This window comes from Rattus norvegicus, chromosome 1, assembly GCF_036323735.1.
Source record: "Rattus norvegicus strain BN/NHsdMcwi chromosome 1, GRCr8, whole genome shotgun sequence".
In the NCBI taxonomy this organism is placed as follows: domain Eukaryota; kingdom Metazoa; phylum Chordata; class Mammalia; order Rodentia; family Muridae; genus Rattus; species Rattus norvegicus.
In genome coordinates, this window is record NC_086019.1 from 220,531,614 (window position 1) to 220,603,702 (window position 72,089).

The following is a 72,089-nucleotide window of genomic DNA, read 5'->3' on the forward strand; positions in this document are numbered from 1 at the left end:
CCAGCCCATCCCTACCTCCTGCCTTCTTTCTCCTCTCTCCATGTCACTCAGAGTCCTCCTTTTACTTTCATGACCTTCATCTTTATTTATTTATTTATTTTTATTCCTGATGTCTATATATGTAAGAAAGCAAACTGGACCTATGCCAGCATACCCATTCCCCTTTTCACATAATGGAATTCAAGGCTTTTCTCAATCATGATTTTTCCTTGCACTGCTGTTTGAAATATTCTACCATAAATCAATCTTTCATTATATTTTTTCAACTCATAAGGAAAATCCATGCATTTGCTTTGCAGAACATCATTTTTGATTTGTATATTTACTGTAAAACTGCTAAGTCAAACTAATTAACATGCGTTTGAGTGCACATATTTACATTTTTGTGATAATGTGGTAGTTTGAAGAAAAATGGTGTTCATAGCTTATGTATTTGAATGTTTAGTCACCAGAGAGTAGCACTATTTGAAAGGATTGGGATATGTGACCTTAGCTGGAGTAAGTTTGTTTCTGGGGAAAAAGCGGACTTTGAGATTTCAAAAACCCAAGCCAGGGTCAGTGCTGGTCTCTCTTATCTTGCAGATCAAGATGTAAAACTCTCGGTTCTGCTTCAGTGTTATGCCATGCTGCCATCTACCTGCCACTATGATAATGGACAAAGCCTCTGAATTTGTCTGTGAGCCTCCAATTAAATGTTTTCTTATGTGTGCACCCAAAAAATGAACAGAAGCTGCTGAGCCCTCTGTTGAATTAGGGAAAATGCCCTCTGGAGGAATCTGAGGAGGAGGGCAAGCAACCCTGTAGGAGGACCAGCAGTCTTGATTTACCTGGACCCCCAAGATCTCTGAGATACTGGATCACCAACCAGGCAGCATATACCAGCTGACATGAGGTCCCCGATACACATACATACTCTTGTTTGAGGCAGAGAAGATGCACCTAGCCCTAAAGAGATTGGAGGCCCCAGAAGTTTAGAGATCTGAAGGTGGGGGTGGGGATATCCTCATGGAGATGGGGTGAGGGGCAGGGAGGAGGTATGGGATGTGGAACAGTTGGAGGGTGGAGAATAAAATCTGGAGTGTAAATATATTTTTTTTAAAAATTTGCCTTGGTAATGGTGTCTCTTCACAGCAATAGAATAGAGACTCAGACAGATGAGAACATTTAAAATCTTCTCCTAGATATTTTCAAGTTTTCATACTCAAATCAGTGTCCTTCAGGACCGCACATTAATCTTAAAGAGTATTCTGGAAAGCAGGTAGTAAAATCAAAGAAAGTACAAGATAAAGAACTAAGCTTAGATATCCCAACAAAATCTTTCAAGCGGTAAAATTACAATCTGATTACATTTTAGTTTTCTTTCAATTAAGTGATTTTGAAACAAAAGTTTGTTCCTCAATACTTTTATAAGAAATAGCATTAGATTATACAGGTAAAGAAAACAAATTATTCCCAAAAACCCATGTACATTCATACTAAGCAAATTATTATAGGTTAACAAAGTGGGAGCAAGGGAGTTTTCTCAGACAGTTTCTCTGACTGGCAGGCAACAATTTGCAGTTACAAAGAAAGGAATAATTATTTTATCATTTATCTTTAAAGGCAATATTGTAAGAATCTTAAAAGGAGCATATATCTTAACTTTTATATAAAAATCAGTTATATCTACCTTAAATCCTCAAAATGCATATCTAGTTATTAGCAGTTCTTAAAAATCCTACCATGAAGCTGAGGGCAAGCTTTTATAAGAAAGCAATCAGCAGCAGTACATCTTTAGTGAGAGTCACATCAGTCAGCGCTGCCACAGTTCCCTGACCATAAAGGGCCCTAGCTTAATAAGAGTGTGCCTTTCTGAACTTCAAATTGTTCCCTAAGATTTTCTACATCAGAGCCAGGAATAAAAACAGCTCAACATAACTCACTAACAATTTTATTTTTCCAAATGCTTTTTAAAGGGGGTGGTCATTGCTAACAACTTACATCTCTAAGTTCTTTCCTAGAGCAGAAATTGAATTATTAATCTACTCCAGCAGCAATGCTTGAAAGAGATCAAGCATTATTATTATTGTGAGGGTCAGAGACACTACCCAGTGAGGGACTGGAAGCCCTCTTAGAGTTTTCATATAATTCTTAGATTAAGAGGGATGTGAGGGCAACCAGAAGAGCAGAACTCCATAACAGTATGAAATCCTCAGGACACATGTTCCTTGTGTCATGCCAGACCAAGACTCGCTCATGTGGCTGTGGTAACCAATGGGCCACAGTTTATCAGTTGTTTTTGGTGGGGAGGTGGATATTTCAAATATCCCCTTTCAGAACCCCCATCTCCCCTCTAACCTTCCTCTGTTTCTATGAGGGTGCCTCCCCTCTCACCCACCCACTCCCACCTCACCACCCTGGCATTCACCCACACTGGGAAAATTGAGCCCTTACAGGACCAAGGGCTTCTTCTCCTATTAATGCCAGACAATGACATCCTCTGCTACATATGCATCTGGAGCCTAGGGTCCCTCCACGTATACTCTTTGGTTGGTGGTTTAGTCCCTGGGAACACAGGGGATCTGGTTAGTTAATACTATTCTTCCTGTGAGGTTGCAAATCCCTTTAGCTCCTTTAGTCCTTTCTCTAACTCCTCAATTAGGGTCTCTGTGCTCAGTCCAGTGGTTGGCTGTGAGCCTCCAACTCTATTTTTCAGGCTCTGTCAGTCTTTCAGGAGAACCTCCTACATGGCCTTCAGCAAACACTGAAGTCAGCTCTAACTACAGGATTTCCGCCCCCCTCCGAAACGTAAAGTTCCATCTAATTTGATTTTTCAGCAATTGATGACTCACACAACCCTTACCAAAACAAATTTCAAAAATGAAGAAAAAGAAAAAAGTAATAATTTTAAATAAGAATAACGCAAACTGCCTTTCATCATTGTGTACAAGCTTCCTCTTATGTGCTAACTACAAGATAATTAAAAGTACCTAATAATTTAGTTGGAATATAAAATGCCACAATTCAAAAAACAAAGTGATCCTTTACTAAGTTGGGAAAGAAGGCAAATCACCAGGCCTGGCCAGTGTTATGTGGCTATTTCCTCCAAATTGAAATGTTTGCTCTTAAAGGGAGGCTCATAAAACTCAGCAAGCCAACAATATTTAGGATACTTAGGAAACTAACAGAACTTACAAGTCTCAGGAGACTCAGAAATGTATGACTCCCAAAGAACTTTCTTGTCAATAATATATAAGCAGTGAATAATGGCTGGCAAACAAGAGGCAAGTTGAACAGGGTGATCTGGGAATCTAGATTGATAAATTGTCATTCATACTAGAGGTACACTTCTCAATTATGTAGCTGTCTTCAAGTCATCCATACACCTAAAAATAGTCCCCAATGACATCATTGGTTCACCAAAATAGATATTGTTAGACTATTTTTTGTTGTATCTTTTGTGCTCATCTGGGGTAAATAGACAGCTATAGACCAATAAGTTAAGTTCAGAAACTTGACAGTCACAGCCTCAGAAGTTCACCCAGCAGCACCAAATAAAACTGGGCAGAGTCTGGCTTTGCTACCTTCTGTGCTCAATGCTATGTTTCTAACATGTGCATTAATAACTAATTCTATTTTCTGGGTTTCAGATCTGAAGAGTACTGATATTCATTGACATGCTCAATAAAATAAGAGCAAATACTAACAATGCTTAGTATATATTAATAATATAATATTAAGTAATAACCAAATCCATGCTCCTGATACTTCCTGATACACCATATTGGTTATGATGCTTTAGCTAATAAATTTTGAGAGACAACTATCAAACTGTAGCATAGGTTATTAAATGTGAAACATACTTTGCTCATCATATGTTATGGTAAGACAAATAGCTTTCTTTTACTACCTTATCATCTAAACTCATTCACAGCATTGGAATTTGTCCAAGCAAATTTAAAAAAATTCTTTGTGAGAAAAATATGTGTGTGACTTCCTGGGTAATCAAGGCTATGAAGACTGGAGAGATAATCAGTGGGTAAAGTGCTTACTGCACTCTTGAGAACCTGAGTTCTGATCCCAAGTACCCATCGAAAATCCTCACTGTGCACCGATCACCTCAGTGTTACAGAGGTTGAACAAGAAAATCCTGGGTGGGAGAGTGTTGCTGGCTGCCATGTTGGCCAAAATGGCAAGCTCTTGGTGCAGAGAGACCCTGTCTGAAAAAAATATCTAAGATAGAAAGTTATTATCAGGGGTTGATAAAAATTTAACGTTTTGTTTGAATTATTATAAGTTAATAGAAATTTAAAGTTGTTTGTTTTATTGTATAGTGATAGAAATTTAAGTTTTTGTTTGCATTCTATATAAATAGAAGTTTAAAATTATTTTGTTTGAAGTAATGTATATTGAGAGAAATTTAAAGATGTCTTGTTAGATTATTTTACTATATTGTACAGATGCCATTTATTGAAAATGTGATGGTTCATACAATTATTTCTATTATGTAGAGATGGCTAATAATAGCAAAAAGGACAATTCTTAAACAGAAAGGAGGATATAAAGTGGAAACTTCTAGTCCTTTGGAAAGTTAATTATATTAAGTGCTGTTTTGCTGGGGTACACAGGTTAAAGGATGTCTTGCTAAAGCAAACAAGTGAAAGAGTGTTTTCCTCAAGCTTACACAGGTGAAAGGATGTTTGGATGTAGCAAACACACAAAAGGATTCTTGAGGAAGGAGTAGAATTATGACCCCACAGACAGTCAGGGACTAGCACTGAGCCTTGATTTGGTTTGTGCCACCTTGCTATTCTTCACTAAAGACACACATATATTGGTTCACCTTATATAGCAATACTGAGCTCAACATGTGATAATTTGGACATTGAGATAAACTCACCCAAGAACTGTTCATGTGATTCCTGCAGCACACTGGTTATCAAGCCTCATAGTTTCTTTTGAATTGAAATACAGCTGTCTGGTGTCAGCTTGCTGAAAGGAATGGAGTGTAGCTGCTAGTTTGTGTCTTGGTGTCTGTCTGCCCAGAGGACTGGTCTGCAACTTCTAAGTCATATTTGGTGTTTGCTATGGGACTGAACTGATGCCCAAGAAGATCAAGGTCACCTCCAAAGAACTATTACTAAATTGGTCCACTTCCTCCCTATCCTAATAACTTTTCTCTTCCACTATCTCTACTGAGTGGTGGGTTAGAGAAGAGGGTGAACCCTTGTTAAAAGTAGGTTGCCTTGTTGGAGGAAGTATGTCACCATGGAGGTGAGCATTGAGGTCTCATATGCTAAAGCTACACCCATGAGGGAACACAGTTTTCTTTTTATTAATTGGATATTTTCTTTATTTACATTTCAAATGCTATCCCCTTTCCGTGTTTTCCCCCCTCCCCCTGCTTCTGTGAGGTAGCTCCCCCAGCCACCTACCTTCTTCCTCCCTCATCCCCTCCCTGGCATTCCCCTAATCTGGAGCATCCAGCCTTCACAGAACCAAGGGCCTCTCCTCCCATTTATGCCTGACAAGGTCATGCTCTGCTACATATGGTGCTGGAGCAATGTAGTCACTGCATGTGTACTCTTTTGTTAGTAGTTAAGCCTCTGGGAGCACTGGAGTATCTGGTTGGTTGATATTGTTGTTCTTCATATGGGGTTGCAAACCCCTTCAGCTCCTTCAGTCTTTCCTTAAACCCTCCATCGAGGACCCTGTTCTCAGTCAACTAGTTGGCTGCAACATCTGCCTCTGTATTTGTCAGGCTGTGGCCAAGTCTCTCTGGTGACAGCAGAAGTAGAGCTCTCAGATTTTTTCTCTTGTGCTATGTCTACCTGCATGCTATCTTATACCACATGGACTAAAACTCTGAAACTGTAAGCTAGCCTCAAATTAAATATTTTCCTTTATAAGATTTACCGTGGTCATGTTGTCCTTTACAATAATAGTAACTCTAAGACAGGTCCCAAGAACCAAACTGAGGCTGTTAGGTTTGGAGCAAGAACTTTTACTCACTGAACTATCTGCTAACCCTCTGGAGTGTCTGTTCATTCATTGTATTCTTTCTTAGGAAAGTGAGTTGGCTTCTCAGTACACAGAATAAAGAAACAACTAGACATGAAGTCTATTTAAAGGCCAGAGAGATGGTAATTTATATAAAGTGCAGTAGGGAAGGGAACAAGTCTCAGGCCTGGTGAAGGACTGTATAAATCTGAGTGAAGATGTTCTGTCAGGAACAAAGAGTGACTGTCACTTTGTCTTTTGAAGATCAGCCATGGATAACAGTACTCACAATTCTCTGACCTTTCCCAGTCCCCATCCTTCCTATGTACTGTGCCCATCAGTGTCCACCAACCCAAGGTTTTGGCCAAGCTCTTGAGTTACTTCAACTGAACATGGGTAGGCCTTGTGGGCTCTGAAAATGGCAACTTTCATGGCTGAATCATCAGTTGAAGAAGCAGTTTGAGGACCAAGGAGTCTGAGTGGTCTTTTTTTTTTAATTATTATTATTAACTCGAGTATTTCTTATTTACATTTCGAGTGTTATTCCCTTTCCCAGTTTCCGGGCAAACATCCCCCTAGTCCCTACCCCTCCCCTTCTTTATGGGTGTTCCCCTCCCCATCCTCCCCCCATTGCCGCCCTCCCCCCAACAATCATGTTCACTGGGGGTTCAGTCTTAGCAGGACCCAGGGCTTCTCCTTCCACTGGTGCTCTTACTAGAATATTCATTGCTACCTATGAGGTCAGAGTCCAGGGTCAGTCCATGTATAGTCTTTAGGTAGTGGCTTAGTCCCTGGAAGCTCTGGTTGCTTGGCATTGTTGTACATATGGGGTCTTGAGCCCCTTCAAGCTCTTCCAGTTCTTTCTCTGATTCCTTCAACGGGGGTCCTATTCTCAGTTCAGTGGTTTGCTGCTGGCATTCGCCTCTGGATTTGCTGTATTCTGGCTGTGTCTCTCAGGAGCGATCTACATCCGGCTCCTTAATGAAGATTAGCAGTCTAGAGGGCAGCATTAACAACAAAACTATCTCCTTCAGCAACACTGCTAAGATTATTACTGTCTGTGACTGCTATCACTTTCATTTCAAACTTCTGGTTGAGTCACTTGCAAACAATAGGACTGGAAGGACACAAATCTATTCTACTCCCTTCTTTTGTAGTCTATCTATGTTGGGCACCAATGCTGACAATTTATCTCAGGTTAGCTTGAACCTGACCATGACTTCAGGAAGGACACCTGGTTTTACAAAGTTCCTGAAGACATTACAACCAGTCTCATTCACAAGCAACAGTAAGGAAACTATGGGAGAAGCTTTAGGGTTTGAGTGAGTAGGAATTGGAAATTCCACCCAAAATGCTGAAGCAAAGATGGATACTTGAATGAGCTGGAAAACATTACTAGTGTGAGCCTGTCTACTTTCAAGCTACATAACCTGACAGCCACTTACCAAGCCTACCTAGCATCCAAAGCCCCGTTACCTGACAATCTACTCTCCAAGAGAAGGGCCATTTCTGGGAAGCACATGTACTAGTAAAACATGTCAGATCCTGGCAGGTGCGTAGATAGGATCACCTCCCAGTCTCTAAACACTCCAGCTTTCAGTGGAACTCAGATGTGCAGAAAGACAGTGTGAATTAGGGAAGTAAAACCTAATCTAAAACTGACATGACTTGGTCACAAATCTCAAAATTGTCCTCTAGAGGTTTGTTTCTAAAGTGTTCCCTTGGTCCTGGCTTTCTGCACTACAGTGAGTGTCATTAAGCTTAGTAGAGGTGCAAAGAAAATAAGATCATATATATATAATCTCAGCAGATGAGCAATGCATGTTGGTCCAGATGGGGTGATACTGCTGGTGATAATGGAGATTGTAAGTAACCTGAAAGTATTACAAGAAAGTGAGTTACTCAAATAGGGGTTGGATGACAGAACCAGGAGACATGACAGTTTTCTTGATAGCCAGGCCACTAAGTTCCAGTGATGATATGCAACAACATGAGGTCTACAGTAGGAATGAATGAATAAGTCTGAAATGTGAGACATGGAATTAGACGCCACAACTTCATCACCTGCTACACTTGAATGGAAGAGACAAGTAAGTCTTGCTCCTCGTGATTAGAAGTGGAATACAAAAACAATTTGAAGAGGGATTAAACGGGTTTGGGAATGTGTAGACCTTAGCATTAAAAGAAAATCATGGAATCATGGAAATTAAAAACCAGAAAATCAAGATCTAGGTGGCTAGTTTTCACATGCCTTCTACATGATATAAATAAAATCTTATGGTTGGTAGGCTTTAGGAGTTCTATCAAATAAAATAAACAGGATTTGAGTTACACAACTGAAGTGCAAACTTAGTTCTTTGGAGAGTCATTTGGATAGGATGAGGTTTTGCTGGAGCAAATGTGTGAAGGAATGTTTTCCTGAAGGGGACACAGGTGAAAGACTAAAGCAAACTCATGAAGGAATGTTTCACTGAAGCAAACACAGGAGAGAGGATGTTCTGTTAAAGCAAACATATGAAAGGACACGTGATGAAGTATTCTTTGCTAACAACACACATGTATTGCTCTTCTTTACAGTGCATAGTTGAGCTGCATTTATTGGGACTCTTCAGACTCTGGCAAATTAGATGCAGGTGCTCAGGCAAGACCAGTGCTGAGGCAAGTCACGTGGAGGACACGTGATGTCTAGAGGGTATAAATAGGACTCCATGAAGTGATTGAGACAGAACTTGGCTTGCTAGTACAACTAGCTGTGCAATGCTTGTGGGTCTCAAGTCTTTGCTAATCTTTGCTTCCCTGAGAGAGGTACATCTGTGAACTTCTCCTGGTATTCCTGTTGGCCTCTCCTGCTGACTGGAGAAGAGGCTGAGGCCTGGCTCTCTTCCAGTTAATGTCACCGCTGTTGCTAACCTGACTGTCCTGAACTAGATTTCTGGTGTGTATCTATGAAGTGTTTTTGCAAGTGGATTGAGAAAGAACTGAGGAAGCTGAAGGGATTTGCAACCCTATAGGAAGAACAACAGTATCAACTAACCAGACCCCAAGCACTCCTGGGGACTAAACCACCAAAAGAGTACACATGGAGAGATCCATGGCTAGAGCTACATATGTAGCAGAGGATGGCATTGTCTTGCATCAATAGAAGGAGAAGCCCTTGGTCCTGTGAAAGCTCATTTTCCCAGTGTAGGGGAATGCCAGGTGTTGAGGTGGGAGTGGGAGGGTGGGAGTGGGAGCATCTTCATAGAAGCACTGCGAGTGGGGAGGAGACTGGGAGGGGGGAAGGGGATAACATTAAAAATGTAAATACATAAAATATCTGATATAAATAAATAAATAAATAAATAAATAAATAAATAAGAAAAATAAGGTTTGAGTCCTAGACCCCTCCATGTATACTGTGTGGTTGGTGGTTAGTACTTTTGTTGTTGTTGTTGTTTTTTATGGGATTGCACTGCCCTTCAGCTCCTTCAGTTCTTCTCCTAGCTCTTCCATTGGGGTCCCTGGGCTCAGTCTGATAGTTGGATGTGTCTGCATCTGTATAGGTCAGGTGCTGGTAGAACCTCTCAGGTAAGAGCCCTATCGGGCTCCTTTCAGCAAGTACTCAGCATCAGCAAATAGTGTAGGGTTTTGATATTTGCCAATGGAATAAATCCCTCCAAGTAGAACAAACCCTGGAGTGAGAGAACCATAAGTTATAGTGAGGGAACACTCCTGATGGCCTTTCTTATCACCAGTATCTGTCTTTTCATCCCCTGCTCCTCTTGCAGATGCTCCATTACACCAGAAATGTCTACTTCACCACTAGTGCCCAGGAAGAGGTTTTCTTCACCAAAGATGAAGAGTTATTAACAACCATTAATGCAGAAAACATCCATGTACACCCATACCAGAGAGAACAGAATAAATGAAAGTTCTATTTGCTGGGCAAAGGAATACTTAAAGATGAGGCTGAGCACATGGCACATACACCATATGTATTTGTTATATTGATCCTACTTGGTTACATGAGTAGATTATTGCCAACTCTGAAGCTTCTCAGAAAACTAAATTTTCCTTAACCACCCCCTCACTCTAAGCATAAGGATGTTTTGATGCACCAGCTCCAGTGGAGCCTGTCTGACATGAAACAATCGTGGTCAGCAGACCAGAGATATGTGTTCCTCAGAACTTGGTCTCCTGGAGACACTTGGCCACTTCCTTCTTGACTTTCTGCCCAGCTGATTCGAATCTGTACAATTGGGAGCTACATACTGGCTCTTTTGTTTCTTTTTCTACAGGAACATCGAGACCTGATTTGGTCTTTATGGACCATGCCTGTTTTGAAAGCACTAACAAAAAATTAAGTGGAATCAGAATGAAACTCTAAGAGATGTGATTAATAACTTACAACAGGAAGAATTAACTATGGAAAATCCAGATCTCCTAGATGGTGAAAGAATTAAGGCACTAGCTATTAGAGGGGAAAGTCCCATCAATTATAAAAAATCCAAACATTTAGGAATCCCTATCAAGTAGTTACATGGAAGAAAACATTATTTGATTAGAGGAAGGTGGTGGGCCCCTCCTTTAGGTAAAAACAGCATGAGTAGATACAGGACTACTGCAGAGACATCATCCTACACAGGGACATATGATGAAAAAGGTAATATAGGGGTTAATATTTATGGGAAAAAAGTACTATAGTGTTCTTTTTTTTTTTTTCGGAGCTGGGGACCGAACCCAGGGCCTTGCGCTTGCTAGGCAAGTGCTCTACCACTGAGCTAAATCCCCAACCCCTATATTATTCTTTAAATTTTATAGAACGCTTGGCCAGATCACGTCCCCATGCTTACCTATTATCAAAAGAAACTATCCTATCTTTTAAAAAACAATTACATAAATTTTGGTTAAGAGAGAGTAAAAGACAGAAGATTCCTTACAGCTGGTGGTCCTGTTGTTATCCAAGAGATGATCTTTAAGAGATTGAGGTAAATGAGGTTTATGACCACTGTCTGGCACCAGTCTGATTCAGGAAAATTTATTTCCTGTCTTGCTTTCCAAGTCCCAGGGGTAAAATTGCTGTTTCTAGGTAAGGAGGGAAGAAGGTGCCTGGTCAGAGAGTGGCCAGCAGATGAAATGTATATTCACATCAGAAAAGAGTCTGGTAATGTGGTTTGTCAGATGAAATGTATATTCGCATCAGAAAACAGTCTAGTAATGTGGTTTAAAACCTGGAAATATATGACCAAAAATGTTAATGTGACCACATACATAATATACTACAATAATTTAAAATCCTTACACTAATTCTTTTCATTCATTGCAAGTTTATCTAAAACCTGTACCTGTTCTATCATCTGCTACACAGCATCTCATCCCATATATATTACCCTATTGCTTAGGGTTTATTTCATTAAGATACCACCAGTATTGTATACAAGTCAGGAGAAATCCTTTGACTCTTATAGTGTATGATGGATTAAAGGAGATTTATAATCTAATAATGCCCCCATCATAGCTTTGGTCTCCCTATAAGGTATCTGGAATACAAAATAAAGTTGGAGTGATAGAATAAATTTCAAGCATTGAGCTACAAGAACATAGTAAAACTGTTAGAAGTAATGAACAAGATGTAAGCAGATGTCTTACTAAAGGTATTAGTGTTGGATAAAGGCCTCAAACAATAAATCAAGTTCTAAGGAAAGGAAGCATGAAAATGCAAGCTTAGAATTTAGGAGAAAGAATAAATTAGTGATTATTCAAAGCATGAAGGCAATAGAGAGTTGATAATAAATTACTATGGAGTTTGACAGTAGTTATACCAAAAGAAAGTATCCATGTCATAGTAGATCTTATAGGCCACATTTCAGGGCATGGGTTTTACTTTTTAGGAGATGATTTGACAACTAATGTTGACAAGCAGTGTGAACTTCTCCATGTGATTAGGCAGATGAACAGGAAATGCATGGACTGAAGGAATGGTTGGAGCTGGAAAACCAAGTTCAGAATTCAGGTATTTGTTGAAACTGAAAGCTTGGAAAACATCCTTTCTCACACCAAAAACTCTCCCTAGGAAGGCAGAGATTTTGGGGAATACACTTCCCCTATTTTAAAGATAAAGAAACCACTGAATTAAACTGAGAAAGGACAACAGATGCCAAAGTAAATAAGAGAAAAATAACTATGGAAAAATCCTTAGGCTTTAAAAATAGATGAGAAACAGAAATAATCAAATAAATCAATTAAATAACAATATCAGACCATTCCAGTGCCTGAATCACAAAACCCATACCAAACTTTACTATGAAATACAAATTCTGGGGTTGGGGATTTAGCTCAGTGGTAGAGCACTTGCCTAGCAAGTGAAAGGCCCTGGGTTAGGTCCCCAGCTACAAAAAAAAAAAATCTACCATTGATTTAGATTGGTGGCTTTGTTTAGAAGGAAAGACACAGTTTATGTATACAATAGAACCTCCATAAACACTGATAAAATGAAAAAGGATGATGAATGAATAGACTTGTCAACTAATTATTGATGGTTATGAATTATGACATGTTCACTATGTTAGTTCAAAGGAATGAAGCCCACATGTGGCTACAAACTTCTGTAGGTTCCCCAGTGTTGTTTCATGATGCATGTGAATAGACTGTAGTCAGGCATTCTGCCAGTTTTTCCTTTGGCCTTCAGCTTGGAAACATCAGGCAATCATGGCGTCTGCTGCAATGAGACTGAAATATACTGAGTCATCTGAAAAGTCATAACCTGTCTCATAACTACTCAACCCTGGGAAGGGTTCCAGGGGACCCATGCTCAGAGCAATGACCCAGTTTCTCGTCCATGTAGATAGTACCGTGTGTCAGAAGTGGAGCTTGGAACCAATTGCCCAATGCGGAGATGAGCCAGTGGCCCCCTAAAATCCTGACTTCCTGCCATACCATGAGTACCTCAGCATAGTGCTGGCCATCTGTACCATCCTGCTTTTCCTCCTTTGCCTGGCTATCTTAGACATCTTCATATATCACCATCGTACCTCCATTGTCTGATTCAATAACCACCAGCTCAGCAACTTGCTGCTGTCCTCCTTGGCACTGTGTTTTCTCTGCCCCTTGCTGTTCATTCATTACCCAAAGCCCCTTACCTGTTCTGTGCAACAGGCAGACTATGGAGTCACTTTTAGAGTCTACATGTTCACTGTGATGGCCAAGACCATTGCAGTAGTAACAACCTTCCAGGCCACAATGCCAGATACAAGCATCAGGATATGGCCAGGACCAGTCCTCCCTATCACTGTTCCAGTATCTGTTCCCTAATCCAAGCAATATTATATATTCTCCAGGTGACAAAGTGGCCCTCAAAGCCTATGAAATATACAGACCCTAGGCCCACTGTCATTTTCAAGTGATATGAACGCTCCATTATATCCATTTTATATCATGTAGGGATATTTGGGTCTACTAGGTCCGGTCACCTTACTTGTAGCACACAAGCTGCCCAACACTTTCATTGAAGCAAAGCACATCACTATCAGCAAGTTAGGCTATTAGTCTGCTCCTTTTTCTGGGTATCCTTCATACCTATCCACATGAGCACCAAAGGCAAGGACACAGTAAGGTCCTTGTCATCCTGACATTAAGATCAGGCCTCATAATCTTTTTCTTCTCCTTCTTCTCCTTCTTCTTCTTCTTCTCCTTCTTCTTCTTCTCCTTCTCCTTCTCCTTCTCCTTCTCCTTCTCCTTCTTCTTCTTCTTCTTCTTCTTCTTTTTCTCCTTCTTCTTCTCCTTCTTCTTCTTTCTCCTTCTGCCACTTCTTACTCATCTCTACGTTAGTTACCTAATCTATAAAACGAAAAATCCATCTACACCATTAGATTGTTAATAAGGAGGATATATACATATATATGTATATGTGTGTGTGCATTCATTCATGTGTGTATGGAAATGACAGTGGGCATAGGATCTACAAATTTCATACTGTGAGGACCATTTTGTCACCCAGAGGATATATAATATTGCTTGGATCAGGGAACAGATACTGGGAAGAGTGATAGGGAGGGCTGGTGATAGTAATCTATAGGCAAAGGTTCCCTAATTGTCTCTTGATTGGATCAATAAAACTGGCAGAAGCTAATCTCTGGGCAGAAATATTGATGTATGTTTTCCTGGTCCTAGGAGAAGAGGAGAAGGGAGGAAACAAGTGAGTAAAAGAGCTTTTTGGTCAGGCTATGGAGCAGAGGAGACAGACACCCTGTAGGTCTGGGGGCTTGGAACTGCTGGCAGCCTCCACTACTAGATGAATTCTAATATAAAATAGCTGATGAGTGTAGGACGGTAGATTCTGAGCCCAGTGGTTGTGTGGCAATCATGACTCTTGGCATTTGTGGGAAAAGTGTTACCTAGTGGCAGGGGCTGAATAGATGGCAGACAGGCGGTTGCTGATCACATAGCCTAACCGAAACAAATGCACATTTAAAATTACACACAACAGTAATAACTGGGCAAAGTATTTGTTAAGTAATTCAATAAAATCATGTATAATATATAAACCTGGGTTTCTTGATTCATTGATGAATAACTGAAACACTAGCATGATCCTTACTCTAAACTAAATTCTGGCAAAAGACTTCATAAGTCCATAGAATAGTTCTTACAACCAAATTGCTTTTGATCTAGCTAATAGTTTATGATTTCCCCTTCAAATTGATCAGAGTTGGCAAAAATAATCTTTTCCTATAAATTTTCTATTACTTCCTCTGATGAGCTTCCTTCCTTGCAGTTAATGAGGACGGCTGTCACAGACCCAGAGATGCACCCAACAGAGCAGAGGATGAAGAATGCTTTCCACATCCACAAAAGTATGAGGACCCTTAATAATTCCTACAAAATATTGAGCATCAATTAGTTAAGTAAGATTGATCCTGGCCTGAGCCATTGGAAGAGACAGAGTATGGTATGTCTCTAGTATATCTCAAAGTTTCAAAGTATCCATGTTTCTAGGCAATGAGACATAATCGTATTCCCTGAACTATAATCATAGTGTTTTATTCTAACACTAACACTAAAATAACCCACAAACAATCCCTAAAGTTTAGTATAATCAGAGGCATAGTTCTGACCACAACTGTAAATATAGCCATTTGTCTTATTACAGCCATCACCATAATGATAATGCTATATGTTTGTCTAAACACTAATCCTAAAATGAATACTAAGCCAAGATACTTGTCTAACCCTAAGCCTCTAACATTAACCATAACTCAAACCCTAAAATTAATTAAAAAACAAAGCTTTTATCTAACCATATTCCAATCATAAACATTTTCTACCCCTACCTAAACATAAACATGTTTCTACGCTTACGTGGTAATCAAAATCCTAACCATAGTCTCTCCCAATTATCCAATCCTAGCCATAACCATAACGTGTTGAAAAACACAAATATAACAATTAAAATTCCCTTAACACTAATACTAATTCTAACACTAGCACAAACCCTATAAATGTAAAATTTACTCAAATATTACTGCAACTATAAGATTATACTGTGCCTAAGGCTAATCCTTACCATAACCCTAATCTTTTTTTTTATTCAACTAACCCTTAAACTGACACTAAGCCTAACACTATACCTTTGTCTAACTTTAACCCTATCAACCAAAATTGTCTAACCCAAACTCTACCACTAATAAAGACCCTTACCATAATCCTAATAAGAAACCTTTATTCTAACCCTAACCTTTCACTAACCCTACCCTATCACTATCCTATCACTTTGTCTAACCCTGAGTCTTAAAATAATACCACTGCTAAACCTATACATTTAACTAAAATCAATAATATCACTAATCCTAAACCGAAAAGCTAATTATAGATTCTACGTAACCATAACCTTTTTTTATAAAACTTAACTTACCCCTTTGTCCAACCTTAATAGTTATGCTAATCTTAAAACCCTAGCCACAGATCAATATTATAATCAGAACAGTAACTCTAGTTTAAACACTAACCAAACACAAACTACAAGCTAATCTTTTAACACTAAACCCATAACTAAAAGCAAACACTAACTATAAACTTAAATCAAATCCTCTAAAGCTAACTATAACTATAGCTACAGCTATAACTATAACTATAACTATACTTATACATCATTTGACCTACCTGCAACATCAACCCTAAATCTTGATAAAGCAATAATCTGAAAACTAACTCTAAATCTAAAAGAAACCCTACCTTAAAGCATTGTCTAAATAGAACCCTAACAACTCTAACACTATCCATAAAATATTGGCTCAATTTTACTATTTAATAAATAAAACCCAAGTCTCTCATATAAGAATAATCCTAGGGGTTGGGGATTTAGCTCAGTGGTAGAGTGCTTGCCTAGCAAGCGCAAGGCCCTGGGTTCGGTCCTCAGCTCCAAAAAAAAAAAAAAAAAAAAGAGTAATCCTAGGAGTAACTCTGACCCTAGCATTAACCCTTTGTCTAACACTGACACTAATACTAAACCTAACCCTAACAATAACCCTAACCCTGATGCTAACTCTAACTAAAACCATTATCTATTCATCATGCTAACCATAATCATATTCCCCTAGCTGTAACCCGAACCACTTGATATTGCACATTCTAACTATGAAATGTAACCCTAATTTTAAGAGTAACTAAAACTATGACCCCTATCCCTAAATCAAAACTAACTCTAAATCTGACACAAAGTCTTTAGGTACACATAACAATAACTATTTGTCTAATGCAAAACTCTACCTATAAAATTTTGGCTAAGTGTATAAACTTAACCTTAAACAAAACCCAACCTGAACATGAACCATATATAAACTTAATGCTAAGTCTACCTTTAAGTCAAGTCCTCAGAATAGAAAATAAATGATAATCTCAATACTTAGAGCTTATACCCTAATCCTAACCCTAAATCTAACACCTTAACAATAAATGAGGCACTCCATTTCCCAGACAACAGCTCTGCCTGAATCCCTGGAGGCCTTCTGCTGCCAGGGAAAACCAGGGGAGATTGCCACATCCGAAACTCCTGCCTACTAAGTTCCTAGCAAACTCAGCAGCCTTGAGGTAGGACCAGTACCCTCTGTGCTCTGATTTCCAGTCCACACCTCTCATCCCAGTCCCAGATGCTTGCAGATATCAGCAACAACCATACCCATACCCCAATTTCCTGGCAGCCACCCCTCCTGCGCAAACCCAGCAGGACAAGCTCTGCCTCTGCACTCCACTTCATGGACCACAGTTCTGCCTGAATCCCTAGAGGCCTGCCTCTGCCAAGAACAACCAGGTGAGATCACTAAACTTCAAAAGCTTGCCTACCAGCCTGTATGGAAAACTCAGCAGCACCAAGCTCTACTCTGCATCTTCTGCATTTCATTTTCATGGCCACAAATCCATCTGAATCCCTGGAGGCCTACAGCTTCCCAGACAAATAGACACCTGCCACCATCAGGGAAAACCAGCCAGCTCTAACTACCTACCTGGAGACTGGCCGCCATGCAGAACAACTGCACCATGAACCCATAAGGGTCTATCACCTCTGCCTGCATTCCTGGAAGTCTGCTGCCATCAAGGACAGCCAAATCTACTTACAATCCCAGAAACATGCTGACATAAGGGACTGTGAGTTCTACTTGCAGACCCAGAGGTCTGCCCTCATAAGGGACTACGAGTCCTGCCAAATCTAGAGACAGCAAGATGGCTAAAGGCCAATGTAAGAACACTATCAACTGCACAGAACACATGAAACTCAAGAAGGATGACCAAAATGTGAATGCTTCACTCCTTCTTTAAAAGGGGAACAAGAATACCCTTGGCAGGGAATAGGGAGGCAAAGTTTAGAACAGAGGCAGAAGGAATACCCATTCAGAGCCTGCCCCACATGTGGCCCATACATATACAGCCACCCAATTAGATAAGATGGATAAAGCAAAGAAGTGCAGGACCACAGGAACCGGATGTAGATCTCTCTTAAGAGACCCAGCCAGAATACAACAAATACAGAAGCGAATGCCAGCAGCAAACCACTGAACTGAAAACAGGACCCCCGTTGAAGGACTAGAAAAGCTTGAAGGGGCTTGAGACCCCATATGAACAACAATGCCAAGCAACCAGAGCTTCCAGGGACTAAGCCACTACCCAAAGACTATACATGGACTGACCCTGGACTCTGACCTCATAGGTAGCAATGAATAGCCTAGTAAGACCACCAGTGGACGGGGAAGCCTTTGGTCCTGCCATGACTGAACCCCCAGTGAACGTGATTGTTGGGAGGAGGGCGGTAATGGGGGGAGGATGGGGAGAGGAACACCCATAGAGAAGGGGAGAGGGAGGGGTTATGGTGATGTTGGCCTGGAAACCTGGACAGGTAATAACAATTGAAATGTAAATAAGAAATACCCAATTTAATGAAGATGGAGAAAAAAAAGGATATGCCTTCTTCTCAGTGCCTCACAGTACCTTGTCCAAAATTGACCATATAATTATTGACCATACAGGCCTCAACAGATACAGGAAGATAGAAATAATCACATGTATCCTATCAAGTCACCACGCACTAAGACTGGTCTTCAGTAACAACAATAATGACAGATAGCCCACATATACATGGAAGTTGAACAATGCTCTACTGAATGACAACTTAGTCAAGGAAGAAATAAAGAAAGAAATTAAAAACTTCTTAGAATTTAATGAAAATGAAGATACAATATCCCCAAACATATGGGACACAATGAAAGCAGTGCTAAGAGGAAAACTCATTGCTCTGAGTGTCTGCAAAAAGAAACAGAAGAGGGCAAATGTCAGCAGCTTGGCAGCACACCTAAAAGCTCTAGAACAAAAAGAAATGAATAAATCCAAGAGGAGTAGAAGGCAGGAAATAATCAAACTCAGAGCTGAAATCAACCAAGTAGAAATGGAAAGGACTATACAAAGAATCAACAAAACCAGGAGCTGCTTCTTTGACAAAATCAAGAAGATTGATAAACCCTTCGCCAGACTAACCAGAAGTCACAGAGAGTGTATACAAATATACAAAATCAGAAATGAAAAGGGAGACATAACAACAGATTCTGAGGAAGTTAAAAAATTATTAGATCCTACTACAAAAGCCTGTATTCAACAAAACTGGAAAATGTGCAGAAAATGGACAATCTTCTAGACAGATACCAGATAACAAAGTTAAATCAGGAACAAATAAACCATCTGAACAACCCCATAACTCTTAAGAAATAGAAGCAGGTATTAAAGGTTTCCCAACCAAAAAGAGTCCAGGACCAGATTGGTTTAGTGCAGAATTCTATCAAACCTTCAGAGAAGACCTCATGCCAATAAAGTCCAAACTACTCCACAAAACAGGAATAGACAGAGCACTACCAAATTCCTTCTATGAAGCCATAATTATTCTTAGGCCAAAACCACACAAAGATCCAACAAAGAGAGAGAACTTCAGACCAATTTCCCTTATGAATATTGACACAAAAATACTCAATACAATTCTTGCAAACCGAATCCAAGAACACATGAAAATGATCATCCAACGTGACCAAGTAAGCCTACTTGAATTCAAGGAATTCAAGGCCCATATCTAAGCATAGTAAAAGCAGTATACAGTAAACCAATAGCTAACATCAAACCAAATGGAGAGAAACTTGAAGCAATCCCACTAAAATCAGAGACAAGGGTGCCCACTCGTATTCAATATAATACTCGAAGTCCTAGCCAGAGCAATCAGACAGTGAAAGGAGGTCAAAGGAATACAAATTGGAAGGAAAGAAATTAAAATACCACTATTTGCAGATGATATGATAGTGTACTTAAGTGATCCCAAAAGTTCCACCAGAGAACATCTTAACCTGATAAACAACTTCAGCAAAGTTTTGGGGTATAAAATTAACTCAAACAAATCAGTAGCCTTCCTCTACTCAAAGGATAAACAGGCTGAGAAAGAAATTACAGAAATGAAACCCTTCACCATACTCCCAAATAATATAAAATATCTTCATGTAACTTTAACCAAGCAAGTGAAAGATCTGTATGACAAGAGCTTCAAGTTTCTGAAGAAAGAAATTGAGGAAGATCTCAGAAGATGGAAAGATCTTCCATGCTCATGGATTGGCATGATTAATACAGTAAAGATGGCCATTTTCACAAAAGCAATCTACAAATTCAATGCAAACCCCATCAAAATTCCTACTCAATTATTTATAGAGACAGAAAGAGCAATTTGTAAATTCATTTGGAATAACAAAAAACCCAGGATAGCAAAAACTATACTCAACAATAAAAGAACTTCTGGGGGAATCACCATCCCTGACTTCAAGCAGTATTACAGAGCAATAGTCATAAAACTGTATGGTATTGGTAAAGTGGCAGGCAGATAGATAAGTGGAACAGAATTGAAGACCCAGAAATGAACCCACACACCTATCGTCACTTGATCATGACAAAGGAGCTAAAACCATCCAATGGAAGAAAGATAGCATTTTCAACAAATGGTGTTGGTTCAACTGGAGGTCAGCATGTAGAAGAATGCAAATCGATCCATTCTTATCACCCTGTACAAAGCTTAAGTCGAGGTGGATCAAGGACCTGCACATCAAACCAGATACTCTCAAACTAATAGAAGAAAAAGTGGGGAAGAGTCTCCAACACATGGGCACTGGGGAAATTTTCCTGAACAAAACACCAATGGTTTATGCTCTAAGATCAACAAATGGGATCTCATAAAACTGCAAAGCTTCTGTAACATAAAAGACACTGCCATTAGGACAAAACAGCAACCAACAGATTGGGGAAAGATGTTTACCAAGCCTACAACTGATAGAGGGCTAATATCCAAAATATACAAAGAACTGAAAAAGTTAGACTCCAGAGAGCCAAATGTCCTATTAAAAATGGGGTACAGAGCTAAGCAAAACATTCTTAGATAAGGATTAATGAATTGCCAAAAAGCACCTAAAGAAATGTTCAACATTCTTAGTCATCAGGGAAATACAAACAGAACAACCCTGAAATTCCACCTCACAGCATTCAGAATAGCTAAGATAAAAACTCAGATGAGAGCAGATACTGGCAAGGATGTGGAGAAAGAGGAACACTCCTACATAGTTGGTGCAAACTGGTACAACGACTCTGGAAATCAGTCTGGAGGTTCCTCAGAGAATTGGCCATTGCACTACCTGAAGACTCTGCTACAACTCCCCTGGGCATATACTAAAAGATTCTCCAACATACAACAAAGACACATGCTCTACTATGTTCATAGCAGCCTTATTTATAATAGCCCGAAACTGGAAAGAACCCAGATGCCCTTCAGCAGAGGAATGGATTCAAAAACTGTGGTACATCTACACAATGGAGTACTACTCAACTATCAAAAACAATGACTTCATGAAATTCATAGGCAAATGAAATGAACTAGAAAATATCATCCTGACCGAGGTAACCCAAACACAGAAAAGCACAATTGTTATGCACTCATTTATAAGTGGATATTAGCCCAAAAGCTCGAATTACCCAAGATGCGATCCACAGACCACAGGAAGCTCAAGAAGAAGGATGGCCAAAATGCAGATGCTCCCACTCTTTCTTAAAATGTGAAAAATATCCACAGGAATGGATATAGAAGCAAAGTTTTGAGCAGCAACTGAAGCAACAGCCATTCAGAGTCTGCCCCACATGTGTCCAATATATATACAGCCACCAAACTAGATGCTAAAAAGTGCATGCTGAAAGGGACCAGATATAGATCTCTCCTGAGAGACATATCCAGAACATGTCCAATACAGAGGTCAATGCTAGCAGTGAGTCATCAAACTGAGAACAGGACCCCCTTTGTGGGAATTAGAGGAAGGATTGAAAGAGTTGAAGAAGCTTGCAACCACATAAGGACAGCAATGCCAACCAACCAGAGTTTCCAGGGACTAAACCACTACTGAAAGACTACACATTGACTGAGCTAGGGCTCCAACTGCATATGTAGCAGAGAATAGCCTTGTTGGGGCACCAGTGGAAGGGGAACCCTTGGTCCTGTCAAGGTTGGACCCCCAGTACAGGGGAAAATGGGGGAACAGTAAGGGGGGGACAGATGGGGGGGAATACCCTTATGGGGGAGGGGCAGGGGATGAGGACTTATGGATGTAAAACCTGGAAAGGGAAAAACATTTGAAATGTAAGTAAAGAAATATATGTAATAAAAAAAATGAACAATCAACAAGCAACAGGCCAAAATGGCACCACCAATCCCAGCTATCCTACTACAGCCAGCCTTGGATATCCTAACACAGCCAAAGCACAATCTTAAAAAAAAATGATAGAATCCTTTTAAAAAGAAGCGAATAAATCCCTTAAAGAAATACAGGAAAATGCAAGCAAAGAGATGAAAGAAATGAATAAAACTGTTCAAGACCTGAAAACAGAAATAGAAATAATAAAAACACACAAACTAAGGGAAGAAAATAGGAACTACATTTGCAAGAATCTCCAACAGAATACAAGAAATGGATTAGAGAATCTCAGGTATAGAAGATTCAATTGAAGAAATGGATATATCAGTCAAAGAAAATCTCAAATCTAAAAAGTTCTGCCATAAAATACCCAACAAATCTGGGACATTATAAAAGACCAAACCTAGGCAGCTCCAATGCCCAGAAAATATTTTCAACAAAATTATAGAAAACTTCCCCACACTAAAGAAAGAGGTGTCTATAAACCTGCAACAAGTTTACAGAACACGAAATAAATTGGACCAGAAGTGAAAATCCTCCTACTACATGATAATCAAAATATATAAAACAAAGAAAGAAAACTAAAATCTGCAAGGCATAAAGGCCAAGTAATGTATAAAGACAAACTTATCAGAATTATACCTGATTTCTCAATGGAGTCTCTATAATCCAAAAGGATCTGGGCAGATATCATGCATACTTCAAGAGATCACAGATGTCAATCCAGACTACTATACCAAGGAAAACTTTTAATCACCATAAATGGAGAAAACAAGATATTTTATGACAAGACCAAATTTAAACAGAATCTACCCACAATACAGCCATACCGAAGATTCTGAAGGAAAACTCCAACCCAAGGAGGATAACTGCATCCAACAAGACACAGTAAATAAGTAACTCCAATCAGAAAAACTAAAAGAAGGAAATCTCTCCCTCTCCCCCTCCTTCTCCATCTCTCTATTCCTCTCTCCTCTCTCCCTTCTACTGTCAGTGTCAAAATAACAGAAACTAACAATAATCACTGGTCATTATTATTTCTCAACATCAAAGGACCCAATTCCCTAATAAAAAGATACAGGCTAATGAAATGGATGAGAAACCAGGATCAATCATTTTGCTGCATGGGACAAACATACCTCAACAACAAATATAAACACTATCTCAGAGTAACAGGCTGCAAAAAAAGTTCACCAAGCACACAAACCTAAGAAGCAAAATGGATTAGTCATTCTACTATATAGTAAAACAGAATTTCAAACGAAAGCAATCAAAAGAGATAGGGAAAGACACTTAATAGGCATGAAAGGAAAATATCACCCAAAATGACATCTTGGTTCTGAACATCTATGCCCCAAATGCAAGGCCACGCACATTTGTAAAAGAAACATTACTAAATCTTAAATCACAAATCAAAACCCACATTAATAGTGGGAGACTTCAACATCCTACTCTCATCAATGGAGAGATCAGTGATACAAAATTTAAACAGAAAAATATGAAATTATAACAGATGTTATGAATCAAATGAACCTAACAGAAGCAAAACATTTCACCCAAACACAAAAGATTATAATTTCTTCTCAGCACCTCATAGAACCTTCCCCAAAATTAACCATATGGTCAGCAACAAAGATATAATGAAATTGAAATAATCCCTTGTAACTTACCAGAACACAATCAATTAAACCTAGACTTCAATAACAGAAACAACAGAAAACCTAAAACTCAGGAAAACTGAGCAACTCATTACTCAATGACCACTGGGGCAGGGAAGAAATAAAGAAAGAAATTAAAGACTTTTTAGAATTCAATGAAAATGATTCCAAAAGGGCCTGGGCAGATATTATGCATACTTCAAGAGACCACAAATGTCTATCCAAACTACTATATGGGGCACAAATTTATGGCACACAATGAAAGCAGTGCTAAGAGGAAAGTTCATAGCACTAAGTGTTTTCATAAAGAAATTATAGAGATCTCATACAAACCATTTAATTGCACACCTGAAAGGTCTAGAACAAAAAGAAGCAAATACACCCCCAAGCAGATGGCTGGAAATAATCAAACTCATGGCTGAAATCAATTAATTAGAAACAAAGAGAGCAATACAAAGAATTAAAAAAGGCAGAGCTGGTTTTTTGAAAAAATCAACAAGATACAAAAACTCTTAGCCACCCTAACTAAAAGGCAGAAAGGCAGTATCCAAATAAACAAAGTCAGAAGTGGAGGGGAAGTTACAGCAGACACTGAGAAAATCCAAAGAATTATTAGGTCTTACTTCAAAAGCTTTTACTACACAAAGTTGGAAAAATCTAAATTAAATAGATGGTTTTCTTGATGTATACCACTGACCAGTCAGAATTGCCAAGATCAATAAAAACAAATGACAACGCATGCTGACTAGGATGTGGGATGACATAAACACTCATCCATTACTGCTGAGAGTATAAACTTGTACTTCTGCTATGAAAACAATGTAACGTTTTGTTTTGTTTTGTTTTGTTTTGTTTTGTTTTGTTTATCAGGAAATTGGGAAAAGACCTACTTCAAGATCTGCAATACCACTCTTAGGTACATACACAAAGGATTCTACATTCTACTACAGAGACATTGCTCATCCACCTTCCTTGCTGTTTTATTTATAATGGCCAGAAATTGCAAACTACTAGATTGTCTGACAAGAAATGAACTGATTAAAAAAAAGTGGTACTTATACACAATGAAGTATTACTCATTTGAAGTAACATCATTATTACCTTATAAATCTTTTGCTTGACATATTATAGTTTCCAGTTTTGTTTTTTTATGGACTTCAGTGTGTGTAAATCTGTTTGTCTCCACATCTGTGTGTGTTCTCTGTGCTTTTAGTTTGTCTCTATTTTTTCTATGTGTTTGATTATTTTGTACTATTTTGTTTTTTTTCTTTGTTTCTTATTTCATTTTTGAGAAGCCTGTTTGCTTTCTAATGGGAGAGAGAAAAAGGTATACATTTGAGTGGATGAGAGATGGGGAGAATCTGGGACAATTTAGGGAACTGGAAACAATAATCTAGATATATTGTATCAGAGAAAAAGTCTATTTTCACTTAAGAGACAGGAAAAATTTGAGATTTCATTTCTAGCCACTGAGAATGAAAAGACTAAAAACAACCCACAGCGAATGCTGTAAAGGATGGTGGGAAAAGGGATTCCTCATTCACTGTTGTTGAGATTGCAACCTGATATAGCTACTATAGGATCAATATAGAGAATTCACAAAAGAAACTTAAGAATAAATCTACCATGTGACCTAGTTGTACCACACCTTCACCTAAGTGAAAAAGACTTGGTAAGTGAAAAGATACGTTCATTGTTCCTCTACTCACAACAGCTAGGAAACGGTTGTAAAAGGAACTTTTATTTGCATGATGTGATTGTCTTCTTCAAACTTCACTGCCTCTGCCTACTAACCTAGACCTAGTCCTGGACATTTCCAGCCTCTGTATGATCTAATCAAGCTTAAATCGTTTTCAGTCTTTGAGATTTACTTGTGAATAACCTTGTTGTTTCTAGCTCTTAATGAATTTTAGATGGCTGGCTCAACAGCTGTTCTGGTACAAACTTCTCTCCAAGATGACTGATTCAAACTGACTTTTCTTAACTTCTCACTGAATTGCTCTGCTTGGACTCAAACGAACTCTAGCAACCTGTTCTAATCTAATCTTCTAGCTCATCTCTGTAAACCTGTCCCAGTAAACCAACCTTATTCTCTTCTCCTCCTCCTCCTCCTCCTCCTCTTCCTCCTCTTCCTCTTCCTCCTCTTCCTCCTCTTCCTCCTCCTCCTCCTTCTTCTTCTTCCTCCTCTCTCTCTCTCTCTCTCTCTCTCTCTCTCTCTCCATTGCTCTAAGTCACCTCTTCTATATCTTCTCAATAGATTTGGGTGTATCCTACCTCTGGTTCATTCTATCATATCTTTCTCTGATTCTTCACTTCATCTGCACCCCATTCAGACATCATATGGCTGCTTCCCTCCACACACTAACTTTACTTTCATTGTTTAGGACTAAAGGTGTGCTCCAAGGGTATATCTGTATTCCAGCCAGAGTATCCATGTTACTATATTAAAATTCTTTGTTATGGTATAGGGGCAGAAATATAAGGAAGGAGGTTAAGATAAAAATAATAGTGTCTGAAAGAACATAGGAAATCACACTTTGAGAAATTATATACATATATATATACATATGTGTGTTGTATCATTTAATTTTGTGTATAATGAAATATATAGAGTTTAAATGAACTTTTCTTATCTGAGATACCTCCAGACTACCTAACAAAAACTAGACAAAAGAAGCCATATTTTTAGTCATTAGTCAGGGTTGTTCAAGAGATTTCCAAAACATACAGCCTATTGCTATTATACTTGGTTACCCCAAGGGCTGGCAGATAATTTCTATTTCTGAAGACACCATCCACTTCAGATTCATAGCTTAGAAGACAGCTATGATTAATCTGAAATCTTCCACACTGAGGACTCATTTTTATGGTACAAGAAGGACCAAAGCTACCAAAGCAAACAAGTCCTACCTACCCATGATACCAATAGTGCACATAAACAACAAATCTAGCATGGTAACACTAAGGATGTAATAGTGCCTCATACACCTTGGTGATATCTATTGGTTCTCTAATTAAACTTAAGACCAAATTAACAAGATGTAAAGCATGTTTGATACTGGAAAAGCTAACAAAGTACTTGGGACTAGTGAAGTTATGAACCTTGGAGCAAAACCTACAATCCCATTTATTAAACAATCACAATCCTTAAAGACTTAAACATTTAACTAAATACCCACAGATATGTGTAATTCTCATCCTTCATCAAAAATATCTTTTTGCAGCAAATAGACCATTATGAAAAATAAAACAGTCCAGCAAAATAAAGAATTGTGAAGCCTAGTCTCAATCAATACCTCCAGTAAGTACTACCAGACCTAAGACTCATAGAACGTTTCAGAAGATGGCAAAAAAGTCTGTTATAGCCAGGGGATTCGACAGATTTCTATGAGATTGTGACTCCTAGTAAAGTTAGAAGCTACACAAATAAAGTATTACCAACATTACTTCCTTGATATCAGCTGAACAAAAATGATACCAATGTTCATGTCAAAGTACACAGGGAAAAAACAAGACTTCACCCCTACATACATATTTGTAACAAAAATAGACTTAGATAATTATATTTCAAAATATCTAAGTACATATATCTATTAACAATTAATGAAGAAAGAGGCCATGAATTTCAAGAAAGAAGTGGTATATGAGAGGGCTTGGAGGCAGGAAAAATTTTCAAAAACTGTGTAAGTACATTTTAATCTCAAAAATAAAAGAAAATATTAAATATCACTGCCTCTAAATCTTGACTAAGTTTAGATACTAATCTAATGGCTAGTTTTTGTCATAAATTTAACCCTATTTCAAGCATAAATCCTGAATATAAACTTATCACAAAATGAAATTGAATTCCTATTCAGGATGAACCCTAAAATATGTCTGAAACTAATTTCAATATTAGTTTTTACAATAACTGTAGCTTTATACTCTAAAAAGCTAATATCTAACCTAACCCTATCTATACTCCCAGTACTGGCTCTGCCAGCAATCTTAGACCTAAATGTAAACTTAGCTCTAATCTTAATCCTAGGGCCAAAACTAACAACAATGACAAACCTACTTCTAATCTTAACCATTGGTGGAGCATTAAGTTGAAAACTAAGCATAGAAATGACAGTAACAATGAAAGGAGGGGAAACAGAGACAGAGTTTGGAGCAGAGACTGAAAGAAAGGCCATTCAGAGACTGCCCCACCTTAGGATCCAGCCCATACTCCTACAGCCACCAAACCCAGACAATCTTGCTGATGCCAAGAAGTGCATGCTGACAGGAGCCTTATATAGCTGTCTCCTGAGAGGCTCTGCCAGAGCATGATAAATACAGAGGTGGACTCTTGCAGCCAACCTTTGAACTGAGAATGAAGTCCCCATTGGAGGAATTAGAGAAAGGATTGAAGGAGCTGAAGGGGTTTGCAAGCACATAAGAACAACAATACCAACCAACCAGAGCTCCCAGGGACTAAACTACCATCCAAAGAGTACACAGGGACAGACCCATGGCTCCAGCTGCATATGTAACAGAGGATGGCCTTGTTGGGCACCAATGAGAGGTGGCCCTTGGTCCTGCCAAGGCTGGACCCCCCGGTGTAGGTGAATGTCAGGGCAGGGAGGCGGAAAGGGGTTGGTAGATGGGTGGGGGAACACCCTCATAGAGGAAGGGGTAAGGGGATGGGACAGAGGATTTATGGATGGGAAACTGGGAAAAGGGGTAACATTTGCAATTGAAATAAGTAAAAAAAATACCTAATTTTTAAAAAGGGAAAGAAATGACAGTAACACTGTTTTTAACACTAACTCTAATTCTAAAATAATATCTAACTCTAAAATTAGTCCTTAAAATGTATCAAAAACAGTCTCTAGCTCTAAAACTATTCCATGTATAACAGTAACTCTACCATTTCCTCCTATTCTAAAGTTAATCTTAGAAGTAAACAGACTGTCTACAGCCCTAACATAAAATCTAGATATATCACCTCTATAATAAAAAATATGTGATGGAGAGACAGAAAACATAGAAAATAGAGCAGAGTATGTGCTATGGAGTGAGTGGAACTGGAAACAGATGTAATTGTGGTAACAGGTAAGAGAGAGGGTTGAAGTAGGCATTGTTCTCATTGTCTAGTATGGCTAGTGGAGTAGAGTGCAGCAGACTGGAGCCTACGCAGACACAGACTCAGCCCCTGAAAATGATGCTTGGATGTGGGATTCCCATGGCTCTAGGAAATGATGTAAGCCCTAGATGAGGAAAGTTTCCCTTCTTAGATTAGGCCTCCTTGAAGGACCACCATGATCCATGAGGACACCAGAGGCCATGTTGGTGCCCGTGGTCCATACTGCTTTCCAGGCCCATGGTCAAGCCTAAGATCTGTGTGAAGGTATGTAGTGCATAACACTGACTGATTGGTTGGTGATATCCTCCTGCAGGCTCTGATATCAAGTTTGATTCAATCTTCTTAGTGTCAAAGAAACTCAGCTAGAGGGCAATTAAAAGATTTAATGTCTGTTGTTAATAAAAATAAAAATAAAAAAAACTTTTAAAAAGCAGTGCTCTGGATATAATTAAGGTCAGACAAGCTTCAGTAGATTAAAAAAAAAATTTAGGAGAGGCCAGAAAATAAGTAATTGGCAAGCTGCTATAAATAATCAGAGATCAAAGCTCATACTACAAATAAATGGAATTGAAATTGAAGGTTTAGTAGACACAGGATCAGATATAACAACAATTTCACCAAAATCTTGGCATCCAGATTGGCCGGCTTCTTTAGGGGGTAAATATTCAACTTCTAGGGATTGAAACTTTATCTCAGGTAAAACAAAATACAAGAATGTATAAGGCAGAAGGACGAATAGGAAAATTAAAGGCATCTGTGGCTAATACATAGGCATGAATTTGTGGGGAGATGATTTGTTGCAGCAATGGAAAACACAGACTTACATTCTTCCAATCTCAGAAATAAACCACAAAATAAAGAATACTTTTGAGAAAAATATTTAAAGATATTATCAAGAACAGTCACAGATTATCCAGGATGTCAATAAGCAGGATCTGACAGTTGCAGAGAAACACAGGACAGCAGAGAAAATGGCTGAATTAAATCATACTGCACACGTTAAACATTGGTTGACCTCAGAATGAAAACTGCAATATTTATATTACATTGGGGAAGATGTTTTGTCATTGTTTCCATTGGAGAAGAAAAACAGTAGATACTATCAAAATTAATAAAGATTAGATTCAAACAGAAGAAACTTCTCAAAAAAGAGGGGATAATTAATCAGACAGCTTGGACATTCAGTCCAAATTAACTTATAAAGATTAACAAATGCCTTCCATTTGATCAGGCATAAAAACATAAAATTAAGAAATAGAGATTTAAAATGTTTTAAGTAAATTCAAAGGGTGCCTATAGTTCAAACTTGTTTTTAAATCTCTAACAACTGGAATGATTTGGGGCTGAGATAAAATGTTTGATCAGGGTGTGGTAGCCCATGCCCTTAATCCCAATTCTAAATTCCAGACTTATGGTGAACACGATGGTGGTGATTCACAATTTTATTCCCAGCACTTGGGAGGCCCAGGCCTTTAATACCAACACTTGGAAATCAGAGGCAAGCCCATAAAAATTACTATGATTTAAAATTAAAAGCCATTTGCAAAAGGTAGCCTGAAATTCAAAGTGAATGACTTTTGGATCTAAAAATAAATACACTTTAAACTTGAATAAATACACACACACACAAATAGATATATTTATCCACTAAGGTATGTTTAGTTTCAAATTTTCAAAAGAATTTTTAAAATTTCAGCTGAAAGATTCCCCTAGTAAATATATGACCCGCCGAGAGAGAGAGAGAGAGAGAGAGAGAGAGAGAGAGAGAGAGAGAGAGAGAGAGAGAGAGAGAGAAACAAAAAAGAAAAAAGGCCCTATGTAGAGTTGTGGGTCCCACATCCGCTCTGCCAGAGGGCACAGCTGCTGCAAGTGGGACACAGGAGTTGACCTCACCCCACACCATCTGAGGTGCAGGACAGATGGAGCAGGCTTGTTGGGCCTGCGATGGAGACCGGGGCCATTTGGCTCTCAGGTTCTAGTGCAATCAGGTGCTGCTGGATGGCACAGAAGAGCTGAGAAAGGAGTAGGAACCAACAGACTGGATCTAGCCTGGGGCTAAGGAAGAAAACTGGGGAAGCCCAGACTAGTCCAGCAGGGAGAGTTCTTGGCTTGATAGTTGTAGGCGGCTTGGGTTTGGGCTTGGCAGTGGCTAGGAGCACAGAGAGGCCTTCTACTGGAGATTAGATCACAGCTCTGTAGGTGAAGGCCTTCTTCTCCACAGCTCCCAATGGCAGATCCCAATGAAAAGAGTAAGAACATGGTTAAAGCATTTGATGTCATGGCGGGAGGTGGATGAGTAAAACCATACCCCACTTCAGAGGGTGGGCCTGAGAGCCACAAATTTATGGAGGGCTGTAGCTAGTGACAGGGGCCTGCTGCCTGGGAATCAAGCAAAGGGCCTACTGTCCCTGCAAGGTCACTGGGATTTCTAGCCTTAGCTCAACCAAAAACCAGGCAGCCTTTCAGCCCTAGATTTAGGGTTGGGGCAGGGTTTTGTTTTTATCTTTGCAGATAAAAGCATCCAACTAAGAAATACAGACAGTAACAACATCTGAAGAAAAAGTACAGATCAAGAGATTACGCCCCAAGAAAAAAGATAAATTGGCCAATTGATTACTAAGAAGATGACGAAGTCCCTAGCAATAATGAATTCATGTGAATTGTAGAAATGCTACTGCCACTGGGCATAACTGCCCAAGGCTGCTTCTGCTGTTCTTCGCTAACAATAGACTCCTTTAGTTTGACTGTTATGTTCTACCTAGCCAGGAAGGATTGCCACTAAACTGACAAATACCCCTGAATGATCAGCTTTGAACTAAAAACTACTCAGGACATTAAAAATTGCTGAGTTCCTGTGAGTCTAACAAGAACATTTTACAAAACTCTGAAATAAAAAAAATACTTAATCCTAAGGCTGCCAAATACAACCAAGCTGGACACTGTGGAAAACTTGGCAAAAAAAGCTTCATCCTTTTGGTCTGAACTAATGCCCTGAGCAGACCTTGGGCACTGACTTCTCCTTCATCCCCACAACACACAGAGGGAGCCTGACTCCCAGGTGCTCTAAAACACCCAGGATCACAGAATCACAGAATCACAGAATCACTGAGAAAGCTTGACTCCCAAGGGATCAGACAGAACTGGGAGCATGGGAGCTCTGACACACTCAAGATCACAGTTGAAGCCACAACATCTATCCCAACACCCAGCATAACTGGAACCCCCACAGGAACAAGGTAAACACAAACCCCTGCCCAGCCAGAGGCACTGGTTCCTTCCAGCTTGCAAACCCAGGGAACCCAGCATCCACACCTGAAACACCCAGTGAAACCTTGACTCCCAGGAGCTTTGACACAACAGGATCTCAGGAGCTTGGTTACACCAGGATGTCAGGATCCCAAAGTCAGCTTGACTCCCAGGAGCTCTGACACATCCAGGATCTCAGGATCACAGAATCAGAGAAACACAGAATCACAGCATCAGAAAGAAAGCTGGACTCCAGGGAGTTCTGACACAACCAGGATCACAGTATGGACAGGCTGCAGTCAGAGACAGCAAGAGCAGGTAGAAGTAGAGATAAACAGATAGCAGGAGGCAAACACAAGAATGTAAGCAATAGAAACCAAGGCTACTTGGCATCATCAGAAACCAGTACTCCCACTATAGCAAATCTTGGTACCCCATCACACCAGAAAAGGAAAAAATAGGTTTAAAATCACATCTCATGATGATGATAGAGGACTTTAAAAAGGACATAAACAATTTCCTTAAAGTAATACAGGACAACGCAGAAAAACCAGTAAAAGCCCTTCAAAGGAAACACAAAAATCCCTTAAAGAATTACATAAAAGGAAACAAACAGGTGACGGAATTGAACAAAACAGTGGACTGAACTTCTGAACCTGTGAGCCAATTAAACGTTGTCCTTCTAAGAGTTGCCTTGGTCATGGTGTGTGTTCACAGCGGTAAAACTCTAACTAAAACAACTGGTAAAATTGAATGGGTGGGATTTTTTAAAAAAATATTTTACTATCTATAACTATCTTTAGCCTTAACTACTGAAGCTGGGCTAACTCTAGCTTTAACCCTAATGATAACTCTGAGATTAACCTTGGAAATAAATCTTAAACTATCCACAGCCTTAAAATTAGTGCTAGTGATAACACTAATACTAACACTAACTTTATCTGTTCCTAACAATGGCCCTAACCTAAACTTTAGCCTATGTTGAACCCTAAGCTCACCATAATACAAAGAAGTCTATTACTAAAACTAATGATAAACCAATTTATATTGTGGAACTTTCTCTGGATCTTGCCAGCAGTTCAATAAGACATATCTATAATATGGTTAAAAGCTTAGGCTTTTTGCTGGGGAAGTCTCCAAGCTGCCATTTGAACTTACCTCAGCTGTTCTAGCCTGTGCCCTGCCAGGTGGCTCGATCTTTACCTCCCTGCTCTGTTCCAGTCTGCATCTGTTCTCTTCCACCTTTTTGCCCAGGGACCAGCTTTCCCACGTTTGAAGCAAACTCGACATCGAGGTTCTTCAGTACAGGTTCTTCTTTAGAATAGAATGGTGATGCTTCCAGGAACTGATGTCTCTCTGTCAGAAAAGCATTTTATTATTAAAACGTCTTAAATGCCATATTCTGCACATCTCTGGAGTGTTTGATGACCACCTATCTATCTAAACACTGGTTGTTTCTAGCTATACTTTGTACTTAACTTTCAAAACACAAATATATGGGAGACTAAATAATGTTTATTTTTACAGTTAACTAAACTAGTACATAACATGACTATAAGTATGATTATTTATAGGTGATTGACTACTAATGTGCATGTTTTTAAATTACTTTAAACAATTTACAATAGTAGTTTTTGAGGACTAGAACTTCAGGTTATATTTTAAATGAGTTACATATTTACATATATCTTAAGAGCTGACTCATTGTACAATATGATGCAACAAATATAATCTTAAATTTATGTTGACATACAAAAATCTATACTAACCTAAAATATTTGAGACTTGTTTTCTAGTCTAAAAGTAGATACAATAATCCCCTTCTCTTCCTTTCATTCCTTTCATTTATCTCCCCTTTTATACTCCCATCCCCTTCCCTTTCCCAACTTTTTGTCCTAACACCTGACAGGAGAGAAAGAAGCACAGAGGGGGAAAAGAAAAAGAGAAAAAGAGATCCCTAAATCTATCCTTTACTTTGTTTCCTCCCTGACCAGGACCAATAATAATTGCAACCACCCCCATAAATGGCAATAAACATTCGTAACCCTCCAAGCAAGCAAAAATCGCCCACACTACCTCTCAGGATGAAGGCATCATATTCTTTAAATTGCTTCCTGCTGTCTGGGGGCAATGGCATCTTTGGGGGACACTAAGAAAATTGGGAAATTGGTCAAGTCCTGAGCTGGCCATTTCACTCACTTCCTAGATCTCTGGAACAGTGACTTAGAAGATTTCCTAGATAAAATTTTTGAGGACACAGAAACAGAGGCAGTTTGCGAGGCAGGATCCCCTGGGGCTATCTGCTTTGTCTTCTTTGGTGTCTTGCTCTGAAAACTCATAAACTTTTAAAGGAAATAGTGGACAGACATTTCTGCATTAACCTGTGTATGAAATGTGCAGTGTGTGCAAATCAGCTAATTATGACTCATTGCTATATGTTTGAGCAGGTGAAAAACATCTATCAACTTTGTCAAAGCCCATTTGGGATAACTAACCAAGCTGTGTTGTAAACCTCCACCCATATCATATGAAAGAACGTCATGTAATAATAAATCCTGAGGACCAAGCCAAAATGACTCATTGGCTCCTGAGCTGTTCCCATGTAGAGTGATCAGCATTTCCGTTTCCTGTTTTGTTGTTCTTTTAGGTCTATTTTTCTATGTCAACAGCCAAGATTTTCAGGAGCTCTTCCATGGTCAAATCTAATCTCGACTAACTTTGAAGGAATCCAGAGCTTTTTGTTTCCTGTTGAAACAAAGACATATCCTCTTCCCCAGTGCAAGCATTTTCATTCTGAGGTCAACACATCCTTAAAGTACATATAGTGATTTAATTCTACCATCTTTTCTAAAATTCCGTGTTTTTCAGCAGCCATGTTACTTGTCTCATTGACATTTATGAATTTTAAATTTAAAAACTGTTATGTAATTAATCTTTGGGAGATCATATACCTCTCTTCTGTTTTATGAGGATAGCCTTTAAAGTGTGATTAGATCTTTTCATAATTGCTTGGCCTATAGGATTGTAAGGTATACCTCTAACATGATTTGTGTTGTTTTAAAAAATATTGCCTTTTACTTGATACATATGCCAAAGCATTATCAGTTTTAATCTATAAAGGTATCTCTAAGACAGTCAGCATTTATAATAAGTATATAATTACAGAATCAACCCTTGTAGAACTTAAGGCAGAAGCCTATCAAAATCCTGAATATGTATCAATTATATGATGTATTAATACATGCACATACTTTATTTTTCCAAATTCTGTAAAATGAAACACATTAACAAATGTATGACCATGCTTAAGGTGGCATCATTACACATAATATGTTTTTTAAATCAGTATGTTGACCTAGTCCTAGCAACTCATCTTTGACAATATTAATATTTCTATTCCCATTTTGCTGCCCCATAGCTGAAGCCTCTTTGAGTCTCCAGAGGTCTAATATCTCTATGGGTTGCCATCATACAGTATTGCCACAAGGTGGCACCATAGGCTTTAGATGGGATTCCCCTGAACTAACTTGATAAAACTTTGGTTTAAAAGATCCTCTGATTTCTGTTCAACAACCTTTAATCTAGCATTCCACTCTATCCCAGCCCCTTCCTTGTCTAAGTCTGCTTTATTTCGATCTTTCTTAGAGAGAATATAGAAAACTGTAATAATTATTGAATAAATTATAATTATTTCCATGCTGATGGTCAAAACAAAATTATATGGGTTTCAAAGGTCCTTTGCCATAGTGGTTTCATACATTTAATTAATTTATTTATTTACATCCAAAAATGCTGCCCCCACCCCTGCCCCAGTCCACCTCACAGAGTTTCTTCCCCTCCTCTTCTGAGAGGATGGATCTCATTCTGCATATTCCCCACCCTGGTTATCCCCCACCCTGGTGAATCAAGTTTCTACAGGATTACATGCATCCTCTTCCACTGAGACCAGGAAAGGCAGTCCTGTTGGGGAATGAATTGCAGGATCAGGCTACAGCTTTGGGACAGCCCTCATTCTAGCTGTTGGGTGAACCACATGGAGACTGAGCTAAAAGGTCACATGGTCCAGCCTGTGAATGATCTTTAGTTAGTGGCTCTGTCTCTGAATGCTCCCAGGGATCCAGGTTACTTGGCTCTGTTGGTTTTCCTGTGGAGCTCCAATCACCTCCAGGGCCTTCAATTCTTCCACAAGAGTTCCTGACCTCCATCCAGTGTTTGGCTGTGGGTATCTGCATTGGTTTCAGTCACCGAGTGTCTCAGAGGACAGTTATGCTAGGCTCCTGTCTGTGAGCATAACAGAGTTTCATGAATAGTGTCAGTGACTTGTGCTTGGCCATGGGATGGGTCTCAAGTTAGGCTGGTTATTGGTTTCCCATTCCTTCAGTCTCTGATAATCTTTGTCCCTTTCTGACAGGACACATTTTGTTAGAAAGTTTTGTGGGTGGATTGGTGTCTTTATCTCTTCTTAGCCATTTGATATTCCTGTGTTGAGAATTCTCCGTTTAGCTCTTTACCCCATTTTTTAATTGTGTTATTTGGTTTGTTGGAGTCTTATTTCTTGAGTTCTTTACATATTTTTCACCCAGAAAATATTTTCTTTATTAAATCTTGGTAACTCCTTCTTTTCTTTAGAGACTTTATTAATTTCAAACTTAGTATTTCTATCTGTGACTGTCTGCAATCAGTTTCTTTCTTTTCTTTAGTGTCTATGCACATAAACAAAACATTTCTACCTATTACTCCTTTCTCTCCTTGCTTTAGAGACTTCATTTTATTACTTTTTAGCCGAATATTTATTTTTATCTCAGTCTACCCTGTTTCTTTCCCTGTTTTAAGTGTCTAAGCATACTTACAAGACGTGTCTAATTTATTTCTCTTTTACTACTTCTAAACTTATGTATTGATCTCTGTAGGTACGGATCTCTAAACTCTGTCATCTGGGAATTATCCATTCTGTTATGTATTACCAGTTCAGAGATCTTTGGTGATGTGTTTACGCAGGACTTCCAGACCTTGGCTTCTACTGCCTGCAGTTAACATCAGGTTCTAACCAACCTGACCCAACTCTGGGCAGGTGTAGTGTTTGAGAGTCAGGTGCTCCTCAAGGTGGTGCATTCTCAGCCACGTACTGCTCATCTGGATGCACTACTGGCAGCTACCATCACTGCTTTGGTTCCTCAGCTTTTTTGTCTGACTTCTAACCTCTAAACCTAACATTAATTTTTAATATACCTAAAACTTTCCATAGCTCTAACAACCCAGGTCTAACCATAACCATAACCACAATTCTAACTCTAACTTTAATATTAGAAATCAACCTAAAACTGTGTCTAGCCCTATCCTCAGCCCTAACCCTGACCAGAACCCCAGCCTTACAAAAACCCTAATTAGAACCAAATCAAAATCCTTACCTGAAGACAACCCTGACCCTTCACATAGCTTGAACACTGACACTAGATCTAAAGCAACCAGAAAACAATTTCTAATACTCTGTTCATTTTCTTAATGTAAAACTAAATCTGTGCCTTATATTATTTCTAAACCTAACCCAAGCACCAATTCTAACTATACCTCAGACCTTAATCTATACTTCACACAGCTCTAATTTTTAAGTTTACATCTAGCTCTAAACATATACTAAGCTTACAAGTAGCCATAAGTACAATCTACCCATTACCTTTACCCTAACCCTAGCACTAATCATAACAATAACCCAACCCTACCCCTATCCATAGCCTTAACCATAACACTAACACATATCCACACATAGTCCAAACAGTCTCTGCCCTAGTCTAAACAGAAAACTAACCCTGGAAGGCCATAATTCTAATCTTAGCCATGTCACTATCTCTAACCCGTATCCACAACACTTAACTCAGAACTAACAAAAACTAAACCATACCCTTGGTTACATCCTATATTCAACCACAAATCAAATACTAGATCAAAATATAGACATATTCCTAAAGGAAATTGAAATAAACTCTGGCAAGAACCCCCCAAAACTAGGTCTAAAACTAAACTTAAACTAGTTCTAATGCTAACTGTAGTGCTTACTACAATAGCTTTATACCTCTAATGCTAATCTGGTCAGCTACCAATTCTAAACCTAAATATAAAACTACCTTTAACACTGACCTCATGATTAACACTACCATGAACTACAAATCTAGCCCAAATTTCAACCTTAAGATGACCTCTAATCTTACTCTAAGAAATAACATAAATCTTAGCCATAACCTCAAACATATACTTAAGAAGAAATGTAAAACATTCCCTGGCATTAATCCAGGTATAGCCCTAATGATAACCCTAACCCTTACACTAGCCCTGCAATAATCCTAATCAGAGACTACCGTAATTTTAATCCCAACATGAACACTAATCCAAATCCTAAAATTAACTTGAACCCTAATCCCGTCCACCTCCAACCCTCTGACCCTAACCCTAAACCTAACCCAAAATTAATTCTTCTAAGATCCAAGCCAAACCCTAACCTTAAACCTACATATATCCCACATCATAAGTAGCTCTAAAACTGAACCAAACTATTTGCCACCGCTAACTGTAACTTATTATATTAATAAACCAAACTGTATCTGTAAACTGAGTCATAAGACTCACCATACTTTTGACACCAAATTCTAAATTTGATCTTCACAGGGACTTATTTGTAATTATAATCTAAACCTATTCTAACTCTAGCCTATAACCAACCATAAATACAATCGTAGTCACAACACTAGACCTGACAAAACCATAACCATAACCTAACTTGACCTAACTCTACCCATAAACTTAACCCTGTAATGAACAAATTCTACACTTAATCTGGACATTGCCTTTACCCCTAATCTTAACGCTGAATGAAGTTCTAGCACTAGCACTAGCCCTCATCCTACTGTGAATCTAGTCCTAATACCAGCCCTAAACCTAACACTAACTCTAAAGTGAGACAGACTTCAATACTAACCCCAAAGATATGTTTCATTCCAAAACTAGCCCTGGCTTAAACCCTAGCCCTAAATATATTACTAGTTCTGAACTACATTGCAAACACACATACAGCATAAACACTAAAACTAAGTAAACAACTAACCCTAATAAGCAAAACCAAATTTTCTTTCTAAAGAGAGAGAAAAGTTGTGGAGTTGAGTGGGGAATGGTAGAACTATATGTAGAGGAGTAAATCAAGATCATAATTTATTGCACATTTTTTTCATAAAATTATTTTAAAAAGTCAAGTGACAAAAAGTCAAGAGTTCCATTTTGAATACTTTTGTTGATTAAATTTTAGAAACAGAAAAGCAAATGCTAATATTCGGTCTACCACTAGGTGGCAGTGTTGCTCTATCTTCATTGCAAATTCTAACCTGTACTCTAAACGCTGCTTCTGAAGCCAGTCCTAACGACAAACCTAAACTTACTTAGCCTTAGTCATGTGGACTAACCATGACCCTAACAAATCAAACAAACAAAATTTTTTTTAAAAAAAATCCCTAAACTGAACCCTAAGCCTGCTTCTAACTTCTAACTAAACTACAAAATAACACCAATTACTGACCCTACACCTAACTCTAACCCTGTTCCTATTACTAACACTCCATTAAACTCAGAAATACACATGAAACTGTTCCTAACCCTAACACTAGCAAGGCCTAACAGTACTCTAACCTTAGGTCTAATTGTAACTTTGAAAAAAAAATAGTTGCCTTGGCCATGGTGTCTGTTCACAGCAGTAAAACTCTACCTAGGACAACCACTAACCCGCATGATACACCCAGCACCATCCCTAAACTTAGCCCTGAAGCCAGCACTAACCTCTACCATACCTAACAAAATTTCATCAAACAGTTCAAATGTAATTTGGATTTAAACCTGATCCTAAACCTATCTCTAACCTTAATCTAAGACTACAATTCACCTTGGCTCCACTCCTAGCAGTAACATCAATGCGAATCCTGGCTTTAATCTTAATCCTAAAGTCAAAGTTAACCATAATTATAACCAAATCTAGCCTTATCCATATGTATATCTATATCTTTAACCTTAAACATATCAAGGAACAAGTCTCTAACCCAAGCACTGACTTTTCCTCTTGTCTTAACCCTGAAACTACCCCTGAACTTAGTCTTAGTTCTAACTCGAAACCTCACCCTATCTATAACCCTAGTCCCAATCCTAGCCCTGATCCTAAACCTAATTGTAATTTAACCATATATCCAGTGTGAAAACTTACCAAATCCTAACTCTCACCCTGAAGTTCTTGTTAACCCAAATGCCCTGAATATATTATTAGCACTCAGTGTAACTGTTAGTTAGTATATCTCCAGTCTGAAACCTAAAACAAAATCTAAAAATAACTTAAACATTGTTCTACCACTAAATGGAGCTGTTACACAAAATTTATACCAAATTCTAACCTGTCCTCATCAATAATCCCATTCCTAGCTCTGCCACCCATCCTAATCCTAAACATAAACCTGGCTCTAACAATAACCCCAAGATTAACATTAATCCTGATGACAAACCTGGCCCTGACATTTACCATGAGCCTACTTCTAGCTCTAACGTAAAAGCAGAAAAAAAAAAAACATCAATATTGTTCCCAGCCTTCACTCTAGCAATAACCTTACTGCGAACTCTAATATTAGCCTTAGAAATACACTTGAAACCACCCATAGCCTTAACGACAATTTTGGCATGATGTAGACCAACCCCTATGGCTAATTCTCACATTAATTGTAGGAGTAAGCCTAAAACATCTCTAGACCTAACACTAATCAGAATATTAACACTGCAGTAGTTCTAATCAAAACAAAGACAAAACCCCAACCCAACCAACATCTAGTCTGAATAATAAAACTAGATCCAGCACTGATGATAAACCAATTTATAACAGTAAATATAACCCTTGTGCTATTACTACATGAAGCGCTTTCCCTGAGTCATAACCAAGCAACAGCTCTGATCTTAAACAAAACCCAGACCAAACCATAACGTTCCACCTCATATAACTCTATTTCTGTTTTTAATAAACCACAATCTTGATCCTGGCTCTACCCTAAGCCCTAAAACTACAATTTGCCATAAATAAAATCCTAATATTAAAAAATATCTTGCCTAGAACAAATGAAACTCAAGACGGATGATCAAAATGTGAATGCTTCACTCCTTCTTTAAAAGGGGAACAAGAATACCCTTGGCAGGGAAGAGAGAGGCAAAGATTAAAACAGAGACTGAAGGAACACCCATTCAGAGCCTGCCCCACATGTGGCCCATACATATACAGCCACCCATATAGACTAGATGGATGAAGCAAAGAAGTGCAGACCGACAGGAGCCGGATGTAGATCACTCCTGAGAGACACAGCCAGAATACAGCAAATACAGAGGCGAATGCCAGCAGCAAACCACTGAACTGAGAATAGGACCCTTGTTGAAGGAATCAGAGAAAGAACTGGAAGATCTTGAAGGGGCTCGAGACCCCATATGTACAACAATGCCAAGCAACCAGAGCTTCCAGGGACTAAGCCACTACCTAAAGACTATACATGGACTGACCCTGGACTCTGACCTCATAGATAGCAATGAATATCCTAGTAAGAGCACCAGTGGAAGGGGAAGCCCTGGGTCCTGCTAAGACTGAACCCCCAGTGAACGTGATTGTTGGGGGAGGGCGGCAATGGGGGCAGGGTGGGGAGGGGAACACCCATAAGGAAGGGGAGGGGGAGGGGGATGTTTGCCCGGAAACCGGGAAAGGGAATAACACTCGAAATGTATATAAGAAATACTCAAGTTAATAAAAAAAATATCTTTATGCTTAACATTAACCTTAACATTAGCGAAGTAATAACCATAACCATAACCATAACCATAACCATAACCATAACCTAAACCTATCCTAACTCTATCCACAGCATTAGCCCTAACAGTGAACAAAGGTTGATGACTAACCAATACATACACTGCCTTGAATCCTACTCTTAATCTAAAACTGAATCCGGACTTAGTTGTAATTCTAATATTAGCTCTAAACCTCATTCCAACCCTAGCCTTCACACCAGTGCTAACTCTAAAACTACACTAGGTCTAAATGTAGACCTAATAAAAATAATACTCCAAACCCTAGCTGTCACCCTAAACTTAATCCTAGCTCAAATACAGACATAAAAACATCAACATAAAAGAAAGTATAATACTACCTTAGGATGAACCTCAAAAGTATCTCAAAAACTGTCCTAATCCCCAAATCTCACATTAAATATAGCTCTATGCTTTATTTTACACCAAGATCTAAATTAATTCTATGTATAACCCTACAGGTGGATATGCCACCAATCCTAAATTTAAACTTAAACCTGGGTCTAACCAAACTCCAGCACTACACCAAAACCCTGACAAATAATTCCCTAGCCCTAATCCTGAACATATGCCTACATATAGCATTAATCTTAGAACTATCCCAAAACAGCCTCTACACCTAACTCTGACTCTAGTCATTACCTACAGCCTAACCCCAAGCTTGCTCCTGTCTAAGTCTACCCATAACATTAACCCTAACACTTTATAAACAGAGCACTACACCAAACTTCAAACAGGCTCTAACAATAGTTTTAAAAATTATAGACCTATTTGTAACCCGAGCCTAACTTAAAAACCTCTCTCTAACTCTAGAACTAATCCTGTTCCTATCTCTAAACCTAACAGTCGCTCTAATACTAGACTCAAAATAAATATTAAAACAAATACTGCCTCTCAGCTAAGATTAACCTTTACTTAAAAGACAATCCTTAAATATATTGCTAGCTACATCATACATATCTCAAGATGTAATAGGGCATCTCTAATCCTTCTGCCTGTAATCTTTTAGTACACACCTTTAATCACAAACAGTAATTATAATTGAGGGGCAGCCAAAGTGACAAATCAGAAAAATATTTGACAGAATACTTGACAGGGTTTGGAGCTGAGTCAGTCAAGAGTCAGTGCAATAGGTGTTATGCTATGGAGTTGAGTTCACTCACCAGTTGATGCAGCTCAGTGCAGGTAAGCAGAGGCAAGTGAAATCAGCGAACAAGAAGGAGCCAGACGATTAGAATAGCTGGCACAGTTAGTTGAAGGACGAGCAGAGCAATTCAGTCAAAAGTCAAGAAATGCCAGTTTGAATCAGTCACCTTGGAGAGGAGTTTCAAATCAGTTGAGCCAGGCAGCCAGAGTTCAGAAAGATCAAAAAGGATGGGCTTATCCAAGATCATAGATAGAGAAACCAAGATATTCCATGACAAAACCAAATCCAGTGTTACAAAGGATAATGGATGGAAAACTCCAACACAAGAAGAAAAGCTACACTCTAGAAAAAGCAACAAACCCAAAAGAAGAGAGCCACACAAACATAATTTCACCTCTAACAACAAAAATATCAGGAAACAACAATCACTATTTCTTAATATCTCTTAACAACAATGGCTCAATTCCCAAGTAAAAGGACATAGGTTATCAGACTGGATATGTGAAGAGGACCAAGCGTATATTTATGTGAAAATATATATAAAGACATATACAGTCAAATCTATAGTCTATATGTAGGAGAAACAAAATATTTCATCATTGTCCTCCTTTCATTCTCTTTCTTTTTAAAGTATTTACTAACAAAAATTAATTTTCACTGCTTCTGGAATCTTCAAAAGTGAAATCATCAAATGTGTACAATTTTGTTCCTGTCTTCTTTTGGTCTGATTATTTTTCTACATTTATTTATTCTTTAATAAACATCATTGAGTCACTTTTTCTTTATGTGCATAGCTGAGATAATACTCTGTATAAGAAATCATCCTGTAGAATTGTTAATTCATGCAATTACTTTATTACTTTATTTCAACTCAAAAAATATATTGCTAGCTTCCTGACATAAAAAACCTAACTCTACTGTTGCACAACCCTCATACAAAATTGAAACCAAACTCCATTTTTAGCAAAAATGACAGTTCAGATACTAACTTTATACTGATAGTGGAACCCTATCCACATTTGTAGTCTTCACTCTTCCAGCAATCCTATATTAAATATAACAAAATATTATCTTAACCCAAGTGTTAACCACATAACCCTAACAACAAACTTAGCTTTGACCCCAACACTGAGCCAAGCTCATTGATCTTAGAAATAAGTCCAATATTGTACCTAGCCTCACACTAACCATAAGCATGACCCTACCTACAACTCTAATAAAACTAACCTTGGAAATATAACCAAAACAGTTTCTAGCACTAACAATAACCCAGGAGGTCTAATCCTGAGCACAAGCCAACCATTATCTGTAGCAGTAACGTAAGAAATAAACCTAAAACTCTCCTTAGCCCTAACACTAATGCAAGCCATAACTGTAGTCTGAAGTGAAAATTTCTAGTATCTGTGGAAAGCTATGTCAGATGATGTTTTTCAGGGGCACACAAATGAAAGGAAGCTTTGCTGGAGCAGACACGTGATGAATATTCCTTGATGATGGAGTATAAATATGACCCCACATACAGTGGGAAATGAGCACCGAGTACTGGTTTGGTTTGCTCCACCTCACTATTCTTTGCTAAGAACTGGCATACATTGGTTTGTTTTTCATAATGTTGTTGATATCAACTTGTTGTAATGATGCCATTGAGAGAAACTCACCGAAGAACTGCTTCTGAGGATGCTGTGGCAGCTTGCTTCTTCAGAGGCCTCACATCAGGCTGGTTGGCAAGTCCTGCAACTTCTTCAGGATTAAACTACAGCTGCTGGTTGTGCCTCATCTCTGCCTGCCAAGAGGACTAGACTGCAACTGCTAAGTCATAGTTGGTGTTTGCTACAGGACTGAACTGCTGAAAATATCGTCTGCCCCCAAAGAACTATTGCTGGACAGGTCTACTTTCCCCATTTCCTAATGACTTTTCTCTTCCACCACCTATGCTGGTTGGTAGGCTAGAAGGAGAGGTTAAACCCTTATTAAAAGGTAGGTTGCAAAAAATGTATGCCTACACTAGCCCTAATAGTAGGTTTACAATATGTACTCAGATCCTAGATAAAATGCAATTTATAATCATATATTCACCACAAACCCCAAGCTAGTTATATAACTAACCATAAACAAACACCCAATGCTAACAGTAATACCTACCCTCTTCCTTCACTGAGCTGTATTCCTCACAGAATCCTAAACCTAATCCTAGCTCTGACCAACACAATAATCATAACACTAAATTTAACCTTCACATAGATATAGTTGTAATTTTATATCTAACCCTAATTGTAACCCTGGCTCTCACCATACACTAAGCCTACAACTAACCGTGAGAACTATCCTAGCCATTAAACTAACACTAACCCTAGAACTAATTTTAACCTTAAATTTAGAACAAAACTCTATTATAACCAAACCTATTCCTAACACTATCTATACAATTAATCCTAGAACAAAACGAAGCTGTACAGCCAGCAGAAAAATTCACTCTACTATGGTCTTAACACTAAATGATCCCTAACCATTATTCTAATCCTAACTCTAGCTATACACTGTCTCTAACACTGGCCCTAACCCTAAACTGAACACCTTATAGCCCTAAACACTACTTGAATATTATCGTGAATCTTAGCTCTCATCCTAATATTGATCCTAATTCAAACACTAGCCTTAAATATAGCCATGGACCTATATAAACATATAGGTCTATCCAAAACTGTATAACTAGACTACTACTAATGTCAGTAATTTTAACACTATTTATTTGTATAAAGCTTTTAATAAAACTTGATACAAAATTCTAACTTAATCTTATCCATAATACTAAAATAGTTCTACACCAAGTCCAAAGACTGCTTTTATTCCTAATCTTAACCCTAACCCTAACACTAAAGCTAAACATAGAACTAATTTTAAACCTAGCCATAACACTAAATGTAAGTAACCCTACTTGTCACCCCAATCAGAAACACAACCCAAAACATAACTGCAGTCTTCTCGGAACTCTAATATTAGCTTTGATCCTAACTATAATACTAACCCAAACTTGATCCCTACCTTTGTCTTAGCCCAAATCATAAACCTAACCTTGTTATAACAATTACCATAATCTTATACCTAACCTAAGTCTAGGATAATATGTAATTCACTCCATATCTAGACTTAACCATAATCCTAACCATAGCACTATCACTCATCATACACACAAGCCTCTGTCTAACCCTAAGTTTCTCCCTAAATTTACCCCTAACTATAATGCTAATCCTAACCCTAAATATGGCCTGAGATGTAGCCTTAAATTCACATGCATATAGTTTCCAAGCATTGCTGCATATATGCACATGTGTATATAAATACAGTTTCTGAGTACTGTCAACAGTTATGAGCCTGTTCACATACATGAAGTTTTTGAGTGTGGTTAGATGTCAATGTGTATGCACATGCTAATATGTTTACATTTATGAGTAGGGACACTTGTTGGCCAGTATGCACTTGCTCACATACATTTAGTCTCAGAGCAGGTTAAATGTCAGTAAGTATATGTATGTTTATACACATGCAGTCTCAGTGAAGTTCCATGTCACTTTGTATGTGCCTCTCCATATGCAGGCAGGTTTTTAGTGTGGCCACATATTGTGTTAGACGCATGCAGCACAAGTATACACACAGATAAGTATGTGTGCATCTTTACATGCATGCAGTTGTTGAGCATGGACTAAGGTCAATGTTATGCAAGTTTACACAGATGGAGTTCCTCAGCATGGCCACTTATTGGCATGAATAGAGGACTTTTAATCCAGCAATAAGGCTGTTCTGGCAAAGGATCTGATCCAAAGAACTTGTAGCTCCATATGATCCAGACAAAATGTGGACATGCCCTGCATTACAGTATAATCTGCTTGGATAGCAGACACACTATTAACACCCACCTTTCATTCCCAACAATGAACGTAAAGTTAATTTTTAGAAGGATGCAGCCATGTTTGAAAGTGACATCTAATTGAAGGGCAAACAAGTAAGAGTCAGCTTTGACAGAATGAGTCCAAGATAGGATATGCCCAATTCACATGAAAAAGCACAGGAAAGAAAGGCTACTTACTTTCAGCAAGAGGGAAAAAGGGTGTGATGGTATAATGTGTATGTATGGCAATTTTAACAGAACAGTTTTACACAGACAGATTGCATAGAGAACAAGCTAGACTCCAGAGAAGACAAAATGAGCCAGAAAATGAGGATCCAGGTGATTAGAATGTATTGTCAAAGTTAATATGAAGCCAAGGAAAGCAACTCAGTCAGAAGTCAAGAAAAGCCCGACTGAATCAGTCCACAGAGGATAGAAGCTTCTAGACCTAGACTGAGAAATTGAACATCGAAAAAACACACTGGGCTAAGTCAAAGCCATGTATTTACACAGTGTGGGTTTCAGATTTCATCTCATCCCTTCATTTGAGAAAATAAAATCAATCATTTACAGGATTGTGTGCATAACTTCATATACATGCAGTTTCCAAGCAAGATCACAAGTCAGAATGTGCATGGTCACAGTCATGTTTCTAAGTAAACTCACATGCATCATGTGTCCATATCTTCACATTTGTGTGATTTTTGTACAGTATCACATTTGTGTGTGTGTGTGTGTGTGTGTGTTCTGTAGATCTTTCATGTTGATTTTCATGAAAATTTTCACACACAAGCAATTTGCAAGAACTCTCATAAGTCATCATGTCCATGCATAGATGCAGTTTCTGAGTCCTCTCATAATTCATCACATACACACATTTTGGCATTAGCATACATGTTCCCATGCATGTAGTTTAGTCACATATTGGCATGTATGCTCATGCTCAGTTTCTGAAAGCAGTCATCCAAGTATGTATATGCTTGTTCACATAACTTCTGTCTCTGAATGTGAACACATATTTGCATGTACGGCTATAATCAGATGCACGCAGTTGCTGAGCCTGATTACATATTTCATTTGTGCATATGTTACCATACATGTAATTTATAAGAATTTACATGTTGGATTATGTACAGATATATGTATACATGGGATCTCTAAGAATGATCACATGTGCACATGTATGTACATGTTCAAACTCATACAAGTTTCTCAGCACAGTCACATGTCAACATGTGTATTAATCATTACACATATGCAATTTCTGAGTATGGCCATATGTTTTCAAACTCTGAGATCTCTTCAATGTAACTGTGTATGCATATACAAGCCATTTCTGAGCATAGTCACATACAAGTGTGTACACACATGTTCACACATATGCAATTTCTGACTATTGCATCAGAATATACATACATGATCACATATATGCAGTTCCTGAGCACACATAGTCATATATCCATATGCATGCATTTGTTACACATATGCAGTTTCAAAGTACAGTCACAGGTTGGTATTTAGGTGCATTTTACACATATGCACCTGATTGTTTGCATGTGTCAGTGTATAGGTACATGGTCACACATGTGTTTTCTAAGCACTATCACATGTCCACGTGTTGCACATTTTGACATGTATGCAGTTTCCAAATGATGTTACATATTGGCTTATGCATGCATGTTCAAAAACATGAAGTTTATGAATACCATTGCATATCATTATGTGTGCAAATATGCACACACATGCTATTTCTAAGGATACCAGATACATTTTAGTGTATGTACTTCTGTTCACATCCATGAAGTTTGCAAGCACAGCTATAGGTTGACATTTATTCACCTATTGAGGCTTGCTAAATTTCTAAGCCATGACATGTCAATATTCACGGTAGTCTTCACATATTGACATGTAACAAGTGTTCACACAAATGAAGTTACCAAAAGTTGTCACATGACAGTATGCATGTATGTTCAAATGCATGCAGTCTTCAAGGAGAAACATGTTAGCATATATTTGCATGTTTACATATATGTAGGTTTGGACCGTGAATATGGCAGTATGTGCATACATGTTCACACACATGTGCTTCTGAGTGCAGCCACATGTCAGTATGCAGCATGCACTCAAGATGCTGTGTATGCCTGTAAGGGATTTTTATTGATTGGGTCATTCAAGGTAGGAAGATCCCCTGTAAATCTGGATCATTTGAGTTGGGAAAACTCAATGGGCAGCCTTAAATGTGGACTACACCCTCTGATGGCAGTCTGTAAAGTGTATATGAAAGAAACTCTTGGTCTCTACCTGATTGTCCTCACATTTGCTAACAAGTTAATCCATTCACTGGTATTAAAGTCTACTTTTGGGGTATTTAAAACATATACTGGATATCAGCTGAGACACACACACACACGTGTCATATGTATATATATACATATATATATATACACATATATATATACACATATATATATATAATAAATTTCTCTAGAGAATCCCGACTAGTACATGTGGTTTCAAGCACTGTGAAGTATCAGCACTCATCAGCATTCAGGTGTGTGTTCATATGCAAACAATTTTTAGTAATGTCACATAAGCATTGATTTTAATCTTCATACATTTATAATTTCTGAAAACTATCATATATATGCCTGCTTACACACAGGCAATTTTTGAGGGCTGTCATTTATTAGTGTTCACATGCACTCTCACATGTGTTAGTGTGCAGGCACATGCTCACAAGATTTTCAGAATGAGCTTGTATGTTCCATATACATGTATTCACAAGCTTTCTGTTTATGAGCACACTCATATGTTAGTGTTAATACATATGTTCACATGAATGCAACTTCTGAGTGCTTTCATATTTCAGAATTCATTCACATGTCACTTGGTGGTATTTCCATGGTCACACATACAATTTCTCAGCACTAATGTTTGTTGGATTATATACATATTTCTTATCACTCTCACATTTTGTCATATGCCTGAAAATGACATGCAGTTTTTAATCACATGCACATGATGACACATATGTACACACTCATACATGCATTTTAGAGTACATTCACAGGTTGGCCTGTATGCACATGTTCATACATATTCACTTTAGGATACAATCACAGTTTATGGTTATGTACATATTCACACACATGTCATTTCCTATCATTTGCACTCATATATTTATATTAACATCTTTACATATATGCAGCTTCTGAGTAGTTGCTTATATTGCCATATTTGTAGATGTATTTACACAATGTGATGTCTTAGTGTTGTCATATGTCAGTATGTACATACCTGTCCATATGCATTCATTTTCTGAACAGTTCCATATGTCAGTATTAATTAACATGTTCACTGACATGTAACTTCTAAGTACTTTCATGTCAATATTTAATGCTTGTGTTTACAAACATGCAATTTCCAAGTACTCTCATAAATCAGCATTATGCACTTTGTCATTTGCATGCAAGTTCTAAGTACTGTGATGTCAGCATTAGTGTTCATACTCACACTAATGCACTTTCTAACAATGACCATATTTGACAATGAACATACAAATTCAACATGCAGTTTCTGAACAGGAGCACACTTTGAGGTATATGCACAAATTCATATTCATGCAGATCCTGTGTTTGGTCACGTGACAAAGTGTGCATGTTCACACACATAGTCTTAAAGCAAGCATGCCAATATGTATATGGATGTTTATATTCATACATAATCACATATCCAAATACATGTTTATGTCCACATACAAGTAATTTCTGAACTCAATGGAACATTGGTAAATATGCATAGTCATATCATACAGATGAACATTTTGAGCATTACATATCAGCATATACAAACATATTCATATGCAAACATGCAGTTTGGGACCCTTATACTTGGTGTACATACACCGTTCAACACATTCAGTTTTTTGAGCAAAACCATATATTGATGAATGGCTATAAATGCACACATTGATGCATGTTCACACACATATTGTTTCTGAGTATGGTTAAATATTGTCATATACACACATGGTCATGCATATGCAGTTTCTGAGTGGATACACAGGTCAGTATATAGAAGATACAGTTTAACTTCTGCGTCCTGGGGTTCATCTATGTAGTTTTCATTGGAGGGTATTTAAAGGGAAACACACTGTCCTGGTCAATTATTGTGTTTGTGCTTATGATTTGACCTAAAAATGTGGACTTATGTGTTAGGTTTGTGTTTGGTAGGAAAATCTGCCCTGACATAAACCTGGCCAATGCATAACCTGCTTGCATGGAGCTAGGCAAAAATGGTGAATCAGCAATTAAATTGGATCTGGAAAAGATATCTCAAAAAAAAAAAATCATGGGTCTGATGCTAATCCTGTAAGGGTAGAGCTGGCAACAGAAGGCAGAATGATTTTAGAGAGAAGGAGCATCTCATAAGTTAAAGGAGGCTCATGAATGAAGTGGTTTGTAAAGCCACAGATGGAGCTGGTTCTGCATGGTTTGGAGTAGCAAGAGATGAGATGAGGGATGGGAAAGGAAAGTAGAGACTTGCTAGTCTAAGGCAGCTACTGAACAAGCACAGTGTCTTATGATGCAGACCCAAAACTGTGCCTATGGGTTTGAAGATGGCTATAGGAATGAGGCAACAGAAATGAAGGTGGGAAAAGGATGCGGCAACTTGCCCTGCAAGGGAGGCTCAGGAATAAATGAAGATCCTTGGCCTATTGTAGAGCTGGGATTGTGGGTATGCAGATGATGATGAGCATTAGGGAGAGGCTAACAAAAGAAATATGCAATTTATTTCTGCAAAGGTTGCTGATGAACAAATAGAATTCATGAACCAGCTATGGAGCTGATTCCCTAGCCCTGTCTTTATTCCTAACTTTTCTTTGATGAAGACCTGACACTAGGTCACAATCCTGAACAAAACTACAGTTCAAATACCAAACATAAACCTTACCCTAAACCTAATCCTAACTACCCTATGTTTACCTTAACCTTAACATCCTTAACCTACATCCTTAACTACCTACATCCTAAACCTAGCTCTATGTCTAACCTCAATTCCAGCACTAAACATAACCACAAACCCAAACCCAACCTTAGCACATACAGTAACCCTTACCATAAGTCTAACCTTAATTCTATCCTTAATAGTAGCTCTGTATTAATCAGTTCTCCCGAGAGGAACAGAATTTATGGAATAAATATATGTGGGACTTATTAGAATGTCTTAGAAGCTTTGGTTAAGCTAGCCCCCCAAAAATGGCTGTCTACCAACAGCAGGTCCAAAAATCCAGTAGTTGTTCAGTCCGTGAGGCTGAATATCTCAGCTGGCTTTCAGTATACACTGGAATTCGAAAGAAGTAGATGCCAAATCCAGTAAAGAATAAATTTGCCAGAGTAAATGTGAGAAGAAGCAGGCAAAGAGAGGAAGCTTTCTTCTTCTATGTCTTTATATAGGCTGCCAGGAGAAAATATGGTCCAAATTAAAGGTGAATCTTAACCCCTTAAAAGATTTGGACGAGAGATTTTTCTTCCCAGCTCAGAACATCTGGATTAAAAGTTGGTCTTCCCTGTTCAAATGATTTAATTAAGGAAAAAGAAAAGCTTGCAGTTATACACACTGCTTGACTTTTAGTTGATTTCAAATGTAGTCAAGTGAACAAGTGAGAATAGTCATAACATGCTCTAAAACAAATTCTAAACCTGTCCTTAAGTTAAGCCCTCACCATAAACATAGCCCAAATGCTAACTATAATGCTATCATAAAAGTAACTCTACCTGCAACCTAATAATATTAATAACCCTATTCCTAAGTCTAACAATAACTCTTTCACTAAACATGTTCCCAATCCTAACTCTAATCCTAGTCTCAGATATATATACCTGCCTATATTTGACTGTGTGTGTGTGATACTACATGCAGATAAATATGTGTATAAAGTCTGACATGGGACCTTGTTCAGTGACTGCATGTGTTAAGTGACCATGCTCTTACACTTCATGAACATATGCATGCTTACATGTGACGGTATTCAGGAACTCTAAACATTTTAATATAGGCCTACACATAGCCAAGTGACTAAACTTAGAAATTGCATATATATATATATATATATGTACATATATATGTACATATATATATATAGTATATACTGGTATGTAACCATGTTCAGAAAATGCATTTTGTGAATATGAACATACATGCTGACTTTAGATTGAAGATGACATGCTGTGAACATGTGCATGCATGCTAATATCAGACCATATTCAGAGACTGCATATAAACTTATTACTGTACTCAGAGATTGCATGTATGTAGTCATTAGCATATGCCTTGACACATGAGCATATTCAGGCACTATGTCAATATGAAATGAACATGCCAATAGATGCCATGTGGTAGCAGTACTAGAAAAGACCATGAGAGTGAATGTACATGTATAAGCTGATATGTAACCACATTTGGAAAATTGCATCCATGTGAACATGTATGACATATAAATATGTGGATTTGTTCAGAAACTGCATGTGTGAGCAGTGTATGTACAACAAAAAGTATACATACTAGCAAAAGATTGCTTGGAAAATCATTCATGAAAGCGTGCATCATATGCTGACAGATAAGAAGACTCAGAAACCGTGTCTGTGAACATGTATGTACACATTGAAATGTGACCATGCTCAAAAGTGCCATGTCTGTGAACACACACACACACACACACACACACACATACACACACTACTAATATGTAACTGTACTCAGAAACATTGTGCGTGTGAACATCCAAACATACACTGACATTGGACAGTATTCAGAATGTATGTATATGAATATTGTATACATATAAACATGTGACCAACTTGAATACAACATCCACAGGAACTTGCATGTACATGCTGACATGAGATTGTACTTCAATACTGCACATGTGTAAACATGTGTATAACTGTCAACAATTGATACCGCTTGTGGGTAAACATGCACATACACTCCATCATGTAACCAGCCTTGGGAACTACATGTATGTAATCATGAAGGTAAATATGTCTATGCTTGGCAATTTAGCCACATGAATATATATATATGAATATAAATATATGTATATTTGTGGCAGTATTCAGAAACTTCATCTGTATGTACATGTACATACCTATAGTTAACTGTGCTCAGAAATTGCATGAATGTGAACATGCTTATATGAATCAAAATGTGGTTATTCTTGGGAATTGTATGTGTGTCAACATGAGCATACATACTAACAGTAGACAAGGCTTGGAGTTTGCTTGTGTGTGACTATACATGTGCTTCCTGGCATGAGACCATGTGAACATATGTGTTAAAGTGTTACCATGCTCAGACACATCAGGAATACGAACATGCACACGTATGTCATCATGTGATCACATTAGAAAACTACAATGCATAAAGATACATGCACATGCTGACATTTAAGCACACTCAGAATCTTCAAACTTGTGAACATTCATTTATAATCTGATATGTGAATATGCTCAAAAACACATGCATACAAAAAAACATTTGCATTTACTGACATGTGGCAGCACTTAGAAAACGATACTTGTGAACATGTACATATACTCTGACATGTGACAATATTTAAAAACTGCATGTCTATAGACCAGTGAACATTTTATTGAACTAAAAAATTACATACATGTGAACATGGATTCAACATCGACAGGTAACCATACTCTGAGACTAAATGTGTATGAATATGCACAAACACACAGACATGTGGCCGCCATCAAAATTTACATGCATGTGGACATGTCCATATACACCAATATGTGTTCATGCTCAAATTTTATGTATACACATACTATTTTTTACAAACACATATGGCAATTTTTGGAAACTTCATTTATGTAAACATATATGGAAATCATTAAAGTGCTAATTGCATGTGAATGAATAAAAAGTGCACACACCAACCTATGAAAGTGCTTGTAAATTGCATATATATGAAGACAGCAAGAACACTGACATGGCAACAGACAGAAATTGTAAGTGAATATGTACATAAATACTTATGGTATACAATAAACCTCAAAATTGCATGAGAATGAATATTTATTTATATACATATGAAAACACTTTGAAATGGCATATGTATGAATATCCATGCACTTGGCAACATGTACAAGCACTTAAAAACTCAGAAAGACATTGTGTAAAGTTCTGTATGCACACTGATTTCACATATGTGAACATGCACATACATACTTACCAATCTGTGACTACACTCAGAAAGTTCATCGTGTGATTTTTTTGTGTGTAAATGCTAACATGAGACAGCACTCAGAAGCTGCATGCATGTGAACATGTATGAGTATGCCAATTTATGAAAATGATATGAAATAGCATGTATATACATAAACTCATATATATATATACATATGTATATATATAAACCAACATATGAAAGCACTCAAATACTGCATGCATGAGAATATAAACAATCCACAAAAGTTATCTCCTAGAAATTGTACATGTGTAAACACATACATCAGTATTAACATATAGCAGTGCTCAAACATTACATGAATGCCAACATATAAATGTAATAAGAAATTGCATGCATGCGAAAATGCATATAAATACTGACAATGACAGCACTTGTAATTTGGCTGTATGTAAATATTTGCAAATATGATAACAGATCAGAGAAGTCAGAAATTGCATGAATGAAAATGTGAGTGAACACCTACATTAGAGCACTCAGAAGCTTTATGCATGTGAATCATACACATGACAGTTAATACTTAACTGTACTTGAAAACTGCAAAAATATGAACAAGCACATACACATAAACTGCATTTAAACATGTGCTTGGTGTCACCATAAGATGGTGTTCATAAACTTCATATATATGAACATGCCAACATGTGAAGTTTCTCAAAAATTTCATGTGTGTGAATCTGTATGTATATGCTAACATATGGCAACATTTGATGACTACATGAATGCTAATACATACATACCCACTGACATATCACTCTGCTTGGAAAGTACATGTGTGCCAATGCATGTGTACATGTTGACAGGTGACCATATTCAGAAATTGCAAGCAGGTGAAAATGTGTGTGAATTGACTTCTGTGTGAACATTTGTACATATGCCAACATGTCACCATGCTTGGAAATAGCATATCTGTAAACATGTGCATGTGCTCAGAAACTTCATGTGTGTGAACATGTATGTGTACACTGATATGTAACTGCACTCAGAAAGTGAATGCATGTGAATAGGTACATACTCACCAAATATGTGACAATGCTTACTGACTGCTTGCATGTGTACATGTGCATATGCAACTATTTGTCACTATTTTCATAAAAGGCATGTGTATGAACATGTGCACACAGATTGACTTGTGACTGGGCTTAGAAACTGCATTGTGTAAAGTTAAATTTAGACCTAGTATAACACTAGATTTAGGATCAAGGTTAGTGTTGCAATTAGGGCTTAAGCTACATTCGGTGCTAGTATAGGCTTATGATCAGAGTTTAAGCTACAATCTAGTGTTACATTTATTGTTAAGGTTAAATGTAGGGTTAAGTTAAGATTATGTATTATCCAAAGATTAGGTTTACGTTTATGATAATGTTAGAAGAGGTTTAAATTTAGGATTTGGGCTAAGATGAGAGTTATAGAATGAGACTTGGCTAGTGTTATGTTATGCTCAAGCTAGCATTAGATTTAGTGGAGGTTGTTCATATTTTGAGTCATATTTCTGATTAGAGTTACAAGTCAGGTTAGAATTAGGGTAATTTATAGAATTAAGTTACATTAAGATCTATAGCAAGTACTGGTATTAAAGTTAGGGTTAACACTAGAATTAGGGTCATGGCTAGCTTGTGTTAAGTTTCTGATTGGGGTTGGAGTTAAATTTAGAACTTGGTTTAGTGTTAAGGGATGTGAATAGGCACACTGTTTCAGTTAGGGTTTGTGTTAGAGTAATCTCTAGGTTTAGGATTAGGGTTAGGGTCAGGTTTACATTTAAGGCTAGGATGAGTATTGAGGGTTAAGCATAATGTTCTGAGTACTTCCAAAGTTATAACTAAGTTTAGACATAGGCTAGTCTTAGATTTACAGTTAGTATTATGGCTTTATTTAGTGTTTTGCTTAGGGTGATGGTTACAAATACACAAGCGGTTAATTAAGCTTAGGTCTACTGTTACTTAGAGTCAAGCTATTGATTAAGTTTACAGTTTGAGTTATGGGTACGGTTAGCGTTATGATTAGAACTAGTTTTAAGGTTTATTCCTATAGTTACACATAGCAGTATGGATAGTGATAGAGTTGGCAGTAGTTTTGGGTTTAATTCAGAACTAAGGTTAGAATAAGTGTAAGAGTTAGGTTGAGTTTAAGCTTCAAACTATATTCAACATCAGAATGAAGGTGTGAAGTTATATTTTAATGTCTAATTAAAATGTATAATAAATATTAATTACTTTGAAATAAAAATTGTCGTTTTAGTTTTAAAATAGAATTTTATAAACTGTTACTGTGTTTATTTTTTATAATTTATAATTAAATTATTTCTCCCCTCTTTCATCCCCTCAAACCTTCCAATTTACCCCACTTTGCTCATGTTGATTTTATGTCCTATTTTTTCTTTAATTATCATAAGCATATAAGAATATGTAGATATGTAGATAATCCTAAATCTAAGCTGCAGGGCTATACAAAACTACTTGTATGTATTTTTTCAGGCTGATCATTTCTTCCTGGATAAACAGTTAGTGTACTCTTCCCTAGAGATTATTTCTCCCACTGTCAGCATTCCTTATTAGCATTTAGTTCTCTGTGTAGGGTTGAAGCCTTTTGACCTTTTCCACATCCATTTTGGCATATTCAATAGTATGACCTGGAAGACTCATGTTTGTACAGTCATATTGGTGAGATTTTTGGGTATTGCTCTTAACAATGCTAGGAGAAACAATTCTCACAGGAACCTCCTTGGTGCTCTGGCACTTGAAATATTCCCTAGACAGAACAATCAGACAAAAAAAAAGAGGTCAAAGAGCTACAAATTGGAAAGGAATTAGTCAAAATACCACCATTTGCAGATGATATGATAGTATATTTAAGTGATCCCAAAAATTCCATCAAAGAACTCCTACAGCTGATAAACAACTTCAGCAAAGTGGCTAGATATAAAATTAACTCAAACAAATTAGTAGCCTTCTTGTACTCAAAGGATAAATAAGCTGAAAAAGAAATTGGGGAAATGACATCCTTCAAAATAGTCCCAAATAATATAAAATATATCGGTGTGACCCTAACTAAGCAAGTGAAAGACATGTGTGATAAGAACTTCAAGTCTCTGAAGAAAGAAATTGAAGATCTCAGAAGATGGAAAGATCTCCATGCTCATGGATTGGCAGGATTAATATTGTAAAATTAATACAATTAATATCGTAATGGCCATCTTGCCGAGAACAATTTACAGATTCAATGATCCCCATCAAAATTACAACTCAATTCCTCACAGAGTTAGAAAGAGCATTTTGGAAATTCATTTGGAATAACAAAACCATAAGATAGCAAAAATTAATATCAATAATAAAAGAACTTCTGGGGGAAATCACAATTCCTGACCTCAAGCTGTATTACAGAGCAATAGTGATAAAAATTGTATGGTATTGGTACAGACACAGGCAGGTAGATCAATGGAATAGAATTAAAGACCCAGAAATGAGCCCACACATCTATGGTCACTTGATTTTTGACAAAGGACCTAAAACCATCCAGTGGAAAAAAAATAGCATCTTGAACAAAGATGCTGGTTCAACTGGAAGTCAACATGTAGAAGAATGCAGATCGATTCAATCTTATCATCCTATACAAAGCTCAAGTCCAAATGGATCAAGGACCTCCACATAAAACCAGATACACTCAAACTAATAGAAGGAAAAGTGGGGAAGAGCCTCAAACAAATGTGCACTGCAGAAAATTTCCTGAACAGAACACCAATGGCTTATGCTCTAAGATCAAAAGTCGACAAATGGGACTTCATAGCATTACAAAGCTTCTGTAAGGCAAAGGACACTGTTATTAGGACAAAATGGCAAACAACAGATTGGGAAAGGCTCTTTACCAATCCTACATCTAATTTCTAAAATATACAAAGAACTCAAGAAGTTAGACTCCAGAGAGCCAAATAATCCTATTAAAAATGGGGTACAGAGCTAAACAAAACTTTCTCAGCTGAGGATTATCGAATGGCCAAAAAGCACCTAAAGAAATGTTCAATATTCTTAGTCATCAGAGAAATGCAAATCAAAACAACCCTGAGATTGCACCTCACACCAGTCAGAATGGCTAAGATAAAAAACTCAGGTGACAGCAGATGCTGGTGAGGATGTGGAGAAAGAGAAACACTCCTCCAGTGTTGGTGGGATTGCAAACTGGTACAACCACTATGGAGGTTCCTCAGAAAATCTGACATTCCACTACCTGAGGACCCAGCTATAGCTCTCCTGGACATATACCTAAAAGATGCTCTAACATACATCAAAGACACATGCTCCACTATGTTCATATAAGCCTTATTTATAATAGCCAGAAGCTGGAAAGAACCCAGATGCTCTTCAACAGAGGAATGGATTCAAAAAATGTGGTACATCTACACAATGGAGTATTACTCAACTATCAAAAACAATGACTTCATGAAATTCATAGGCAAATGGAATGAACTAGAATATATCATCCTAAGTAAGGTTACTCAATCACAGAAGAAAACAATTGGTATGCACTCATTGATAAGTGGATATTAGCCAAAAAGTTCAAATTACCCAAGATGTAATCCACAGGACACAGGAAGCTCAAAAAGGATGACCAAAATGTGGATGCTCTCATTCCTTCTTAAAAAGGGGGGGAGGGGAAATATCCATACAAGGGGATATGGAAGCAAAGTTTAGAGCAGCAACTCAAGGAATGGCCATTCAGAGCCTGACCCACATGTGGCCCACAGCCACCAAAACTAGATAAGATTGATGAAGCTAAAAAAAAAAATGCATACTGAAAGGGACCGAATAGATCTCTCTTAAGAGACACATCCAGAGCATGTCCAATACAGAGGTCCATACTAGCAGCAAACTACTGAACTGATAATAGGACCCCCTTGGGGGGAATTAGAGGAATAATTGAAAGAGGTGAAGGAGTTTGCAACCCCATAAAAACAACAATGCCAACCAACCAGAGCCTCCTGTGACTAAACCACTACTGAAAGACTATACATGGACTGACCTAGGGCTCCAACTGCATATGTAGCAGAGAATATACTTGTTGGGCCACAAGTGGAAGGGGAAGCCCTTGGTCCTGACAAGGTTGGACCCCCAGTCCAGGGGAATATGGCAGCAGGAGGCAATAAAGGGGATGTATAGGGGGAATACCCATATGGGGTAGGGCCAGGGGAGGGAATGGGGACTTATGGACAGGAAAGCAGGAAGTGGAGTAACATTTGAAATGTAAGTAAAGAAATATATCTAATAAAATGATTTAAAAAAAAAGAAACACAGAGACAAAGTTTGGAGCAGAGAATGAAGGAACAGTCATCCAGAGACTGTCTCACATGGGCATCCAGCCCTTATATAGCCACCAAACCCAGACAATATTGCTGATACCAATAAGTACATGCTGACAGAAGCCTAATATAGCTGACTCCTAAGAGGCTTTGCCAGAGCATGACAAATACAGAGGCTAATGCTCACAGCCAACCACTCAACTGAGACTAGGGTCCCCAGTGGAGAAGTTAAAGAAAGGATTGAAGGAACTGAATGGGTTTTCAACCCCATAAAAACAACTATACCAACCAACCAGAGATTCCAGGGACTAAACCACCATCCAAAGAGTACACATGGACAGACCCATGACTCCAGCTGCATATGTAGCAGAGGATGCCCTTATTAATGACATCAATGGGAGGAGAGGGCCTTGGTCTTGCCCCAGTGTAGGGGAATATCAGGGTGGGGAGGTGGGAAGGGGTAGGTGAGTGGGGTAACACCCTCATAGAAGCATGGGAGGGGAAGGGGCTAAGGGGGTTTATGGACTGGAAACTGAGAAAGGGGATAATATTCAAAAGGTAAATTAGAAATATCCAATAAAAAGAAGAAAAAAAACAAAACAAAAAATATTTCCACTACTTCTTCAATTTTTCCTGAGTCTTGGATGCAGGAATATTTTGTAGATTACCCATTGGGACTTTGATCCACAACTCTGTATTCTGATTAATTGCAGTTTTAGGCCACCATGTAGTAGTCCTAGATGAAGACTGAGAGAATCACTCTCCTCCAGAAACTAGCACTTGATAGGCTACCCATTCCCAAGTGGTCAGAGCTATGCGTGTGTGTGTGTGTGTGTGTGTGTGTGTGTGTGTGTGTGTGTGTGTGTGTGTGTGTACAATGTTAAATGAACTCAGCAATTTTTATGTATAAAAGGTCATGAAGTTGAAAGTTTGGGAGGCACAGGAGGACTTGTAGGGGAAGAGTATGGAATGGAAAAATATAGTCCTCATATATGAAATTCTTTAAAAAAATGAGAGGCAAAATGTCATTTGGTACCATATAATCAGGTACTTAAGTGGTATAACCAGTGTTTGATCAGAATTACTACTTGTGATATTATTTAAAAACTACACAATAAATATTTCTTCCAGGAGTCTACTAATAAAATACAAATGACAATGCCATATAGTAGCGCCTATCAATAATGTTCTTTCAGGATAAGATAGTAAGGAAGTGGGGTTGGGACCTATGTATGCCTTGGTGCATATTCTTACCTTCACATGTCCCCCTCCACCAGTCTCTCCTTTACAACCTGTCTGTACTCTTCCATTCACTTGTAGATATTTCCATTATAGATTCATTATACTTCAGAAGTTTGCATCCTCAACACTTACTTACCAATCCAGAGAAAGCAGACATCTCAGGACCTAGTCACATTCCAGAGAAGCCCAGGAAGTAACTAAATAACATGTGTAGAGAATGGTGACTTACAATACTATTTTCCAGGGCAGATAATGTAACATGTGAGTCTGGGAACCTGGGAAAAAGTTGCTTTTTAGCATCTTGACACCAGAAATTTCTCTAATAGGACATCTAGAGGCCAGAAGTTCAAAATAACCATAGAAGTTCACACAGTCCACAAGTTCTGAAGAGTAGCACAGAAGTTGGTCCCACTGTTTTTTTCCAGTGATCTAATATTTTGGTAAAGGGACATGTACAGTAAACTTTATTTATGATATTCAAGAAAGTGGAGCTCCATTGCCCTTTTTCTGTGAATCTGGGATAGAAAATATGAAGCCAGATGCTCAAAGTTTTAGGGATTGGGTTTAGGTAGGAACTCTACAGAAACAGGCTTCTGTCCTCTTCTCATGTTCTTGCTGGTGTGAGTGGTCTAGCACTTCTTAAACTGAGTCCTTGTGAGTCATGATGTCTACCATCCTCTTTCTGTAGCTGTATTCGTTGTCATAGCAGGAAATGAGAAAAAGTTATTGAGAGCAATGTCAGCCCCAGCATCAAAGGTGGGAGAGTAAACATAACCATTAAAGTCACATGAGACAACCTGGTTTTCAGCGTAATCTGCTAATGCCTCTTTATCTACCTTTTTGATGTTATCATACTTGATAACAGTCTCTCTACTGCACATGAAAGGCACATCAGTTAGCTTTGAATTCAGCTCCAGAATGACCTTGCCCACAGTTTTGCATACAAGGATGACATTCTGGGCAGCTCCATAACCATCATACCACAACTTCCCAAAGAGGCCATTCAAAGCCTTCTGGGTTGTAGTGATGGCAAGAAACATGGGCAAGAGTCTTCCCTGTTCTCATTGTTCATGGCCATCACAAACATGAAGGCGTCAGCAGAAGGGGCAAAGATAATGATGGTTCTGTCTTCATTCAAGTGGGCATCAGGATTTTCCATGGCACTAGAGACAACAGTAGACTTTATAACACACTCAGTACCAGCATCATCTATTGATGTTGGTGGTGCCCCAATCCTAAAGATGGAGATGCTGTTGAGGACTAGTTTTGCATTCTCAGCTTTGACTGTGCCATTGACCCTGACATAAGTAAAATACTGGAATACATAGACCATTTGGTTGATGTCAATGCTGATGTCACTGATAGATGGCAATATCTACTTTGTCAAAGTTAAAAACAGCACCTATGACTAGACATTCAAAACAGCCAAATCCATTCACTCCTATGTCCACTATTATGCCTCTGTACTAGAAGATAAATTTGTCTCTAACACAAAAAGTAGCAGAGAGACCACTAATATAACTTTTGTTTTCATTGGATGACTCAAGAATATGAACAAATGCAAAGAAGTAGTAGACCAGGTTTAGACACTCTCTATTTATTTCCCCTTAAGGTTTATGGAAGGAAACAGAATGTTGAGTATCCTTATAGTTTAGCTTTAACCTATATTGAACTTATTTTGTTTCAGTTTTTCAGGAAAGTGCCTACACTAATGTATTTTTTTAAAAAACATTAATTTTTTTCTTGTGTGTCATTCACTATGATTTGAAAAAGCCAAAACATTCAGCCACATTTGTGTCTGCAAGGCCAACCAGCATATCCTGAGCCAATTACCATGGGCACTTCTTTGTTCTAATGCCATTTAGCTGAAAGGGAAAACAGGAAGGCTACCCATTTGCTCAGAAATGAAAGCTCACTCACCTTTTGTGGCCACCCAAGGTCTTTTATTTAAAAATATTGTTGAGTACTATTTGTCTGACTTGTAGAACTATTTCAGCAACAAAAAAAAATAGGTCAGAAATTTGTGAAGGATGAAAAAATATTGTAATAAGAAGAATTAGAAGACAGATAGTAATAATTTAAGTGTTCTCAAAAACCTTCTCTACTTCTTATTTGAAACCTCCACATTACTATTTTTACTCTCCTCACTGGACTGACATTTTTCTCTTTTTGTGTTTTGCTTTTCCATTTAGTCACCCCCCTCCATTCTTATTTCTATTTATGAATGCCTACTATCCTGAATACTACTGTTTCCTTTCATCAGAGATAACATGATAAAATGAAGCATAGAACAAATATGTTATCCTGATACATAGTCTGTATCTATTTTTAACCTCTACCTGTATTATGGGTAAATGGTACATACGCTTGCACAAATTACAACCTACTAGCTACAACTAGAAAAAAATCCAACAACACCTGCTTACAGAGAATACCTTAAGAGAATCTAGAAAAGATTCTGAAACTGAAGTGTCCTGAGACATCTGGGGTCTAGAGCAAGTGGCTACTAGGGTCACAGTGAGAAGTCAAGAAGCATCTACCTGTGGTTTGCTTTTTCTAATATTCCTGCAATTATGCCTTCTCTTGTTCTCATGCCTATACCTGTGTCCCCACTTTCATTCCTTCTTTTCTCTTTTCTTCTAATACCCTCTCTTTTCTTTCCTTCATTCTTAACATTTTCTCATCTTCATGTCTTCCTGGGAAAAAAAGCTACATTTTCCTCTTTCGTTACCAACAGCTTTTCAATACAAATAGTACTAACAATAGACAGACACCACAGGTCTATGTGTCACCTTTGCAGTTTTCACTTCATGGAAAAAACATACAGGTATCAAATTTGACCATCCTGACTTAAGAAGTGGGACTGCATGGTGATACCCACACAATTTAAAAATCAATAATTTCCCTTCAACAGAGGAATGGATACAGAAAATGTGGTACATCTACACAATGGAATATTACTCAGCTATCAAAAACAACGAGTTTATGAAATTCGTAGGCAAATGGTTGGAACTGGAAAATATCATCCTGAGTGAGCTAACCCAATCACAGAAAGACATACATGGTATGCACTCATTGATAAGTGGCTATTAGCCCAAATGCTTGAATTACCCTAGATCCCTAGAACAAACGAAACTCAAGACGGATGATCAAAATGTGACTGCTTCACTCCTTCTTTAAATGAGGAAAAAGAATACCCTTGGCAGGGAAGGGAGAGGCAAAGATTAAAACAGAGACTGAAGGAACACCCATTCAGAGCCTGCCCCACATGTGGCCCATACATATACAGCCACCCAATTAGACAAGATGGATGAAGCAAAGAAGTGCAGACCGACAGGAGCCGGATGTAGATCGCTCCTGAGAGACACAGCCAGAATACAGCAAATACAGAGGCGAATGCCAGCAGCAAACCACTGAACTGAGAATAGGTCCCCTGTTGAAGGAATCAGAGAAAGAACTGGAAGAGCTTGAAGGGGCTCGAGACCCCAAAAGTACAACAATGTCAAGCAACCAGAGCTTCCAGGGACTAAGCCACTACCTAAAGACTATACATGGACTGACCCTGGACTCTGACCCCATAGGTAGCAATGAATATCCTAGTAAGAGCACCAGTGGAAGGGGAAGCCCTGGGTCCTGCTAAGACTGAACCCCCAGTGAACTAGTCTATGGGGGGAGGGCGGCAATGGGGGGAGGGTTGGGAGGGAAACACCCATAAGGAAGGGGAGGGGGGAGGGGGATGTTTGCCCGGAAACCGGGAAAGGGAATAACACTCGAAATGTATATAAGAAATACTCAAGTTAATAAAAAAAAAAAAAAAGATGCTGATAAAAAAAAAAGAAAAAAAATAAAAATCAATAATTTTGCACTTACAGTCAGAAGAGAGCCACAGTTTATTACTATAAACTCCCTAAAATGAAATTTTAGTTCAATAAAATATCTACTACTTAATCATATTCATAGCTAAATTAAGCAAGATTCCTTTCCACTCATCAAAAGGCATTTCACAGATTGACACTGGGATGAGCTCAGAAGTGCCTGGCATTCAGGACAGCGTTGTGAGTGGTTAATTACAGAGGGCTTTGTATGGTCATGGGCTCTTATAAATGTGAATAATTTTATATATCACTTAAAATATTTAAATATACATATTTATACACATATATTCCATACTTGGTTAAATGACCTGGGAAATTTGGGTATTTAATTTTTTTGAAAACTTTCTCAATACAGCTAGCTCATTTCCTTATTGAATCAGCAACTATGGACAAACATAGTTTGTCACCTAAAAACACACATTGAGGCATGGTTCACAGTGCAGCAGCTCTGGCGAGGAGGTCCTAATTGAAGGTGTTTGGGTCATGGTGAGGATCCGTACCTCATAAGTCTACATTCTTTATGAATGAGTTCTCACTCTTCCCATCACTGTATTAAGTACCACAAGAGAAGATAATTGTGAAACAAGACTACCCATGTATTTGTCATCGTTTTCTACTTGTTTCTCTTTTTTTCCTCTGCAATATTATGATTTGACACCTGTCTCTAAGCAGAAATAGCTATTAAACCTTATACTGCCCAGCCTCCAGAACCAGGAGGTAAAGTAACCCCCTTTCCTGTATAAATACAACTCTTTGACATTCTTGTACAGCAAGAGCAAAAGGACTAAGAAGTGACTCTGCTTGATATTCACAGGACTGCCAAGAAGGAAACACCAGTAAATCATCTCTGGAAGGGTACATAAACACAGGTCAACTAAACACAAGTTCATGGTCCTCGTGCACATCACACAGTAATGAGCATATTAAGCCTTTTCATGATAAGTCCTGACTTTTATTTTTTTAAAAACTTATAATAAATGTGCAACTCAGTGAAAGCAGATAGAATGGTGCTGTGACCTCAATATGTCCTGTATTGTTTCTCTTCTGAACAAAGGCTGCGAGAATTTCATTTACTCCGACTTCAACAGTGCTGTTTAATTTTTGCTTCTCTATTCCACTAAAAGGGAAAGTTCTTACCGCTAACTTTCCTCCCAGGATAGATCAGCTCTTATCTCCCAAGTGGTTTTTAACTATTAATTCAAGCCTCCAGGTAAATGTCAATCAATTACAACTTTTGGTCCATATTTACTGAGCCAGCTAATTTTTAATTTTCACATATTTAAATAATGACATTTTAGATGGTTATTTCATAATATACGTAATAGCTTCAACTTTTTCTCTTGGCCCATAAAAGCTAAATATTTACCGAGGGGCCCAATAAGAAAAGGTTTGCAACCCCTGCTTCAGCCTATTGACTCTGCTGTCTGCTCTTGATGGAGCCAGCCATACTTTTAATTCACTGCGTTCAATTCTTTTTCATTTTAATCCTCCAAATTACCATTAAATGAATGTTTTTTTAAGTTTTATCTTATATAACCAAGACTTCTTTTCTAAAATTTTCAAAATATTTTGTCTATAATATTATTGACAGGCTCAATTGTAATAGCAATATATTTAAGACATTAACAATCAAAAAATAACACTGTTCATAGAAACATGTAATAGGAGATCCTCAAACAATTAATCAATGTGTATGTGTACTACACAATTACAGAGATTAATTTGAGGGAAAATATAAATATTCATTAAAACAAAACAAAGGGCTGGAGACATTTCTTAGTGGTTAATCATGTAATAGAGTTCTCGCAGTAGACTGAACTTTAGTTCTTAGAACCCACCATGGGCAGCTCACAATTCCAGGGGATCCAATGCCCTCTTCAAGTCTCTGTGGGTAGCTGCAAATACACAAACACACACGGTCACACACATAATTAAAATTAAAAGTAAAGGAAAACTCTGTGATGGTTTGTATATGTTCGACTCATGGAATGGTATATTAAAAGGTGCAGCCCTGTTGGAGTTGGTGTGGCCTAGTTGGAGCAGGTATATCACTGGGGGGGTCTTTAAGACCCTTACCATAGCTACCTGGAAGTAAGTATTCTAACAGCTTTCAGATGAAGATGTAGAACTCTCAGCTCCTCCTGTACCATGCCTGCCTGGATGCTGCCATGTTCTTCCCTTGAGGATGATGGACTGAACTTCTGAACCTGTAAGTCATCCCCAATTAAATGTTGTCATTTATAAGACTTGCCTTGGTCATAGTGTCTGTTTACAGCAAAAAACCCTAAGTAATAAAGTCTTTGAAAAACAGTTTAAAAATAACAAGGTATAATTACTTTTTTTTCCCTATCTTTATTAACTTGAGTATTTCTTATTTACATTACGATTGTTATTCCCCTTCCCGGTTTCCAGGCCAACATCCCGCTAACCCCTCCCCCTTCCCTTTTCTATGGGTGTTCCCCTCCCCATCCTCCCCCATTACCGCCCTCCCCCCAACAATCACGTTCACTGGGGGTTCAGTCTTTGCAGGACAAAGGGCTTCCCCTTCCACTGGTGCTCTTACTAGGCTATTCACTACGTATGAGGTTGGAGCCCAGGGTCAGTTCATGTATAGTCTTTGGGTAGTGGCTTAGTCCTGGAAGCTCTGGTTGGTTGGCATTGTTGTTCATATGGGATCTTGAGTCCCTTCAAACTCTTTCAGTCCTTTCTAAGATTCCTTCAACAGGGGTCCCATTCTCATTTCAGTAGTTTGCTGTTGGCATTCGCCTCTGTATTTGCTGTATTCTGGCTGTGTCTCTCAGGAGAGATCTACATCCGGTTCCTGTCAGCCTGCACTTCTTTGCTTCATCCATCTTATCTAATTGGGTGGCTGTATATGTATGGGTCACATGTGGGGCAGGCTCGGAATGGGTGTTCCTTCTGCCTCTGTTCCAAATGCTTGAATTACCCTAGATGCACAGAACACATGAAACTCAAGAAGGATGGCCAAAATGCAAATGCTTCACTCCTTCTTTAAAAGGGGAACAAGAATACCCTTGGGAGGGAATAGGGAGGCAAAGTTTAGAAGGCACAATTACTTAATGATAAGCATTTGTTTCACTTGGGTTCATTTATATATTTATACATGTATATATAAGTTCATTATCTCTATACATATATTTATGCACAGCATTAAAATAAACATTTATATACTTCATAATCAGATATATGTTTATGTCATACTTCTATGTGTTAAATATTAAACTGTATACATGTAGTGTTAGATCATGCATATGTTGATATAGATAAACAGATATATATGGATGTGACTCAAATGTTGCTCACTAGTTCCTATTTCTGAAATTATGATAGGTTTCACTTAAAGTACTACCTATTTGTATATTAATTTGTTATGATTAGCATATTATATGCAAGTAAAGTAAATATATTTATATTTACATATGTAATATATACTTAAAATATATGCCCTCCTGAAGCCAATCAATATCAGGAAAATGAGATTGGGAAGATGGCCTAAGAAAAAATTTAAGGAAATAATTATTTACTACATGTCTTATAGATTTTCCATGCATCTATTATCTAACAGAAAATTCACCTAGAATTCCCAAAGAGGAAAGAGTGCTTGCTAGATCCTTTAAAATGTGTACACTTGTCTTCATCCTGTTAGGAAACCACAAACTGAGCTTGGAACATTAAGTAAATACTAATTAAAACCAAAGTTTCTATCCTTTCAGCTGAAAACATTAACTTTCCAGGTGATCCCTGAATAGAGCACCAAGGTTCAATGGTCTAAGTCAAATCTGTAACTTGGGGGATTTACAGGATTCTAAAATGGTAGTGTAGATCTCTCCTGAGAGACACAGCCAGAATACAGCAAATACAGAGGCGAATGCCAGCAGCAAACCACTGAACTGAGAACAGGACCCCCATTGAAGGAATCAGAGAAAGAACTGGAAAGCTTGAAGGGGCTCAAGACCCCATATGAACAACAATGCCAAGCAACTAGAGCTTCCAGGGACTAAGCCACTACCTAAAGACTATACATGGACTGACCCTGGACTCTGACCTCATAGGTAGCATTGAATATCCTAGTAAGATCACCAGTGTAAGGGGAAGCCCTGGGTCCTGCTAAGACTGAACCCCCAGTGAACTAGATTGTTGGGGGGAGGGCAGCAATGGGGGGAGGGTGGGGAGGGGAACACCCATAAAGAAGGGGAGGGGGAGGGGCTAGGGGGATGTTGGCCCGTAAACCGGGAAAGGGAATAACACTCGAAATGTAAATAAGAAATACTCCAAGTTAATAAAAAAAAAAAACTAAAATGGTAGTGGATTCACAAGAAATAAAAACAGTGCAGGCAAGCACTATTTTTTTCTGCTTAAAGACAATGGGAAGGAGGTACAAGAAACTTGAAGGAAGAAGAGAAAAAGGAAAGCTAAATTTTCTAGTGTCACAAGGGAGAAGCCATCTCTAGCAACCATTTTGTCTTTTGTCTACCAGGCCATAAGAGACATTTATTTTTATTTGTTTTCTTTCCAAAAATAATGATTATAGTAAACACCGGAAGGGCCATTGAATTAGGAGTGAAGCTGTAGGTGAGAGAGGGCTAAATCAGAAATGAGAGAGAAACCTGGACAGTTTTTATTCTTGATTCCTAATTCAGCGTACTTCCCTAGCCTCTAGGTCTTCACATCACTTGGCTTCATTGTTCACATCTTAGGCCCCCTTATTTGTAGATGTGAATGGAGAGCACTCTGTAAACCAAAGAGCCATGTAGTAGAGGCAGGGTACAAGAATTGTAAAACTATAAAATGCAATTAGCTGTGCTTTTGCTTTCTCCTACCTCTCTGTAATCCATGTGTATTTATGTGTATATGGGATGTGAATTTAGCATCCCGGTTTGTCTTTCTCCACTGTCAGTTCATCCTGTCCACTGCAGTCATCACTTATCTTTAAGGCTAGCTAACCCCTGGGATATACTTGATGTCCAGATTGCCAACTGTGTTTCAAATTTTATTGAGAAAGTTGTGAAACAGCTAATTAAAATGTTACATTGACTACATGATAAAATGATAATGTTTTGGTTACATTTGAATATAATTGAAAATCCAGGTTATTGAGATTTATGTCATTTTCTTTGTAAAAGGTGCATGGAATATCAAAGCCACCCATGTGCCTTGCTTTGCATCACAGCTGTACAGCATTGATGTACAGATCTGACCACTGGAGACCTCAGAGGTGCTAATCAATTATTTGTATTATCATGTAAGGCAGCTTTAGTTCTTTACTCCTTTATTAATCAAGTTGTAAACCTATTTTTCTGAAATCTACATATGAATTGCAATTGCTCAAACAAAAATAGCCCCAACCTTTTCACTGTGAGACAGATTTACAGAATAGTTAATTATGAATGATATATCTAAATGTAATATTGAACTACTCGTGAAAAACATGTCTCCCCTTGGAAACAATTTTTCTTCGGTATTCTTCTATAGTATTTTTTCTCCATTCATAGTGGTATTTTTTTGTTAGCTAAATTTTAATTTACAAACAAGTGTGCCTGTACAGACACATACATGGTATATACAATAGTATTTACCTATTCATTTTGTTGATGTGATCTGAAATCTATAGTCTCCAAAGATTATTTATTTATTCTGTTAGATTTTCTGAAGGATCTACAGATGATAAAACTTATCTGTTCCTCTCCATTCTTACACATAAAATGTCTTCTCACTCATTGTCATTATAGAGTGGTACTATGATTTTCAATCATAACATCATAATGGATATTTGTTTTATGCAGATTTTTGTCTTGTTTTATTTTATTCTTTTGTTTTGTTGAAACTGTTTTATCCACTATTAGCCCATAATAGCCTCAAACTTGGAATCTTCCTGTCTCAGCATGTAGAGTGCTGAGGTTATAAGTGGTATCTCGTAATGCCAGACATACTAAGTTGAGCAAAGCTTTCTTCATAAATTTTAATGTAAAATTCTTAGCTTTAATTATTTTGATTAACTCGACATGCTTATCAAATATGAAACTTTCTATTAAAAGTATTATCTAAAATGTTTTTTAAATCTTTTAGAGAATACTGATTAATAATTAATTGATAATATATTCTGTATCAATATAAAGATAAATTTTTCATATTAGAACATGTTTAAATTTCTCCAATAAATTAAGAATTATTTTTAAATACATGGCTAGAATTGGCTGGCTGATATTCTGCTTAGTAAGTTTTTTAAAATGTACACATGATCCATTTTTTGTAAAATCTAATAAAGCCATTATTCTCTCCTTTTTAATCCTA

At 38.0% G+C, this 72,089-nt stretch overlaps 1 pseudogene; it reads left to right on the forward strand.

Moving 5' to 3' along the window:
- On the forward strand, positions 12,883–13,224 carry Vom2r-ps69 (vomeronasal 2 receptor, pseudogene 69; annotated as a pseudogene).